This window comes from Vitis vinifera, chromosome 17, assembly GCF_030704535.1.
Source record: "Vitis vinifera cultivar Pinot Noir 40024 chromosome 17, ASM3070453v1".
NCBI classification, from domain to species: Eukaryota; Viridiplantae; Streptophyta; class Magnoliopsida; order Vitales; family Vitaceae; genus Vitis; species Vitis vinifera.
In genome coordinates, this window is record NC_081821.1 from 11,546,623 (window position 1) to 11,618,711 (window position 72,089).

Sequence of the window (72,089 nt, forward strand, 5' to 3'; positions counted from 1 at the left end):
ATGATTTTAGGCGCTTAAGTAAAAATAAAATGCATGATCCTAATGCATCAACAACCTTACAAAGAGACCTAGAGAATATGTCTTGTTTGATTTTCCCTTTGAAATGTTTTCCTACTTAATTTCTCTTTGGTTTGACATATATGTCATGGCTCTTTTAGGAATCTTTTGATCAAAACACGTTTAGGATAAATAATTAGTTTCAAACCTTATTTTGTTATCATCAAAATCAATATCAACCAAACCTTAATTTCATATTTTTTAAAAAAATAAAATTGAAAACATTGTATATTATTTTCCATTTTCCAAACTCATTTTTCTGAAAATGAAAAAATATATATATTGTTCGAACGTATTTTCATATGCAATTTTGTTTTTTTTTTTTTTTTATAATGAAAACAAAAAACTAAAAATTATAAATAAATAAAACGCTTATATGCAATATTACTTGTAAAATAATATTTGATTTCACATTTCTATGATCATGTTTTATTTATATTAATACTTATTTTATTTTTGTTTTTCTTTATTGGAAGAACACAAACATAGGTGTCAATGCGTTCTCAAGTTGGCTTTGTGTCATACATTGGACAACAATGTTTAAATTTACTAAAAAAAATATTTTATCCAAACAACAACCCTAGAGATAGTAACTTATGCCCGATAGAACACAATACCGACTTCTATAATTCCTTTAATAAATTTATTAGACTCATTTAATAAATTAATTGGATTAGATGATATGGAATTGACATAAATAACCTGATAACACTACTTTACACTATTATTAATAATAATTGGTTTAAATTTTTAAAGATTTTAAATTTATAAAATATTATTTCAAAATATTTTTTTATTATTGTAAGTTTTATTTTATAACCTAATAACAATTAACAAGTAGGGTGGCAATAGGCAAGTCATTACTCAATCCAAGTAATTAGAATGATTTGACATTAACACAACCTATTTATTATAGATTCACCCTTTATCTTATATTATGGCTCATCTCACGCTTAGTTATCACCCTTGTATAATATATATATATATATATATATATATATATATATTAGATACTCACTCTTTGGTTAGATAGGGTTGAGACTTCTATAAGGATCTTTTCACTCATTCATCATACTCGAAGTCAAAAGAACGAGAATCGGTGTTGTGGTGGTGCTATGAGATAGCGGTTTATCGTATAGAAGAATAGATCTTTGGGCCTATTGATTGACCATAGATGCGAACCGATCGACCACTATCTATGAGAAGATAAGTAGTTCTTCTATTGTTCAAGGGCAAGGGGAGAACATGTAGCAGCTTGCCTAGATCTCATATTTCCCACGTGGTCTGTCGATCAAGCCAACGATTCCCTTCTCAAAGTAATAGAGAGTCTTTTTCTTTTTCCAATATGTAGCTCCACGAGCTAAGAGCGCATCATCACGACAAGGCAAAAATGAATATAGGATCATCATCATAACCTTTTCTTGTTTCTTATGTTACATTATATATGAATTGTTACAGGTAATCTTTTAGCATAATTTCAACCAATTAAACTCATTAAACCTATTAATATCATTACAACCCATTTAACATTTTAAAATTTAAAATTATTTTTTTAGATGCTTTAAATTTCAAGTTTTAATTTTTTTTAAATCTTAATTATTTTAATTATTTAATTTCAATTCTGATCTATTTAGTAATATGGAAAATAAATTAAAATTTTAATTTCATTTAATATTTTTATAATAAAAATTTTTAATCTATATAATTAAATATTACTTTAGTTAGTCATTTAATTTTTTAACTGTATAATATTTATAATTAAAAAAATACGCTTAATTTTTGTAATTTTTAAATATACAAAATTAATGGATTCATATGGGTTCAACGGATCTTAAATAGATTGATTTATAAATTATGTCATTTTAATACAAGAAAAGTAACCAGATTAAAGGAATTAAGTATTTAAACTTGAACATGATGGGTTATATTGGACCAATTATGACACAACAGTGAAACCTAATCCCAACCCAATAAATTTTGTATCATTTTTTAATTGTATTATCATGTGGTGTAAAAAAAAAAAAGAAAAAAAAGAAGAAGAAGAAGAAAGAAACCCAAAAATGAAGTGCATGCAAGGGAACTTAACCTTCTCATGGAGACAAATTTGAACCATTAACCCAAACCTCAACTCGAGTCCAATCCAATCTTATGATATTGGGGCATAGGTTGATCGTTTAAACTCAAACCTACCTTTAACAATTAAAGCATGAAAACTCCAAAAATACCATACATGAGATGAGATCAAAAGATGTAAAAATAATATGCATAGGTTGACCAAGGAATGGGAACATTTACGAAAAAAGTGGATTAATTTTAGTATGAATACATTAAGTCATCATTAATTTCACATTTTGTCGATTAGCATTCTTATATATGTATTTCATATGTAAAATTCATTTTTTAGAAAACTATTCAACGCACAATTGAAACCAATTGTGACCAAGTATATTTACAACAAATCTTGTGCTTGGACTGAAATTAACCCTACAAAAGAAAGAAATAAAGGAGATATGACTTACATTACTATTTAGTTAAGCTTTGTATCATTTTTAACTAATAAACCTAATTATATTTATTCAGAATTAGGGTTGGGCTTAGTCTAAGAGTTAAGTTACTAGTCTCATCTAAACACAAACCAAAGCATCCAGCCTTAGCCATTTACATGTATTAATCCCTCACTTTATTCTCATTTCTTTTCCCGCCTTCTTTCATGTTGAAGGCGGTGTTTGGTAAAACCTATTTATTACTTAATAACTTAAGTTAAATTATACTTAAGTTGTTAACTTAAAACTTATGACTTAATTTTTATTTTAAATATTAAGATTGTTTTATAAAATTCACTTAAAACATATTTTAAATCATTAAATTAACATATTTATCCTTATAAATTATAATTAAAATAAAGGAAATTGAATAACATTAGAGATAGAGTAACAAAAGAGATCATAAAAGTAATTAGACCAAATGAAGGTAAAAAGATAAAATAAAGATGTAAACTTAATAATAAATTAATTGTTTTTATTTGTTACTTAAAATTATTTAACTTTTAAGTTATATCATTAAGTTATTTTGTCAAACATATATAATTTACTTAATAATGTAAATTAAGTTATCAAGTTACTTTAAGTTGATCTACCAATCACACTAAGAGAAAAACAAAAATAACATGATTTGTTTATGACAATTTTTATCCAATAATACCATCTATTAGAATTTATAAAACCTTTACATCAAAATTTTTTTTATCTTTACACAGGTAGATATGATAATTACTTAGTTATATGCTAAGTACAGTCCTCATAAGAAGAAAAATTAATTTTAATTTTAATTTTCGAAAACTTATCTGATTGGGTAACTTTAAGAATGGTTTCAGAAAATGGAAAAAGTAATCCAATTTTTGTAATGGACTAAGTTCAAATTAAAATCAAATATGAAGAGGAGCCGAGATGAGTCTTACAGCAAGAAGTTTTAGAGACATGAGCTTTTACTTTTCAACCGCAGAGCTGGTGGAGAGGCAAAGGGATCAAGCATATTTAACATGAAAATTGCAATTTCTTTCATTTTATTTATATATAAATTTAAGACTGAACTATCTGTTGAACAAAAAAGGGAAACAAATGTGAGAAAGAAAAGACTTGTATCACAAAAATTGTGGTGAAAGGAAAGTACTGGCACCAGAAACAGGACAACTTTTGCTTCAAGGGAAGCCTTCCACCACATTGCAACCCGACTCAAATAGCAGCAGCCGTTTCATGGCCTATAGTGCTTGACTAATTGAATTTGATGTTTCTCGTCCTACCCTGTTCAACTTATTGAAGTTGATCTTCCATTGCTGTGCGAATGGAGGATCTGGGAGACGAGCTTCTCTGGCAATTCTTTTGTAGCCTGCAAAACCAATTCAGAAGAAGTGAAGATTAACAACTGAAATGTTTCCGTTTTGATGATCGAGGGAGATTGAAGATTCCAAATGGAACCAACCTGGAAGTGTCTCATGTTCAAAATGGGCTCACATCCAACATCTGCGATAGAATTCCCATTAGGAGTTTGCAAATGGAATCGCCCAGCTTCATAGTCTGAGAGTACTTCTTTCTCATGAGGCAGATGGTGGCAAACTTTAAGCAGTGAGCTAAGAGAATTCATCTGGTACATCACACAGAGTACAACACCATTAGTCCAGCTTCAAGCATGATACCGTTAGTGGTATATGGAAGGTCAGAATAAGAGGAACCATCATCTCTGAAAGGCAACTCAAAAGATCTCCTAGAAGGTGAATTTATTATAGTGCTAAATAGGCCTAATCAGAAGAGGATGTTAAGCCAAATACTCTTATTAGCTTCAAGAAAGAATATAACTTTGATGCATACAGAAGAAGAACCCAGGAATCAAACCCTTTACCACCTGGGTCACAAGGCCTGGGGGAAAGATGTTTACCCTCGTATCTCACACCTTTCTTAGGTGTTTCAACATATTCTTCCACTACCATTTGTATATTCATTTTCAAAAAGTTTCAGCACATTTCCCAAGCCACTCCCCATAAATTCCTGTATTTCAGGAGAAAAAAAGGTAGTCCATATTCTAATGTGGTTCTCAATAAACACAATGGTATTTGGTAACTATGGCGTGTTCATGCTCAAGCAGGCATGTCACTTAAGATATAATGGATTCTGCAGATGCAATTGCAGCTTTATGCATCCATACATGAGCCTAAGGGCTGTGAAAAATTCTCTAGATTTGTTTCACTGTGCAGGTAAGTATGCTAATATAATTAAGCACATACCTTCATGTAAGGACAGGATGCACAGCCACCATGAATAGAGCATCCCTCCCCACTAGCAACTCCAGGTATCACGGGGAGTATGAAACCGCCCATTTCAGCAGAATTTCGCCCCAGGTATGAATTTGATGATGTTTTGGTCAATGATTCTGATGAAACAGGAAAGACAATCTCAACAGTGACATCTGCACTCCCAGAAGAGGATTTAGCAGAACCTAACAAAGTCCGAACTGCTGCAACAATTGAAGTCACCATTCCTGATTCTGTTCCTAATACAAATTGGAGGTGGTCATTCCGATTCTTATCCAAAGATTCTTGAACTCTCTGTTTTATGAAATCTAATATATTTTGGGTGGAACCCACCACCCCCGTTCCTCTTCTCTTTGCTTCCATAGCCAGAGAGAACATTTCTCCAGGGACCTCCAAATGAGCAGTTAGGAATGCATCGCAGTACATTTCATTTATCTTCTCCACAACTTCATGTCCAAAAAGATGATGGACAATGCATGTTCCATCCTGGTACATGAAAGTCATAAGGTCAGCAAAAAGGAAGTTCTAGTAGTAACTGAACCATAGTCTTGAAATGCAAGAATATGCATTGATTGTACATGAAGAAAGATATTACTTAATGAAAATATCATAAAAGGTAACCATGTACTAAAGCTATACTGAATAACATGTCAGATAAATCAGATCACAGATGTCGCACTAGATATTTGCATTTAATTGAGGCAAAATAAAGGAGGCAGGCCCCCAGAGGCAGAAGTTGAGGATCAGACCATAATGAAAAGGAAATGTTCCAAATAGCCATATACAAACAGCCCAGGGAAGGTATATTAGTCCCATTGATCATTTAAGAGGAAAAAAAATGAAAAGAAAATAAAAAAGGCAAAGCACATCAGTTCTAAATAATCCACTTGTATTATTTGTCATAAAACAATTCCATTTGAATCACTTCAATCTGTTCAGTGTTTAGTTGATGGACAAGCAAGCTTGTAAGTATAACTTGAAGCTCTACAAGCTTGCAGAACTTCTAAATATTTAGACAGCTAAGCAGTGAAAAGTAGTTCCTGATTCCCAGAAAAAATAGTTATAAACACCACTGGAATACTAGCAGTAGTGACTAGAGCACTCAATAACCTAATGGGAATTAACTATGGAGCTTAAGGATCACCAAATTAATATTAAATGAGAAATCACCTGATAATAATGCAGGTGAGATAGCAATGATTTTATTGAATCTCTATTGTGTTGTGGATGTATCACAGCAATTTCTTCATCAGTCATTGTAGTCATTTGCTGAAGCAACTCCCTAATGTTTGCACCCATGTAGGTATCAGGTCCATACCATATGTTTAAATTTGGAACTTGAGCAAATGCCTGCAAGAAGGAAAAAGAAAGCATGGGGCTTGCATTTAAGATGGGGGAAGAAAAACCACTCCCTTGAGAGGTGGCTCAAGAAACCACATAATACAAAACTCATAGACAAGCCCTAAATGATGCAGAAGATTATAATTAAAGAAACTGGTGATAATACCAACCTGCAGAATGGTTTGCACAACATTAGAAGAAGTACAGGTAATTGTTGGCACAAGTTCATGAGCATATGCTTTTGTCTCTAACGAAGTGTTTATATAAACAACATGCAAAGCAGGAGGTGAGGCAGAAGCAGCTTCAAGATAATTCATATATGCAGGTGTAGCAGCAGCATCTGCCAAAGAGCAACCAATGCGTTCATTTGACATCCTGTAAACACCAACCTGCATATGACATCACATCATCAAGATACAGCAAAAGAACCAAACAATGAATTGCCATAGTAGTAAATAACACCAAAAATAAATTCAAGTCTATCATTTATGTAACACGCTTCATCTAATCCAAGCAAGAAAGTTAAGAAAGCAGAACCTTCTAGGGAAGCCCCCCACCACCCTCATTCCTAATGGCTAATCTGTCTACCCATCAGATCTTCATATATTAGAGCCTTGCTTTGTAAAGGATCGGGTCCAAAACAAGTTAATCGACATATCATCCAAATAGCTCATGTATCAGGTTTTCATGAATCAACAATCTTCTTAAGTGAAGGATCTAAATCAGATGAAAGTAGGCATATAAGTAATAAGAAAAGTAAATTGAATGCATAGCTAGTAACTCAAAACAAAGGATTCATGTTAGTCATAATTGACTGTGAGTGGACCAAACCACCAAGTATCCAGGTAGATCTCATTTAGTTTTAGACTGTGTTTGCATTTACCAATTTCATCAATGTTAAGAACGTAATCGAAGAGCATGGCATCTGAGGTTAATGATATGTAAAAATAAACAAGCAGCAACGAGCTTCTGAATATTTGCAATGCTTCTTACATTGACTGCAATGAAATGAAATGAAATGAAATGCTTCTAATACAATCTCTTATTTACCTATCAAAAAAAAAATGAAATGAAAGGGCACCTAGATCCGTCCACCAGTTAGAATTACCACTTTGTGAAGGGAAAAAGCAAAAAGGATTTTGGTCTCTAACATTTCAAGTTAAATATCTGAAAATCACGGGTTTCAGATAGTAATAATGTGCAGACTAAGCGGCACACAATTTGCAAGCTCGTTAAAAATTACCGATTATGCATGTGCATATACACACCATAAAATTTAACCAGCAGTCCAGCGTTGATTCCTAAATGAGTTTAATAGTTCATTTTTTTATAGGAAATTTTATTTATTTATTTTTAAAATTTTTTATGCTTTATTTTTGCCCCCATTGGGACTTGAATTTGAAACCTCTCATAAGCCCACCCCAACCTTTTACCACTTGTGCCAAGCCTCAAGGGCAAGTTTAAAAGTTCACTTCATCTACTCTGTTATCTAGAATGAATGAGAGCAGCTCAGAATTCCATATACAAATTGCCAAATGATTACAGAAAAGGCATGAGTAATAAAAGGGTACCTCTCCAAAGCCAGCTTGATCAAGGATGGCACGCACATTTTCTGCCATAAAATCTACGCCCAAAACTGCAATGAATTGACATCCAGCTTTTGCCATCTTGACAGCCATATCTGCCATAATTAATGAGTCAGAGATGTAAATGTGAGGCCACTCCTTCTGTGCAGCAGTCAAGACACCTTGGACCTCAGGATCCATGTAAAAGTGTGCCACAACACCAATTTTCTTCTCCTTTAGCACATTGACTAGTTCTTTAACCTTTAATTCCTCTGGAAACAGAAATCTTGCCTGCAATTAATTACACTAGAAAGGAACTTAGGATTTTAATACAACTAGGAATTATTAATCATGATAAATAATGAAAATTAGGTATGCGAATTATTAACCGATGGCGAATTATTAACCGATGGATCAGTAAGGGTGAAAAGCATTGCCAAACATAAGTAAAGGTCTTCTATCATAACAAATATGATAGTAGCAAATTTCAATGAGAGCACATATGTAGTTGTCAAACAACATCTAGGAAGACACAGCCGCTGGTTGCTGGTGCATCTAGGTGGCAGCCCATTGACATATAACATATTACACAGTACACGACACTGTATAACTTCCAAGTTGACCACAAATTATTCAATTGAATGCAAACTATTGTGTATAGGGAATATACTAAAGAAACCTTTACCCGGATAACTTTACATTCATTTGAGGTTTTCTTTTCAATGAATTCAAACCTAAACACTTGGAAAATTACAGGGCAAAAATTCCAAAGATAACTAATTGAGTGATTGATGCAGTTCTCCACGTGGACCTCCCTCAATTTTGAGATCACTCACTTCATATCTTTTATAATTCCAACAAGTTCGAAGATTTTGGTAGTCTTGGGTATTAAATTTGGTCTTATGTTCACCTTCCACCCATCTGAAACTCGTTCCACATGATACCCATCAAATATAATAGCTTTTCATGACGCTATTAACATTCAACCAATTGTAACTATAACCACCATCTCCATGAAAGGCAAAGAAAGATCAAAAAGAAATAAATAAAAAGAAACAGAGACATGTACTGCAAACCTGGGCTTCAGCATAGCTTCCCTTTGCATGGATACCATCAGCGTTGATTACTAGCGACGGAAAAGGATCGGCACGAGGCTTTCCCGCTCTCTCGGCGACCAAAGCCTTAGTCCTTTTATGCATAACAATCAAAACATTGTGCCAAGTATTCACTCTGGAATGACCAGCACCGGGCAACCCAACATTCAAGGCAGCCAAATCATCCGTTTTCAACGCCAATACCTCCTCCGGCGCCGCCCCGTCCAGCACCCAAATTAAACACGAACAAAACCCCTTCGTGATCTCCGAGTCCGAGTCCGCCGCGAATCTCATCCTCCCCTCTCCATCCATCTTTACCTCCAACCACACCTGCGCCGTACACCCCATGACTCGATTTCCCGCCACCCGCGCGGACTCCTCCAACGGCGGAAGCACACTCGCGTAGTGCAGCAGTCGCTTCACGCGATCAACCGGCTCCTCCAGAGTCCGAAACTCAGAGATCAAACGGCCCAGCTTGCACGACGCGAGCTCCGACGTTCGCGACGGAGAAAACGACACCGCCGAACAAGAGAAGGAAAACCCAGGACTCCGAGAATTGGGCTTGAGCGGAGACTGGGAGGAGGGAGCTGAATCAGGAGGCGGCGACTGAATGCACCTGATAGACTTAAACACGGGCAAATCACCACCCGGAAACCTCAACGAAAACAAGCCCGGGTTAGGGCTAGGGTTAGGGTTAGGCAAAAGAGAAAAAAAGGAGGAAGAAGAAGAAGAGAGAGAAGACGAAGAAGCTCTGATAGTTGCAGAGTCCATTGCTAAAGGGAACGAAGAAGAAGAAGAAGAACAGAGTGCAGAGAGAGAAAAGAGAGAAGGCGGCCTTAAAGTGCGGACCTTGACAAAATAGAGAGAGAGAGAAAGAGAGTTAATGGATGTATGGCCATGGAGAGCAGAGGCAACAGAGCCTTTAATTAAATGCTAGGCCTATAACGTTCTTCCACCCTACCAATTTCTCTCCTCTATGTTTGTTTCGCGAGAAAATAATTTCTTCCACGTCAGCATATTAAGTTTTTGTAAAGGAAGTTATGAAAATCATTTATGTTATTTTTCCCTGTTTGGAAGTACCCAGTCACCTTCTATGATGCTTAGCACAGAAATCAAAACATTTGGTCATAATAAAACATATTTTATTTAATTAAAATTATAAAAATATTAAATCAATTTTTAAGAATTATACTTTCAAAATATAATTTATAAATATAAAAAATTAAAAGTTAATTCAAACATATTTGTTAATGTAATTTAGGGTGAACCATAACAAATATAACCATCAAATATTTGGAAAAAATAAATAAATAAATGTGATTCCTAGTTTACTCTTCTTGTTTTCTCTTTTTAAAATAAAAATTAATAATAAATTTTACAAAAAGATAAATTGTTTTTTTAGAGATTTAAAGTTCATTTCCTCATGTTTTCTTAAATTTGTTTTTAAAAACTATTTTTAAATTAAAAATCACCAAACCGTTTTTAAAAACAAATTTTAAAATATATGATGAAATAAGTTTATATTTTCCTTTTGTTTTTAAAAGTTGGTAAAAATAACTTATACTTGCTTTCTAAAAATTGTTCTTTCGTTTTTTTTTTTAATTATTTTCAAGAGAATAACAACAAAACAATGTTAAAAAAAATTTAAAACAATTTTTTATTTAAAAAAAAAAAATTTAAATCACACGACCAAATAAGCCCTTATACTAAATTTTTTTAGAGATTTAAAAAATTGAAAATTCTTTTATATTTAATAATATTCATGATTAAAATATTAAAATTTTATAAATAATATTTTTTTTATATTATGTTATTCAATATATGAAAATAATTCATATATTATATATTAATATTAGTTTATAATTTTTTTAGTTTTTCCTTTTTAACCATAAATTTAATTTATAATTGTTGGATTTAAGGGTATGGAAACAAATTACTAGCCCAAAGACACAAACAAAGAACATAATTAATAAGGAAAAAAAAAACTTATCGGCTGAGGTGTAACAAACACTATCCTTGAAATAAATCCACCCTCCTCGAAGACGAACTCCGTGCATTAGGGTACCAGTGGTTTACCTCCAAGATTCAAAAGCTAGATTTCATCGTGGGTGCACTTTGTAAGTGAGATGTGTACAACTCGAGTTTTGAAAAAATTCATCAAAATAGATGTATGAAAAGACTCTCTGAAAAATTCTCTGAAAATTTGATATTCATATTTAGAGAGTGAGAGGTGACCTGTTTTTATAAGTCACTAACACAATCCTAATGGGACTCTACTTGTAATTAGAATATGACTCAAAGTGGAAGGGGATTCTACTTATAAATGGAATGGGACTCCACTAGCACAATTCCAATAGGATTCTTTCCAAAAATATAAGACTAATAAAATAAAATAAAAATAAAAATAAAAATTATTTACACTCTTCCTACAATCCCCCATAGAGTGTAAACATGATTTTTTTTTTTTGGAAAAAAGAATCCAATGCATTGAATCACAAAACACGATGCAAATACATTACGAGTTGTACAAAATGAGTTGGCACAAATAGGTCATATGCCCTGCTTGGATATTCATGAGAACTCCAGAGAATCTGCCTTTGTTCTCATAGGAAGCAGTCCCACCTCCACTCTCATATAGGTGAATCCATCAAGTATGTTCTACATTTAAACATACCATCCATAAGGAATATGGTATTCATTAAGAGTAAACACTCAACCTTAGTCAATGCAGAATACGCTCTATCTACACCATAGGGATAAACTCTCATATAATTAGAGTTGATAGAGCACCTCAAGTCAACAAGTGACTTGTTATTACCCATATGAACCTACTTTATGGAATTTCCATTCTAATAGGTTGGGTTACCACCACTCTTGACTTCTATAATAGGCATAAGCCTCATCCCCCTCGATGTTTCTTCTACTAGTTTCTTATTTAGTGGTTTAGTCAAAAGATCGGTCAAATTCAACTTTGACATCACAAATTCTAGGGATATAACCCTTGTTTCAAGCAACTGCCGCACAATATTGTGTCTTAGGCGTATATGCATGTTCTTCCCATTAAATATTTTACTCTGAGCCTTCGGAAATGCAACTTGGCTATCACAACGCATAGACACAAACGGGGTTGGTCTCATCCATAAGGGATATCTGCTAAGAGGTTTCTAAGCCACTTAGCCTCAAAACTTGCATTTTCTAAGGTAATAAACTTAGCCTCCATAATAGACTGAGTAATGCAAGTTTGCTTGCTAGACTTATAAGAAACTGCACTTCCACCAAGGATGAAAACATATCCACTAGTGGATTTCATCTCATCTGAATCCGAGATCCAATTTTCATCACTAAATCCTTCAAGGATACCTGGAAATCCACTAAAACACAAACCATAGTTAATGGTGCCTCTCAAATACTTAAGGACTCTATGAATAGCAATCCAATGGTCCTAATTAGGACTTTGGGTGTACCGACTCAATCTACCTACTGCATAAGCAATGTCAGGTCTAATACAGTTCATCAAGTACATTAGGCTCCCTATGATTTGAACATACTCTATTTGGGCAACACTATGTTCTCTATTTTTTTTTTCAGCTGTGAGTTGGGATCATAAGGAGTTGACACTGATTTACAATCAAAGTGTTCAAACTTTCTTAGGATCTTTTTCAACATAGTGCTCTTGAGAAAATTTAAGCTCATTAGGTGTTCGAGTTATTTTAATTCCTAGAATCACCTTTGCCTCTCCTAGGTCTTTCATGTCAAACTTAGAACCTAGGAATTTCTTGGTCTCACACACAACCTCTAGGCTAGTTCCAAAGATCAACATGTCATCAATATAAAGACAGATGACTACACATGTGTTATTCTCATACTTGCAGTAGATACACTTATCAACATCATTAATGGAATATCCATTAGTTATTAACACATGATTAAACTTGTTGTGCCATTGTTTAGGAGCTTGTTTTAACCCATATAGTGATTTAACCAACTTACACACATTTTTCTCCTTCTTTGGAACTACACAACCCTCAAGTTGCTCCATATAAATTTCCTTTTCTAAATCCCCATTTAAGAATGCAGTCTTAACATCAATTTGGTGTATCACTAAATTATGAATGGAAGCTAGAGTGATCAATACTCTAATTGATGTTATTCTAGTCACAAGGGCAAAGGTGTCAAAGTAATCTACATCCTTATTTTGTTTAAAGCCTTTGGCAACTAAACGAGCTTTATACTTCTCTATGGACCCATCTTGTTTTAACTTTATTTTAAAGATCCACTTATAACCAATAGTCTTTGCACTAGGAGGTAAATCCACTAACTCCCATGTATGGTTATACATGATTGATTCAATTTCACTATTAATGGCCTCTTTCCAGAATGGTGTATCAAGAGAAGTTATAGCTTTTTTTTGTAGGATCTAGGGTCCTCATCTATTAGGAAGGTGTAGAAACCATCTCCAAGGTTTGTTTGTTTCCTATCTCTTTTACTCCTTCTAGGTTCAAATTCAGAAGGTTCAATAGACTTGTGTCTACTTGTTTTCTGAACTTGTTATTTACCATTTAGTTTCATAGGAAATATGTTTTCAAAGAAACTTGCATTCTTTGTTTTTATTATAGTATTGACATCTACAAGATTGTTTTTTGACTTAGTAACAAGAAACCTATATGTCCCATTATTCTCAGCATAGCCAATGAACATTACATCAAAGGTTTTAGAACCTAGTTTTCATTTTTTAGGTTCAGGGAGAAGAACTTTGGCTAAACACCTCCACACTTTCAGGTATGCTATATTAGGTGCATAACCCTTCCGCAACTCATAAGGAGTTTTAGTAGTTTTCTTATAAGGTATTCTATTTTGAATATGACATGCGGATAGGATAGCTTTCCCCCACAAGTTCAAGGGTGCTCCTGAACTTGCCAACATTGCATTCATCATTTCTTTTAAGGTCATATTTTTCCTTTATGCTACTCCATTAGACTCAGGGGAATAAGTAGGAGTAGTTTCCTGAATGATCCCATGATCTTCACAAAAAGAATTAAAGGGGTTTGACTCATACTCTCCTCCCCTATCAGTTCTAAGCATTTTAATTTTCTTACTTAGTTAATTTTTCACTTCATTTTTGTACTTAATGAAAACATCTTTTGTTTCATCTTTGTTTCTCAAAAGATATACCCTTGTATACCTTGAGTAGTCATCTATGAAAGTTATGTAGAATCGTTTACCACCTCTAGTCATTGTATTTTTTAGGTCTTTTAAGTCATTGTGTATTAAACTTAGTATATCTGATTCTTTTTCAACTGATTTGCAAGATTTCTTTGTGGTTTTAGATTCTACACAAGATTCACATTTTCCATGGTTTTCTAAGGACAATTTAGGGATTAAACTCAATTCAACCATTTTTTTCATATATGAAAAGTTCACATGTCATAGTCTACCATGCCAAATAACACAAGAATTAACTATGTAATCAGAAGAAAAAGATGCATTATTATTGATAATATAAAAAACATTCAACATAAATAAACCCTAATTACAATAGCCCTTTCCCACAAATGCATTATTCATTGCATCCCAAATTTCTTTTGTAACTTTAAATTGACGATAAATATCAAAAAGTTCATTAGAAAGGGTACTCAAAATAGCATGCCTAACTTGTTTATTTCCAGTTTCCCATGTTGGTAACAAATGAGAACCATCTTCTAATTTAGGATCAATTAAAATATGTCCCAAGTTCACTACATCAATTGCAAAGAAAACCCTTTCCTGCCATCTCTTAAAGAATGTCTCATTGAAGAGATCAATTTTATAGGTGTTAGGACGGGTGTGAACTAGGGAAGCTTCCATTTAGATATATTTCAAGATTGTTGGATTTAAGGGTATGGAAACAAATGACTAACCTAAAAAACATAAACAAAGAACAGAATTAATAAGAAAAAAATATATATCGGCTGAGGCGTGACAAACACTGTCCTTGAAATAAATCCACCATCATTGAAGACGAACTCGGTGCACTAGGGTACTAGTGGTATTCCTCTAGGATTCAACATCCAAATCTTGTCTTGGGTGCACATTGTAAGCGAGTGAGATGTGTTCAGCTCAAGTTTTGAAAAAATTCTTCCAGATAGATGTATGAAAAGACTCTCTGAAAAACTCTCTGAAAATTTGGTATTTATATTTAGAGAGTGAGATGTGACATGTTTTTATAGACCACTAACACAGTCCCATTGGGATTCTACTTGTAATTAGAATATGACTCAAAGTGGAAAGAGATTTTACTTATAAATAGAATGGGATTCCACTAGCACAATCTTAATAGGACTCTTCCAAAAAATATAAGAATAATAGAATAAAATAAAATAAAAATAATTCTCAATAGAACTCTTCCCAAAAATATAAGACTAATGTAATAAAATAAAAATAAAAATTATTTACACTCTTCCTACAATAATAAAAAATTATTTTGCAAAATAAAAATATGAAAAATTTTAAAATTTTTATAAAAATAAATAAATTTATGATATATGGATATGCAACTCGTATCCTAATATGAAATTAACATATCCAATATATATATACATCCAAAAACATTAAAAAAGAAAAAAAAAAAAAGGCTAGCCAGATTTGAGGGATCTTTGTCCACCAAAAACAACATCGAACACACTTGTTGAATGAATGGAAAAGAATCGAACACACTTGTTGAATGAATGGAAAAGAAGGAAAGAGGCGGAGAAGATGGATATGGAACATATGAGCAAAAAGCTCCAAGTAATCATTTTCCCAAGAGAAAGTGAGAAGTTGGTGGAAGAAAGAAAGACAAGTTGGAAAGTGAGAGTTTGCCACCATTGGTGGCGTGCTTGGGGTCAAAAGTCATGGAAAAGTGCAAAAGAAGATTGCACGTACACGTCTCTCCCTAGAGGGTTTAGCCACTTGTGAGAAAATGCCAAAATTGGTATCAGCTTGTGGGGGAGAGAAACCATGGCCCAATCCCTGCCTAAAAGGCCATACAACTACCCACCACAAGGGTCGAGAGGACACTACTAGTGTATCTATGAAAAACCTAATAATGAACTAAAATTTAAATTTTGGTTTTTAAAATTAAAAATAACTTTTGTATAATATATAACAACTTTTACACACTTACATAAATAATAATAATAATAATAATAAGATTTTAATAATGTTTTGTTCTTGATAACAGAAAACAAAAAAACAAAAAAATCATGTTTGGTAATTAGAATAAAAAAAAAAACAATTCTCTCTTCTTAAAAATATAAAATACGGAATACTTTGAAAACATATTTTAATTATTTTCCATTATTTTCACTAATTTGTGTAATAATTGTTTTAAAATTAATTATACTAATATGGAGAATGATTAAACATAAAATATTATATATATATATAAAAGCTATTTTTAAAAATATAGAAAATAGGTTAAGAATATTTCAAGTTCTTAAATAAATTTTTTTTCTATAAAATATCATAGAACTATTTTTGAAACTATTCTAGAAAATATTTTTTTAACCTAATACTAACTTAAATTTACTTTTAAACTTTAAATGATTTATTTTTAATTTTTTTTTCTTTTATTACTTATTTTCTAAAGAATTATTAAATAGAAAAAATAAAAATATTTGACTTTTTTTAATACTAAAAATAATTTTTTAAAACAATAAAAAATACAGTCTTAATATGACTTTCACCCATTAATACTTAATAATTAACCAAATTAAGTAATAAAAAATAAAGGACTTAATACTTAATATTATTAAGTTATTGTTAGCCCAAGGGTTCTCCTAATCATGTTTTGATGATAACAAATTATGGTTAAGTTACTAATTGGTTTAAATTATAAAGAATTTCAAATATTAATTTGGAAATTCATCAAAGGACCTAATGGATGTAAGATTAAGACTTTTGAAAGACCTTTTAATCATATGAAACATTATAAGATGAATGCATGAATGCACTTAGGATTTACATATTATTTCATGCATCTTTGAAAAACCCGGTTTATGCATTAAAGTTGCATTTCCATCAAAATCCAAGTTCTATCAAATGAACCATAGGCAAAACATTTCAAAATTAATATGTTATTTTACCTAAATACTTTGTATAAGTGTTAGAAGCAAAAAAACCATAAAAAAAAATAGGTTTTCAGGCCAAAAATAGTGAATTGATCGAGGCATTGGCCAACCGGCTCAACCAGCTAAGGTACCGGTCGATCGGTTACTCCTTCCCAGTCAAGGTCCGATCGAGAGATGCAAAAAACACTATCTCTCTTCCAATAACTTTTCTTTCTCGATCAAGAGATTTGCCTTCCTAATCAAGGCCCGATTAAGGTTCGATCACCTATCAAGCATTAAATACTCCAACGGTTAGTGAACCGGTCGATCACAGTCGAGACTGTTTTTTGGCTTTTTAAGTTTTATTTAAATTTAAATAAAAAGGCAAATACCACCTAACTCTTTAATACTTAAAAAAAATAATATCTTTTAAAAAATATGTGAAATTTATCTTTTAAGAAATAAGGTAATAAAAAAATTTATTACCTTAAATCTCAAATCAATATTTTTTATATAAGAGTTAGTATATATAATATATATCTATATCCAAATGGGCATTAAATAGGTGTCTTTTGCTGTATAAAAAATATGATAAAGCTGCATTTGGCTCGTCGCACCCTATATTTTTGTATAAAATTCTGGTAAAAAAGTTGAGAATAATCTTTCACACTTGTGTCAAAAAAAATAAAAAAAATACTATTATTAATAGCCTTTTTAAAATTTTAAAAAATTAGTTGCAAAAAACACTCAACTCTATTTGTATTTTCTTATAAAAAGTCCGAAAATATTATTCTCATTCTTGTTTTAATATTATTTCATTAGTGTTTTTAAGGATCTTAGAGATAAGGATGAAAACACTGACTTTGATAATAGGGTTCTAACTTGGATAAATTGATGGGATTGATGATGTTCAAGTTAAACTCAGATTGATCAAGTTAGATTTGAATTATTCAAGTTGCATAATTTAAAATCTATTTATAACATTTTATTTTATTTTAAATGTATTTATATGAAAATTTAAATAACAAATAAGGCAAAATTTTAAGATAGTAACAAAAGAATAAATATAAATTTATATATTTTCTTAAAAAAATGAAAAAATATATGATATAATATAATATGATATTTTTTCTTAAAAATAGAAAAAAAAAAAAGAATATTATTATATAGGATGATAAGATGTATTATAAATATTATAAAAACATTATATCTAGTTCTGGTTATATTCAAATTGCCCGAACCTTAACCAGAGCCCAACTCAAATTGAATTCAAATTTTTTAAAAAAAAAATCTAACCCAAACTCGATTTGAGTATTAAAAATAATTGTTCAAGCCCGTTTAAATGTCGAATTAGGTTTGAGTTTGACTGGATCAGTGCATTCAAGTTACATCCCTAGTTAATAGTATGTTTAAATTTGTTTAGAAAATGCTTAAAACATTATTGTTATTATTGGCTTTTTTGTAGCATAGCTTAAAAAAATGCATAGAGCAATGTGACAATGAATATTAATTGTCACCAGTTAGTTATGTGACAATGAATATCAATTTGGATTTTTGGAAATTATTTTTCTTATCCATATAATAGTATGGTCCCAATCATTGACAATTTCTTTATCCACTGCACTTGGATCATGGCTCTGCACAAAAGTCAGTGAGCTGGTACTTGGTAGCTACAAAAACTAGTAAACGATTGATGGATGATTGAAATTATTGGTGAGAAATTCAATGTTGATTTGGGTTCTTCCCCCTTAGTCCAAGAAAATTGTGGGGCCTTAGGTGGAATGGAATGTAGCATGAAAAAGGAATTTGGGCCTCTACACTATTAGAATATGATACCAATGTATGATGTTCTCTCATTTCTTAAGGGAAAACGCCCAATTGTGAAAATTGAAAGAGGCCTTGCAACATATGTTGAGGAATTGAATTTGGGTTCTTCTTGTCAAATAAGGAACATTTTTAAATGACTCTCTAAACAATAACATGTCCTAAAACTATTTCAAATTTGTGGTGCTTTGTGACACATAGATGACACCCAAATTTTAAGTTGGTTTGAGAATTTGGGATCAAATTGGTTTGCTTTACAAACATAATATTATTTTGTAAATTTTTTTATTTATTTTTAAGTAATTTGTGGGTTGAAAACCAAAGCACAAGTACTTCAGAGTGGAAGAATATTTGGGGTAGGATCCTAAGCCTTTGGTGCTCCCATCTGGATTAACAAGGGCACAGGACTAAATTTTCCAAATTGACAATGACAAGGAGACAAACCCTTGTCCTTCTTTCTACATGTAAATGCAAGTATATGGAATTGTTTTTTCTGTTCTGGTTGTATGCTAGAAGAAGGTCAACCCATGATAACAATGAAATATGACCCTGAAGTATAACCCAAATTCAGAATTATGTTCATTCCAAATGCTGCTTGTTTAATGCCCCTGCAGACAATCTTCCAGTAGAGTGATTATTTTGTTGTAATTTATGGGTTACTTTCCAATGCTTGAATGCTTATGACTTAATAAAGTGGGGTCAAATGATCATAAAGCTTTTGTCAGTAGCTGATCAGAGAGCAGTCCCCCTGGGGCAGGTTCATATAGAATCCAAATATTCCAAGACCAATTCTCCAATGAACTGCATGTGCCTCTTGGTTGTTTCTATTTGTTCCTATAGAGGCAAAGGAAATGGCTGTTACTGTCGGTAGGATACTAGCAGTAGCAAACTACCTTATATAATATCAAGTGTAAGTCCATGAGACCAAGGGAAAATGAGAAGATTGAACTATGAACCATGTGAAATTTCAAGACCTGCATATTGTACTGAAGGGGAAGAAGCCGTCCAGGCTCTACTCTTCTCCAATAAAAAATGTGTTGCAAGTAGGGGGCAAACGGCCAGCTGATGATGCAATCATAATTGAATAGAAAATGGAATGCCGGCTAGGCGGCCATTGAATTGGTTTGTTCATGACTTCCCCTCTATTGATTTCTTTGAAATCTCTTCATTCTGATCTTTTTGAGATATCTTTATGCACTAACTTTAGCGCTATGGCTTCTCTCTCAAAATTCGTCTGTATTTTCACTCTAATTCTTATGATCAAACCTATGTTTTCTCAGCAATCTTATGACAAGTCTAACTGCACTTCAGAACCCCAACTTCCTGGTTCCAACTACATATGCAACCCCAAGAAACTTCCATGCCAAACCTACATAGTCTACAGAGCCCAACACAATTTTCGGACGCTGTCTTCCATATCCTCTCTCTTCAATGCAAATATATCCGAACTCTTCACTACCAACAACATGGTTGAAGCTAATTCCAGCAATCTCAGGCCTGGTCAGGAGATCATCATCCCAGTTACCTGCTCTTGTCCTGATCGGTTCTCTGAGGCAATGTTCATTTACAACTGTTCACATTCAGATTCATTGCTTATAATTGCTTGTACAGTTTTTGAAGGATTGGTGAAAGCCCAGAGTCTCATTGAGGAGAACCCGGATTTTGGAGGCGATAATCCTGGTGATTTAACAATAAAGGTACCTGTTCGTTGTGCATGTCTTGCTAAATTTGAAAGAGACAATGGTGTAAGGTACCTTGTGACATATCCAGTGATTCAGGGTGATAGTACAGACTTGATGGCACGTAAATTTGGGGTGCCTGAAGAAATGATTCGGGCTGCTAATAAATTAGACCGTTATGCAGCTATTTACCCTCAAACCACATTGCTCATTCCCACAAAGGATGTCCCAGTGGTGAATTGGGAGATTGATTCTCTCTATGAAAATCCGCCTCCTAGTCCTCAGGAAGCTGTTCCTTTTAGGAAAGTCAAACACGGCGCAGAACCAAATAACAAGAATTCACACCTACTTCTTGGATTCGGCATCTTCATTGTGATAGTTCTAATGGTTGTGGCTTCTGGGGGTTCCATTTTCTTTTGGAAAAGATATCATCAGAGGTTCCAACCTTCGGTGGCTAGAAGTTCTCAACTGTCAAATTTGTCGCCTGATTTTCTAGATGGGATGTCCAAGCTGAAGCACTCATTGATGAGTTTCAGCTTAGAGGAGCTGAGGAATGCAACCGAGGACTTTGGCAAGGCATCTATCATTGGTAGAGCAGTGTATCAGGGAAAGATTAGGGGTAGCATCATGGCCATCAAGCAGATGGATTCAGAGGAAGGAGCCCGCCATGTCATTGAGATATTGACGAGGCTTAATCATGTCAACATGGTGAAGCTAGAGGGATGCTGCTATGGAACCAGGCCCTATCTTGTGTTTGAGTTTGCAGAGAATGGTAGCTTAAGGGACTGCTTGTCCAATCCAAAGATAGCTAGGCAGCTCACATGGAAAAAGAGAATGCAGATTGCTTTTGATCTCGCTGTGGGTCTTCACTACATTCATTACTACACCAAGCCCGGTTATGTTCATAGAAACATAAACAGCAGAAGTGTGCTCATAACCATGGATTGGAGGGCCAAGATTTCCGGGTTTAGAATGGCAAGGGCACTGCTGTACAGTGAAGAAGAGAGGGAGACGGAGATTATTAATGAATCTGTGATAGTGGGGAAAAAGGGGTATTTAGCTCCAGAGTACCTGAGCCGTGGGCTAGTTACAACTAAGATGGATATATATGCATTTGGGGTTGTTTTGCTTGAGCTGATATCTGCCAAAGAAGCTATTACAAAGGAGAATTTCTTGAAGGATTCTGCAAAGTTTCTGATAGATGGAGGGCTAGAAGGGTCTTCAGAGTACTTGGAGAAGTTGAAGAAATTCACTGATCCTGTTCTGCAGGGGGATTACCCTTTGAGTGATGCCTTGTGTCTGGCACTCTTGGCCAAGTGTTGCACGGAGGAGGAACCCCATCAAAGACCCACGATAAATGATCTTTTGAAAGCTCTTTCCAGAATCCTATGATGCTTGTATTTGTTTTGGATTTTCGGGTTGGATGAAAAAAGGTAAAAAACACCTCCCTTGTGGCAACCTTGTATTAATGTCGTTCAGCTTCCAATATTTCGTCATTTTAATCGTAATCACATCCGCTCGGTGCATATTACTGTGAGACTAGGGTTTGCTAAGCAGTATTGGTTGAATCCTCGCAGTGACCACGTTTATTCATATACTAAATTTGAGCTCAGCCCTCAAAGGTAGATTTAAAAATAGAATCATTTCGGTTAGGTTAGAAGGGTTTTGTTGCTTGCTTCCAAATTTTCCAGTCCATGCATATAGACTACGACTCGAAAGCATTTGGCAGTCTAACCCTATCCAACCTCCATAAATACCAGCTTTTGGGTAAATTGCCTATCAACCACATAATTGATGATTAAAACAAAAATAACAATTATAGAATTCTGCCTCCGGGACAAAAGTGAAAATCAAGGAATTACTTGTCATCTAACATTAATTAGGGATTGGTTAGTGAAATTCATGGTTGTACAACATTTGAGAATTGTCTTGGCTAGAATAGCCCCAACATTTTTAAGGAAATTGAGATGATGGGGACTAATCTTTCATCTTGTATAACAATGGACATATTTACACGAGCAGAGAGCCTCTTGTAAACTTGGGCTCTACATCACCAAAAGGAACTTTGTGGTTAATGTGCTCTCCGTCAAAAGTCTGTCCAGCAATGCATCCTGATCAATGTGCTCTCAAAGTCAAGACCTCCTGAGGTGATCCCTTGTAAAGAAGGGATGCCTTAGGGCTCCAAGGGCTGTCAATCGGTCTGAAGGGTCATATCTAAGAAGACCTTGCAACAGATGTATTAGATCTCCAGCCGAATGGTCCACATGCTGCATTATTAGGTTCTGCCAAAAAAGGTGCATATATAGATTTGTCAAACACATGACCAAAATACAAATAAAGAACCTTTAGACAAGCTCACAAAACTTGGTATGAATGAACCAAATCAATCAATGTACACAAACCTGAAGGCGAGGTAGCTTGAGAACAGCTTTGATACTTTCCCTTGAAGTCGCACCTTCTGGCCAGTCCAATCTACCCCTTCGTACATACTTCTCTGCATGTCGGCTGAAAAACACATGACAATTAATAAAAAGTCAAACTACTAATCACTAGCAAAGACAAAGGCATAAAATATTATGATTTTGAAAACTGCAGAAATGTCTTCAATGATATCACTCACTCTACTCTCTTCAGCATGTGCTGCGGCAGTGGACCCAACACCCTTTCCATCATGGCAAGGTGCTCCAGATTCTCATGAGTCTGAAACAATGCTTCTCCCTGTGTAATGAATAAATGTTGCATCATAACCTCATCATTCCAATGCCGACAAAAAGAGACAACATGCATTGCAATTTAATTAATAAACGTACCGTGCATAACTCCACCAAGATACATCCAACACTCCATATATCACATGGATAACTCCATCCAAGCCCTACATAAACATGAAAAAAAGCGTATTCATCAGCAAGGAACTATATCCACTTGTCTTCCTTGGGCATTAAAAGAAACCTGTGATCTGGCCAACTAATTTGAAAGAATGGTAGAACACCATACTGACTCATGACAACAGAAAAACAATGGCAGATATTTGATGGCATACCAAGAATAACCTCTGGCGCACGATAATGCCGTGTTGATACAATGTAGTTCTGATCTTGTCGCTCATATGTTGTGCTTCCAAAATCAATCACTTTAATAGCACTTGATTTTGGTACTCTCTTAAAGTAAGAACCATCCTTGGGTGAACGGGATGAAACCTGAAAATGCAACAAATATATGTTACAATAACAAGGGCATTGTAGATGCAGAAAGAATAATAAAGCAAAACCATATGCCACTTAATACACATCAAGTTAACATCTGGAGTACCTTGTAGTCTGGAACTTTAACATATTCTGGAGACACTAGAAGTATATTCTCAGGCTTCAAATCCGTATGTATGAGGCGTAAATCATGCATAACTGCAAAGTATTATCAAAACCACCCAACTTCAGCAACAGAGTCACAATGAAACCCTAATTAAATCCAAAATCCAATGCAAGCAGTAAACAAAGTTTAAAGGCAGATAGATCACTGCTGGGGTTGAAAGTTTTTAGAGAATGACCGCATAAAAACAGGTATTAATGATAATTATCCTAAAGAGCTATAGAAAATATTAGTATAATCTTTTACAAATAGTAGACATTCAACAGTATAAGAGATGGAATACACAAAAGGCAAACGCATTATGGATTGAAAAAAAAACTAGCAAAAGTATTTACTACACACATGCTACACATTCCAACAGTTGTCTGCCAATCTCACGGACAAGATCAATGGGAAATGAGCGATAATTGTTTTTCCGTAGAAAATCGTATAAGCTTGGTCCAAGCTTCTCAAACACCTGTTGAAACCATTTGAATTCATCCACAAAGTCTTAACCCCCAAAATATTCGTGAAATTGGGGAAATCAAGCCATCATAATTCAATTTTATACTTACAATACAGATATGGTTACGATAGTCAAACCAGTTCCGTATTTGCACACAACTGCAAAGAATAAACTCATTTAACCATTGACAAAATGCTTAGAAAAGCTTATAAGAGTGCCAACAGTGGCAGGTTAAGGAGTTAACAACACTAGTAAACACTCACCGATTGCCACCCTTGTCATGTTTAGCAAGCTGTTGTAAGACTTCAATTTCAATCATGGCAGCCTCACGATACTTCTTAATACCACGGACAATTTTGACGGCAACCATTTCCTTCCTCTCTCTGTCCCAGCATTCCAAAACCTGACCAAAGGTTCCTACAAAAAGGAAATAAATTGGATCGGGGATGCATGATGAATTATGATGTAGAAAATTGAGAATGATCAAGAAATAATAGATCCAAAGGGGTACCTTCGCCCATCTTGCTGTTGATCTTATCTGCAGCCATGGGAACAAAAAAAATCATTAGAATAACATATATAGAACAATGGTAGCAATACTAATATCACATAATACCAAAAAACTGAAACATGTGTTTAGACTAAAAACCAGCTGTTTACCATTAAATTTCAGTTATCCAGAATATATTTATCATTAAAGCCACAATTACAAGTTCACTGGATCCATGTTAGGAGCACTTCAAACACCCTCAAATGTGGCATGGCAAATTATAATTTCATCACAATCACATAGTTTAGAACATAAAAATTGATAGAAGGCTGGGATGTTTTCAAAACTACAGATAATTTGAACATGTCCAAAAACATAAAACTTTATGCAGAGTAGTGAGGTCTGTTATCTTTAAGTTACCAACCAGAAATTGAACAGGGTAAAGGCTTTGAAAAAGAGTCTTAACAAAACATTTTTAATAGTGAGATTATCACCAAGACAAGTAATAAAGTAAATTTCTTTAATGATGGTAAAGTGTAATTACAGCGAGAAGTTAAATTTTCTCCAAGCGCAAATATGTAATGGCCATCTTTGTCATCTTCTCGCCATGGGGGAGAACCATTTCGAGCTACTCCCTTTACAAACATAGAACTAGTAGTTTGGTCGGAGTGTGCCTTTGAAGGTGCAAAGCTTGCCACATTCCCAACCTCTTGTCCACAAAACATCCCTAGCTGAGCCTACACATAGCCATCCATTCATGTTCCACTCAAGATATAAAATTAAAATTTTGTACCTCGCTGATACCTTGTCCCTTAGAAGTAAGCTCCCAGTGATTTTATAGGGTAAGAAAGAAATAAATGAAAGAAGGGAAAAACACCACTAAAGCTTATGACATGAGGTAAAGCAATTGGCATATATTAATAATAAAATACAAAAACATCTTTGACTTCTATGACAAGATAATAATAACATCTAAACATTACATAGAAGGAATCAGCGCTAATCGCACCCTAGTTTTAACAACCTGTTCTGTGCAAATAGTAATGCTCAATAAGTAAATTCAGACACAATCGTAAAACAGCTAGTATCTTCCTTGCTTAAAGATAGGAAAGCACCAACAGGAAGCAAGCCAGTAATGTTAAGGTTTGCGTATCTGAAGGGAAAGCTTGAATCCAATTCGTTGCAAAGTGGATTGGATATAGTTTGCTAAAGTATCCAGATTTATAAATCCTACTCCCGAAGCGATAAATCTATGGGCACATATAAATAGATCCAAACTTGGTGCATCAAGTTCGATGTCCAGACAATAAAACAGAGACTATTAATTCACTAAAAATTCATCACACAATTTCTAATCACACAAGGTTTTATGAAGGATATTCAAGAAAGAATCAATACCAAAACATAATCATATATTCTTCAAAAGTTATAAAAATTTTCGGGTGGGTGAACTTTTTGACGAAAATTGACGATAACTTGTAGACAAAAATATGGATCTTTCAAGTTTCTTTTTTTTCATATATTTTCATTAGACTCAACGCAGATGACAAGTAGATCAAAAAGATAAAATCCTTCCAGATCCTATAAAAGAAAAGAAGATCTTGCGATCGTTTTACATAACAGAACCAAACCCAGAAGATCGAACCATACCTGCTCTAATACACACAATCTAAAGAAGCTTCACCAGATCTAGCAAAACAAAAAGCCAAAAGAACAACAAAATCGGACAAATCTTAAATAACAAGAGCAGATCTGATACCTTCGGAGCCTGAGGAAGAACATCCCATCCCAAACGCGGCCTCTTCCTCGGCCGGCGATCCATGTGCGTGTGAGGAAACTCGGTCACGCGCTCCACCATCTCCATATCTCCACAGAACGCAAGACAAAATCCCTGAGACAATCAAATTTCTCGAGTACCAAACACAAGAAAAAGAAGAGGCTAGATCTTCTAGTATGTGGAAGAAACCCTAATCCTAATCTAGACATAACAAGGGGTGAGGCGGCTAAGGTGAAATCCTACCGTCCACGTGGCTCGTTTCCAACCGTGGGTTGACCGATTCCTACTCCACAGCCTAACTAAAGTTAGAATCTTACCATGGTTGAGCTAATCGGAAAAGCTACCTTATGCGCCCCCTTTATTTCCCTTCACAGATGAGAGGCGGGTCAAAATTTAATTGGCCAAGACCAAAAAACAAAAATCGGTGGTACGTGGCAGTAATTCAGCCCTCGATCAAAATTGAGAAAAACAATGGAATCTAAATCCATGAGTAATCTTGGTGGGCCCACTTTGTCTAGACTCCTTTCTCGTGTACGCAACCTTACCCACTCTCTTGAGATGGGATTCGGCTCTTATGCAACGCTAAATGGAACTCGGGCTGCACCCAGAGGCCCCAGAATTGGGCCTGGCCCTAAAGTATTGGGCTTGCATCAAGAAGGGGTTGGAATAAAAATAATATTGTAGTTTGATTACAATATTTTTTTAAAATAGTGACATGGATTTTTCAAGTGTGTTTCCACTTGACAATTAGATTCTTTTTAATGATTAAAAAATGATTTTTAAAATTTTAAAGTAAATAAAACCTTAATACGACTACTGAAAACTTGCTTACAAAAATTAAGTTCAAATCCAGGGTCAAATTGCCTATAGAAAAGGTCTCATAAGGTACCCTTTAAACCCTAAAAAGATTTTTACTAAGCAAGTGAAAGTGATAATTAATTAATTAATTATGGATACTAAAAGGAGAATGACACAAATTAATTTGCAATAAGATATAACAAAAATTAGATTACAAGAATGCAAATTAATTAAAAAAGTTGCATAAATTAATTTATTAAATTGATTAAAAAATGATTTGATTATTTTAAAGATTATAATATTTTTAAGAAATTTCAAAAAAAATATTTATATTAAAAATAATTTCAAATTAATCATTTTAATTTATCTATTTATAAACAAAAATGTTTCAATTTATTTTTAACAAATAATTTGTATAACGATCTACACCTAACCATATAGATATTATCTGCTCTAGACTTAAAAGAAATATTAATATAGTTTCATAAATCAAACATTTTCATTTATAATTACAAATAGAAGATATAAATAATAATTTTTTGTTCATAAACTTTTAAAAATAAAAACTGAAAAAAGATTTCCATCAAACTTCTATTTAGTTGCTCAATTAGGAATTGAATATTTATTTTCATTTTTAGAAAATATAAAATTAGAAGAAAGACACACCATCTCATGATCCTCATCCATATTCCATTATGCATGAATTTTGATATAATTTTTTAAATAAGAAACATCCTATAAATTGGATTGAATGGAGACGGAAATCACATACTGATTGAGTATAGGGAAGATTCTTGGTTGCCAACTTGAATGCAAGAAAATCCAATAAAACCTTTAAATAATAAAATGTTGCTTACAATGACTCTTAGGCAGTATAGTTAATTTTTACAAAACTTGAAACATTTTTCTTTTATTGCGGGAGGTCTCATCTAGGAATGGCAATAGGTCGGGTTTGGGACGGAGCACCCCTATCCCATTCCCATCTCAGAATATATAGTTATTTTTCATCTCCACCTCAAACCGTAGGTAGGACAAGGTATGCACTCCCATCCCCGTTTTGAATGAGATTTCTATTTTATTCTTTGTTGTTTCATCAAGAGACATGCTTATTTGTGTCCCTATGGTGGGAAGGATTTTCCTAGCTAAAGCCATGGTGGGTGATCAATTAGGTGTGAACTTCTTCATTGTTACTTTTCAGTTAATGGAAATATATGTTAATGTTGGTGCTTATGATGTAAAGCACTTCACGAAGTAGAAAATGTAAATGTTCCCTTCAAGCCTATATTTTTCAAAACTCTGATGAGCATTTTGAATTGGAAAGTACATATATTTGTGAATGTTATTTTTCAAAACTTCAACTTTGAATGTGTCAAAAATAAATGGTTAGTGAAATCTTTAGTTACTAGAAAAACAACTAATAAATTTTTTGTTTGACTACATTTTATTTGACTATAGTATAGTGAAATCTATACTATGTTTCCGGGAACCAAATATAACCTAAAGAAAGTTCATTTTTTAGGAATCTACCTATAAGCAAGTCCCTGATGCACAATATGTAAGAAATCAACTAGCGTATTTTTGCTAACAAATACTGGTAAATTAAAAGACTTACTCATGTGAATAACCTAGTGAGTGACTTTAAGAATCTAATCTTAAAATTAAACGACTCAATCACTTGAATGCACCTAATGTGATATTTTTTAATCATATATATACGATCTCAAATATTAATTTGGTAACGCATAAGATATGTGGCTTATCACAAACATCCTTTTCCTAAAGAATGACCAACTTTAAAAGATTAATGTTGTCTATACAACTTGGCAATTGATAATTTAACAAAAGAAAATTAGGCCCTTGAATCGACATTTTGTTAGGTGTCTAGCATACTGAGACGTGTGTGTATATTTCCAACCAACACTTATAATCATCATGTCCTTGATTTGGTTAAATGTCATATTCTTTCGTGTGAACAAATCAATTTGGAAATTTGCAAATAGAAACTGAATATTGATTAGGTTTTGAAATATCAATCAACAATTCATGGCTATATTATTCAATGATTGAACAATAACTGAATTTCCTTCAGGTGACATAGTTTACACAAGAATCATTGGAAACTAAAAACATTTCTAAGCACATAAACAACACATGGAATGCTACATACTAGCATGCATCTTGAGACTATCTAAAAACATGGAGTTGAAACAGCAAGCAGAGGAAACTTTCTATGGATAGTAAGACCAGTGCATTCAGTCATGTCCAAATCCTCTGCTCTTGCTCCATCAGGCAATGCCCAGTCAAACTTGTTCACAAGATTTGCTAATACAAGCTCATTTGTGGCCATAGCAAATGAGATTCCTGGGCAACCCCTCCTTCCAGCTCCAAAGGGAATCAACTCAAAGTCATGTCCTTTGAAATCTATATTAGTGTTCAAGAACCTCTCTGGCCTAAATTCCTCCGGCTCATCCCAGGACATGGGGTCTCTTCCAATGGCCCAAGCATTGATAATAACCATCGTTCCAGCTGGAATATGGTAGCCCATTATGTTGACATCCTGGCTTGATTCTCGTGGAACCAGTAATGGAATGGGAGGATGCAGCCGAAGAGTCTCTTTGATTACCGCTTTCAAGTAGTGCATTTTCTCCAAGTCATCCTCAGTTATGTGCTCTTTGCCTCTTGTAATTCCCCTCACTTCATTCTGCAGTTCCTTCATGGCTTTGGGGTGCCTTAAGAGTTCTGTCATTGCCCATTCTAGCACTGTGTAAGTAGTATCAGTTCCACCAGCGAATATATCCTACAAGAAAAACAAGTTTATTATCCTTCCAACTTATTCAAGAATTCTTGGATACTATACTCAGGTTGAAATAATGCGAACCTATTAAGAATGCTACACATTGGTAGTCACAGCTTTATATTCTGGTAACCTATCTATAATGATTCATGAAATAGCACCAAATTTCAAGAAATTGCACTGACTACATGCATGCATGCCTAGCAGCAGATCATCTTTCCTTTCATGAGTATAGTTGAGTTATGCCTTTATTTTGTGAAGAATTATATGACATGTACCATGCCATTTTTGTCTGCAAAAGACGCTAGCAGAATCTGTTACAGCTCTAGAGCTGTGGAAGAAGCAAGCATGGATTGAGAGCATTATTATTTTCTTTTGGTTTGTACTAAATATAGAGAATAAAATTCTTACCAAAATGAGAGCTTTGATGCTATCTCTGTCCATGGAAAAGCCAAGAGTTCCATCCCTCTGAATTTCAAGCAAAACGTCCACAAAATCCTTCTCGTTATCACCTTTAGCAATTGAACCCGTACCACCATCCAAATGCTCTTCAACTACTCCATCCAAAAATTCATCAAATTCTTTGGCAACTCTCTCCACCTTGGCACTCCAACCATTTACATATTCCACCCAAGCAAGCCATGGAATGTAGTCCCCTACATTGAAACCTCCCAATAACTCCACAAACTCCCCCAACAATCTTCTGAACTTCTTCCCTCTTTCATCTCCACTGTACTTCCTCCCAAAAGCCACCCTGCATATCACATCATTTGTAAGCCTCATAAACATTCCACTCAAGTCCATAGACGTTGATAATGAAGAAAACTCTTCAATCTTCTGGATCAAGAGGGAGATTTCTTCTCTTCTAACAGTGTTAAAAGACTGAACCCTCTTGTTACTAAGAAGGTGGAGCACACAAATGCTTCTCATCTGCCTCCAGTACTCCCCATAAGGAGCCACCGACACATCCTTGTAATCATACAGAAGTCTCTTTCCCAAACTCATCTTGGGCCTGTTAGCAAAGATGAGATCATGCGTTTTCATGATCTCCTGGGCAGCATCTGGGGATGACACAACAAGTGTCCGGACCCTGCCAAGCTGAAGAAGCATGAGCGGGCCATAGCACCGAGCTAAGCATAGAAGAGAACGGTAAGGATAGATGCCTAGTTGGTGCATGTTTCCTAGTACAGGAAGCCTTGGTGGTGAAGGTGGTAAGGTTTTGTGGGTTGTTGGAGGGGTACTGAAGAGCCATCTCACAAGGAGAACGATGAAGAAGAAAAAGGGAAAGAGGGAGAAGGACAAGGGATCCAATAGGAGCATGTTGAATTTTTGCACTATGGGACCTGACATTTTCCCAGTGTGTGTTTTACTTCTTCCTTGCTAGTTTCTTGCAAGTGTTTGTGCAAATGAATGGATGAGCGAACACGTATTTATAGAAGAAAGAAATGGAAGAAGACAGAGAAGTATGCAGATAAGTTATAAATCTCCTTAAAATGCGATGATGCGCAAATTGACCGGGGTGCCGGCCTGAGTTTCATATACCCTTAAATTTGAAGGACTGCCATGGTCTCCTTCGGGTGTGGCTCCACTGCTCTGTAGACAACGAAGAACCCACATTCATCCGGTCAACATTTTCTTCTTTACTACCGACTGGAAAAACAAAACAACGAAGCATATTATTTCTTCCTCTATACGACATTCTTTTCTCATTTTGTATGATTCAAATTTCTTTTTAAATGATTGAAGAGCTTAAATAAATGAGATATTGTTCTTTTAGTATGTTTCTGAAAAAATTCATAATAATAATAATAATAATTTGCTTCATGAATAATCTTTTTCAGCTTAATAAATAGAAAACAAGAACTTTATGTGAGAGTCAAAGCCCCAAAGGGAGAGTTAGGAATTTTTCTGATAGGAGATCAAAATGTTTTTCCTTTGAGATGGAAAATTCGATTGCCGAGTTTTATCAATTTGCAAATTCTTCCTTAGTTAGTTAAAAGAATGAAATTCGCTGACATTATAATAATACTAAGTAGAATAGATATAATTATGGGGGAAGTTGATTGTTGAAATGATAATTGATACACAAAAAGTACAAGACATCAATTCTTTATCCCGATTGGAATACTCAAAGAGGTTTATGGGATCATATGGATGCTTGTACTTATTTTTACTCCTATATTGGGAATTACAATAATTGTGCTAGCAATTGTGTGGTTAGAAAAAGAAATATCTATAGGGATGGACTTGAATATGCTAATCCTTTGGGAATTCTTCAAACTCTAGCATATATATATATATATATATATATATATATATATATATCCTGAGATATCATATCCCATTAAATAGGATATGTCGATCCTTTAGGAATTCTTCAAACTCTAGCATATATATATATATATATATATATATATCTCGTGGGATATCATATCTCATTAAATAGGAAATATATATCTTAGGATATAATTTCTAGTAGGATATAATATTCTTAAATATACATATAACATGATATTTTAAAATAATATATGAAATATATTATATTATATTATATTATATTTAATTAATAAAATGAATAAAAAATATAGAATATATATTATTTTTAATGTTTAAAATAAAATTATCATATTTTAATATTTTCTATTTAAAAATAAATAAATTTTTGAATGGGAGAAAGTAAATACGTGTTATCGGAAGAAGCTCATTGTCTAAATTTCTAAAATTTTATTTGTATAAATATAAATGATCTCCTTTTAATAATTGGCATGTGTCATCTAGAAACCCAAAGCTTTTATGTGACCATTTTTCATATAGAAAGTATCTCCCATTTCTCCATTTCTTACCAGGTTTCTTAGTCTAATGATATTAGACACCTGTGATTACGCGTTTTCTCTCTCGTATTGTTTGAAGTCAGTACCATATGTCGGCATCAAAATGGCTGTCTCTTGTCAGTTACTTAAATTACTTTGAATCTTTGTAAGCTTAAGTGTATGGGACAAACCACTCCATAGAATCTGTCCCCAGGACGACTCATTAAGTAATTCACTTCTGCAAATACACGGTTTCTTTTCCTCATCTCTGGCCTTTTCTACACCAAATACTAAAAATATATGCCTTCATGTTCTCTTTTGATCAAGCCAAAGATCTGAAAATGCAATATGCAAGCTTGCAAGGGATGCATGCCATTAAGCTTGTACCATCTCCATACCAAACTTAAAGAAATCTACCTATGGTTGCCCATGCACCCCATGAAAAGCAACATCTTGACTCCTCATCCCTCTAACAAAAAAAAAAAAAAAAGGTAAATAACTCCAGACAAGAAAAAGCAAACATATATTGTAAGACTCCTAAGGTTGATTGTCTCCTCTTCCCTCAGCACATGATTGACTCCTAAGCAAACATATTTGTATCCTTCTCACGTAGGGAACAAACTATTAGTATGATTTACAAGTGCAGACTAAAATATGGTTTTCTAAAAAACTTACTTTGAAATGAATACATAACATAGACTTTGTTTTCAAATAGGGATTTAAATATCTGTGATTGAAAGGGACAATATTGTATGCTTATGGGTTGGAAGCATACCCCGTGCATTCATTAAGTTAAGAACCAAACCCCAAGTAATTCCAAAGGAAGTAACTCTGACAAAGTCAAGTCACGGGGGAGACTAATACTAATGAGGGATTAATTTTATTTAGACAAGATTAGGTTAGACAAGACATCTAGGATGAGGAAGATGGTCCATTTGAATCGGTCATCATAGATCCATAATGTATTAGAACATATTATATATGGGTTTTACTTGACCAACAATACGTGTAGCATTTTGGATCCATCTTAAATCTTGTGACGATCCCTTTATTTGTTTTGTAGTTTATAAAAGATAAAGAATAATGGTACTATATGCATTTTTAATTATGAATATATTTTTTTTAAATGCACCAAGACATAAAGAAAAGACAAATTAATATTAATTTTTTTTAAATAAAATACAAAAATATATATTTTACGATACACGTCTAGTCACGTAAACATATCCAAATGAATGTAGAGTCACGTAAATTAGATTTTGATTATATTAAAGGAAAGTAAATATGCTATGTATTAAAACTTGTACATGAATTCAGCATATTTAATTTGAATAAGACACTACTGCAACACAAATATAAATAAATAAATAAATAAAAATAAATCTAAACAATGAAAGGCCCGAGATGGTAAAGGTGCATGCTTTCCAAAAAATAAAAAATCAAAAGTATGACAAATTCAAGCAAAAATAAAATATGCATAAATATAAAGAAAGAGATGATAAAAATGCAAAGAATGATTTATAATTGTTCAACAAATACATATATTCCACATTTTCAAGCTCAATAAGGGTGTGCTTAATAAAACTTAATACTTATTACTTAATGACTTAAATTGACTTTAGGTTAAATTATTCTTAAATTATTGAATTAAAACTTATTATTTAATTTTTATTTTAAAAATTAAGGTTGTTTGATAAAATTTATTTAAAATTTATTTTAAATCATTAAATTAACATATTTATCCTTATAAATTATAATTAGGACTAAGAAAGTCGAGTAATAGTGAAAGTTGTAGAATAGCAAAAGGAAATCATGAAGGTAATTTGGTCATATCGAGTAAAAAAGTAAAATAAAGATTTGAACTTAAAAATAATTTAATTGTTTTTACTTATTACTTCAAGTTGTTTTTAACTTTAAGTCATATCATTAAATTATTTTACTAAACATACTTAATTTACTTAATGACTTAAATTAAATTATTAAGTCACTATAAGTTATTAAGTTGATTTACCAAACACCCACCAAGTCTTAAAACTGCTCAATTAATTTCAAAGTGTCTTCAACCAACACTCTTCCACATTTTGCACTTGGTTTGTCCATTCATCAATCAACCCTTATAATTCTTGAAAGGTTTCATATACATATATAAACTTTCCCTCAAAAAATAGCTTCAACAAATGAATGACTAACTTTAGCTCTATGGAATTGAATAAAAAGTATATGCAAGTGTAGGCGTAAGATGCACTGAAGTGTTAAAGGTCCTTGGAAAATCAAATTATTATTATATGCAGGAGTTGGGTTTTAATAAATGAGTTCTAAATTATGTATAGTTAGTCTGTTGACAAAAATAGTTGCAACAAACATTTTTTTTTTAGGGATATATCAATATATTCATTGGTTGTTATGTGATAAATGTTAGTTATGAGCTAATTGGAGTTAGATCTGTCTAATTTTAACAGAGGTTAGACAATCTTCCTCCCTACGTTGTACCTCTCAAAGTTTCTACCCAACAGTAGTGAGACTGGGTGAATTCCTTTCCAGCACAAAATGATGTCTAGACGGGTGGTTCAGGCATGTCCCTCCAAAGCTTAAGTTAGACAAAGATAGCTTAATGTCACAGGATGCTTCAAATGAGCCTTCCCATGGGCTTATATAGAGCCCAGGAAGCTTCTGGAGACTCCTACACTTAGTCATTAGTGGGAGGAGTGTGGAAAGTTCTAGAGATGCCTAGAGAAGTCCACACATCTCTACACTATGGTGGAAAGCATGAGAAAGTCCAGGGCTTTCTAGAGAATTCTAGAGATCTCTTGTACATAGGCTTGTACATAGAGTTGTGTAGGCTTTTCTAGAATCTCTTGATTTGTAAGGAACCTTCCAAGGTTCCAAAGAGTTCCATTGGTGCCTATAAATAGGTGAGGGCCTCATTTGGCTAAGGCACCAAGCAAGTGAGTTCCCAAAGCACTTGTAAAGGCTTCCTTGAGTAATAAAAGCTTCCATTCTTTAAGAGTTGCCTACTATGCCCTCTAAAGCTTTCGAGTCGTGAGCATCTTAGCCTAGCGAGCTAAGCATTGGGGAGCCAGGTTGACTTAGCAAGATCAAGTGTTTTCACTTGTCTAAGTGTCACACGAGCTTAGGAAAAGACTAAGTCTGTGACAAGTGGTATCAGAATGCGGATACGAAGCGGGCATAGTAAAGAAAGCATGTCGGGCTCTAACGTGGAGGAGACTAGCGAGCAAACCCGTGGGAGGGAGATCGAGCCTACTGCATAGGGTAGGGGCATGAAGGATAAGTCTCGTGATACCATAACCAACATGGAGGCAAGGTTAGCCAAGGTGGATCTAGCCATGGTAGACACCTAAGAAGGGGTGGACTTGATCGAGCAAGGCATGAAGAAGGGCTTAGAAGATCTAAGGAAGCAGATCCAAGACCTTCGTGAAGGGGTGCTAGGCTCACAAGTTCAAGCGGTGTCACATGAGGAGTTCATGTCCTTCCAAGACAAGGTCATGAGCATGTTCACTAGTGTAGAGTCAAGGGTGGAGGCCTTGGCTGTGCGTATGGAGGCCTAAGACCATGAGATTTGACAAGAGTTGACCATTTATAAGACTGCGGTATCAATACGAGTCATGGCCACTCATGAGGCACCAAGGGTGGAGGTGCCCAAGCCACATACATTTAGTGGCAAGAGGGATGCTAAGGAGTTGGATAATTTCTTATGGCACATGGAACGTTATTTTGAGGCTATAACATTGACGGATGAAGCCACTAAGGTACGCACCGCAACCCTCTACCTCATTGATAATGCTACTCTATGGTGACGTCAAAGGTTTGTCGATATAGAAAAAGGGAGGTGCACCATAAACACATGGGATGCTTTTAAGCGAGATATCAAAAGACAATTCTACCTTGAGGATGTAGCTTACCTAACAAGGAAGAGTATGAAGTGTCTCAAGAGCACGAGCTCGATCCGTGAGTATGTCAAAAATTTCTCTACGCTTATGCTTGAGATACCCAACATGTCCAATGAGGAGCTACTGTTCAATTTCATGGACAACTAGCAAAGCTAGACCGAGCAAGAGTTGAGGAGACGTGGTGTTCAAGACCTAGCCATGACTAATTCGTCCTCATTGCAGTCATACCATTTGATTCTGGTTCAGACGGGTGTTATCAACAAAATCTATAAAACCTAAATCACTTCACACTAGGGTAGCATAGCTAACATAGTATAGTGGCTCTAGGATCGTCCATAAGGATGGGTTTTCATCGTACAAGTGACTTAACTGAAGGAAATAACATGGTGCTTTTTCTTATGAAAGTTAGCTTTAAAAGAAAATGGAATTGTGGTTGCAAAGATTGATTTTAAGCTAAGCAAAAATAATAAGTGAAATTAACTATAAAGAAAGGGTCTCTTAGAGCTTTAGGTCACTAGGATCAGGTTCCTTAGGCAAAGAGGAAGATTCCGGATCTTCTCATCGCGTTGGGGATAATAACATAAAGGATGGTTATCTCCCCGAATTGGTTTTATATTTAGCAATTAAGATTTGATCCAAAGGGTTCATGGAAACTGATAGTTGCTTCCCATTAATGACTTCAAACACTAAAGACCCTCACCTTGAACCACCTTCCAATGGTTCGTAAATGATAATTAATAGACATCCATTGATCTAGCAATAAGCATCCATAAAATCCGAAAAGCTTACCAAGTAATGGCCATTCAAGGTGATTCTCAGGGATTTAAGGCTAAACCTTAAAATAAAAACCATTTATGGTGAATAACTACTTTCATTTAAAGAAAGGACAAGTCCCACCTTTGCATTCGGTTCCTTTACCTAGCTTCCTTCACTCCAAGAAACATAAAATCTAGCCACTCATCCCCTAAGAAACCATCCTTAGAGGTTGTTTGGCTAGAAAGAAAGTGAAAACAAAATGAGAAGGAAAGGCAGAACAAAAGCTCTATATATTTCTTACTACGAGAATTTTACAAGTGTTTAATGAAAAACATACATATCCCTCTCACACATATCTCTCTCCTTATTTAATCTAACGGGGTCGATGCACAGGAAGATTTCGCATACCATGTGAAATTTGGCATGGTGTGCGAAATCCTTTGGCTGCCTCAAGAGGTTTCGCATGGTGTGCGAAATTTCGCACAACCATGCGAAACTGCTTGTTGTTGGATTTCTTCCTCTGGCTTTCCTCCTTGCATCTCTGATTGGTTTGGCAAAAGACTATGAAGTGCTTTAAAGCTTGGATTCTTCATGCATTTGAGCTTTAACTTGCATTGCCATGGATTTCACCAACTTCTCCCTCATTCTTGGCTTGTTTCAATGATCAAATAGCTACCAAAAACACCAAAACTTGCCAAAAACTGATTAGTAACCTTTGCTAGGTTCCTTAATGTGCCAATTGAGTTAAAAGGTATTAACTACTACTCAAAAGTCTTTAAAACAATCAGTTTCAAGCTATAGAAGAGTACTTTTTGAGTAGTAATCAACGACCATGGTGGTAGTAGAGTCCTTGGTGGAATATAAAATGAGAGACTCCTCCAAGCCTAAGCCACAATCCAAGGGTAGTCATGCTAAAGGTGGGGGAGACAAGGGATCGAGGGGTTACACTCCTAAGGAAGGATCAAGTAAGACCTATAGTGGCAAGGATGGTAAGGGCAAAGACAAACGAAAGGAGTTCACGCCCAGGACTAATTGCTTCCTATGTGATGGGCCGCACTAGGCGCGGGACTGCCCCAAGAGGAAAGCCCTAAATGCTATGATTGAGGAAAATTAGAAGGAGGGCGACGCTCATGTGGGATCGTTGCAACTCCTAAACTCTCTCAAGGCTAAGCCAGTGCCGAGGACGCCTCAAAGCAAAGGGCTAATGTATGTAAAGGCTCTTATAAATGGGAAGGCCACCAAGGCTCTAGTGGATATTGGTGCCACTCATAACTTTGTCTCGGACGATGAGACAAAGAGGCTAGAGCTCTAAGCATCCAAGCATCCAAGAAAGGAGGTTGGCTACAGGCAGTTAATTCAGTTGCCAAGCTATCACACGGAGTAGCTTGCGGGATGGCCATGCACATTGGTTCTTAAGAAAGAAGGGTTGACTTTATAGTAGCACCCATGGATGACTTCAAGATAGTACTAGGGATGAACTTCTTATAGAAGGTCAAGGCTGTGCCACTACCCTTCCTACGCTCAATAGCTATCCTAGAGGAGAATCCATGCATGGTTTCTACAGTCACCAAATGATCACCCATGACCTCTATGTTATCGGCTATGCAAATAAAGAAGGGGTTAAACAGGAAAAAGTTGACCTACCTCACCACCTTTAAGAAAGAAATAGATGATGGGTTGGGAGAACCCATGCCTAAAGAAATCAAGGGAGTCCTTGATGAGTTTAAGGACGTGATGCCACCCGAGTTGCCCAAGAGACATCCTTCTAGGAGAGAGGAAGACCATAAGATCGAGTTAGAGCCGAGAGCTAAGCCTCCTACTATGGGACCATATAGGATGACATCGCCCGAGCTGGAGGAGCTAAGGAGACAACTTAAAGAGTTGTTGGACGCAGGGTTCATCCAACCATCCAAGGCTTCCTATGGCACGCCGGTCTTATTTCAGAAGAAGCATGATGGGTTCCTACGGATGTGTATCGATTATCAGGCCTTCAATAAGGTGACGGTAAAGAACAAGGACCTATTCTGCTCATCACTGACTTGTTCGATCAACTTGGTCGGGCGAGATACTTCATGAAGTTAGACTTGAGGTCGGGCTACTACCAAGTAAGGATTACAGAAGGGGATGAGCCGAAGACCACATGTGTGACCAGGTATGACTCATATGAGTTCTTAGTTATGCCCTTCGGCCTCACCAATGCCCCGAATACTTTTTGCACTCTCATAAATAAGATCTTCCACCCCTACTTAGACAAGTTCGTGGTGGTGTACCTGTATGACATAGTCATCTACAGTAACACCTTGAAGGAGCACGTAGAGCATTTGAGGAAGGTCTTCAAGATCCTAAGGTAGAACGAGCTATATGTAAAGAATGAGAAATGCTCATTCGCTAAGAAAGATGTGAGCTTCCTAGGGCATTGCATCAAAGATGACAAGCTGATGATGGATGATAATAAGGTAAAAGCCTTCCAGGAATGGGATCCACCAACCAAGGTACCTCAACTAAGATCTTTCCTTGGTTTAGTTAATTACTACCGACGGTTCATCAAGGGTTATTCAACAAGGGAAGCTCCACTCACTGATCTTCTTAAGAAGAATAAGGCATGAGAATGGGACGAAAGGTGCCAACAAGCCATTGAGGATCTGAAGAAGGTTGTAACTGAGGAGTCGGTGTTGGCACTACCCGACCATACCAAGGTTTTTGAGGTACACACAAATACCTTAGACTTCGCTATAAGAGGAGTCCTTATGCAAGATAGACATCCGATCGCCTTCGACAGTCATAAGCTAAATGACACGGAGAGGCGCTACACGATGTAAGAGAAGGAGATGACCGCCATCGTCCATTGCTTGTGCACCTAGATGCACTATCTTCTAGGGTTTCACTTCATAGTGAAAACCAACAACATTGCCACTAGCTACTTCCAAACATAGAAGAAGTTAAGCCCTAAGCAAGCTAGGTGGCAGGACTTCTTAGCCGAGTTCGACTATACGTTGGAGTATAAGCTAGGAAGCGTTAATCATCTAGCAGACGCCCTAAGTTGTAAGACGAAACTAGCATCCATGAAAAGCCAGCCCTAAGGGGATATAATGGACCTTCTAAGAGAGGGACTACAACATGATCCAGTGGCTAAGAGCCTTATCGCCCTGGCTCATTAAGGGAAAACTAAGCGATTTTGGGTGGAAAACGACCTACTCTACACTAAGGGGAGATGACTCAACGTGCCTAAGTGGAGGAACATAAGACGGAATCTGATTAAGGAGTGCCATGACACCAAGTGGGCTGAGCACCCTAGGCAATGACACACAAGGGCACTACTTGAGTCAGCTTACTACTGGCCTCAAATATGGGATGAAGTTGAGGCCTATGTGAGGACTTGTCTTATGTGCCAACAAGACAAGGTGAAGCAACGACAACCTAGAGGCTTGTTGGAACCACTACCAATAGTAGAGCGTCCGTGGGATAGTGTCACCGTGGACTTCATCATTAGGCTACCTAAGTTGGAGGACAATGGCTCTATCATAGTGGTAGTGGACAGGTTCTCTAAGTATGCAACCTTCATAGCAGCCCCTACTGGTTGCATTGTGGAAGAGATGGCAAAGCTATTCTTAAAGCATGTGGTCAAGTATTGGGGATTGCCTAAGTACATTATCAGTGATCACAATCTGTGTTTCATTGGAAAGTTTTGGACGGAGCTCTTCAAGCTTATGGGTTTAGAGTTTCACTTCTCCACAAGCTTTCACCCACAGATAGATGGGCAGACTGAGAGGGTGAATGCTTTGCTAGAGCTATACTTGAGGCACTTCGTGAATGCCAACCAGAAGGATTGGGCTAAGTTGTTAGATATAGCCCAGTTCTCATACAACTTGCAAAGGAGTGAGGCAACCAACAAGAGCCCGTTCGAGCTAGCCACAGGGCAGCAACCCTTAACTCCTCACACACACTAACGATAGGCTATATGGGGAGAAGTCCAACGACTTTCAAGTTCACGAAGGGATAGCATGAGCAAGTTGACATAGCACGTTCATACTTGGATAAGGCCTCTAAGAAGATGAAAAAGTGGGCTGACAAGAAGCGACGTCACACCGAGTATAAGGTTGGAGACATGGTGCTTGTCAAGCTCCTTCCTTAACAATTCAAGTCATTAAGGTCGGTGCATAAGGGCATTGTGAGGAGGTATGAAGGACCATTTCCCATACTTGGGAAGGTCGGCAAAGTGTCCTACAAAGTTGAGTTACCGCTAAGGTCAAAGATTCATCATGTCTTCCATGTAAGTTACTTAAAACCATATCACAAAATCAAGGATGATCCAAGTTGAGGGTTTTTTAAGAGGGCACCTACAATGGTCGTGACCTCCTATGACAAGAAGGTAGAACACATCATTGTAGACTGAGTCATCAGGAGACGAGGTGTGCCTCCTACTACGGAGTACTTAGTGAAATGGAAGGGACTACCAGAGAGTAAGGCTAGCTGGGAGCTAGCAGATGTACTATGGCAGTTCTAGGAGCAGATTGAGCAGTTTTGGGCAAAAGGTACGACAAGGACGTTTGCGGCTTAGGTGGGGAAGAGTGTCATAGGATGCTTCAAATGAGCCTTCCCATGGGCTTATATAGAGCCTAGGAAGCTTCTGGAGACTCCACACTTAGCCATTAGTGGGAAGAGTGTGGAAGGTTCTAGAGATGCCTAGAGAAGTCCACACATCTCTACACTATGGTGGAAGACATGAGAGGAGTCCAGGGCTTTCTAGAGAATTCTAGAGATCTCTTGTACATAGGCTTGTACATAGAGTTGTGTAGAGTATTCTAGAATCTTTTTGATTTGTAAGCAACCTTCCAAGGTTTCAGAGAGTTCCATTGGTGCCTATAAATAGGTGAAGGCCTCATTTGGCCAAGGACCAATCAAGTAAGTTCCCAAAGCACTTGTAAAGGCTTCCTTGAGTAATGAAAGCTTATATTCTTTAAGAGTTGCCTACTACGCCCTCTAAAGCTTCCGAGTCGTGAGCATCTTAGCCTAGTGAACTAAACATTGTGGAGTCAGACTGACTTAGCAAGATCAAATGTCTTGACTTGTCTAAGTGCCACACGAACTTAGGAAAATACTAAGTCCGTGACATTAAGCCCCTCAATGGAGAGAATGAGTAGGCTAGTTTATGTGTGCGTACTTGCGTTCATGCTTTCGAAGGGTTTTTATAGTGCTAAAGAGAATGCTACTGTAGTGTTGACTAAGCACTTTGACTTTCTCTACAATGATGATTGTCTTGTAGGCGGCAGGACAATCATCACAGTTTTGGGGGGCTGGCAGGTGCCATCGGCTGACGTGCCATGATCCTTGACCATGCAGCCGCCTGTCTCTTCAACCTATTAATGGTCTGGGGTTATGTGAGACAATTAATTGATATGGACTTGAGGGCTAGAAGAGGTCTCATCAACCATTCCCATGTCAGGCGTGAATGATCACGCATGTCAGTGGGCTTGAAGGCTTGATTGAATAGTTCTATCTATTCGAGAAGTTCGGTCTCACTTTGCCGTCTGGCCTTGTAGGGAAAAAGAGCCTCTTTCTGCCCGGTGCTAGATGGAGTTGGTCATGGTTCGGATGGGATGCCCTAGATAGATTGCATGCCTGTGTTGGCCGGTTAAGGTGTCCGGATTGGAAAAGGGACACGTGGAGGGGAGCCCCCCACAATAAATGCTATTTGAAATCAATATTAAGGCCATATATAGTTTGTGGGAATAGGGAATGAGAAATAATATTTTATTTTCATTCATATTTATGAAAAAATATGAAGGAATTTGGTAATTTCAAATTTTATGCATGCTTAAATGTTCCTATGAATATAAAGTTGAATCATTATTTGTTTTCATTTTAATGTTTGATAACAATAAAAGAAATAAATTAACAATGATACCATGAGACAAAATTTAAAATAATTTTTTATGTTCATTTAAATAAACATCTTTCAAGAGTTTTTTTTCTATAAATAATAAGACTAAGAAAAATAATATTTACTCCATAAATAGAAAGTAATCATGAATAGTCATGTAAACAAAATGAAAATAATAATTTTAACATATTTTATATCATTCTCTACCCTAAGGGATTAAAATATCTCGTGTTGAAGATCAATTGAACTCCTATTGATGAAAAAGATTTCATTTTTATTAGAATATTTTTTTTTCTATTCTCATTATCATTTAAATTCTTCAAATATAAGAATTGATGAGAAAAAGAATAAGATGTTCATTCTCATGTACCAAATATGACAAATCCAAATACACAACAATTGACCATGTGGTCTATTAGTTCTAAAGGCCATTAGGTTGTCCAATATTTAGAGGGCATAGAGATCCTAGTTGACTTGTTTTATTGGAACCCCAAAATTCTCCTTTAAATGTTCATGCTATGTTTGACTTTAAGAAAATTTGGGAGAAAATATAAGGAAAAAAAAATAGGGATCCAGAAAGCAAAAGTAAATAAAAAAAGATTTAAAGTCAATAAATTATTTTATATGTTACTTTAAACACATTTAACTAATTTTAACTATTTGATATAAAGATTAAATAATTTGAAAACGTATAAATTTTTAATTAATTTTAATTATATTCATTTTCTTTTATATTTTATTGAAACAACTAAACATGAAAAATCATTTTTCTTAATTTTTTTTCTTTTATTAATGCTTTTCAAGAACCAAACATAATCTTAGATTTTGTTTCCAGTACCTCAAGTTCTTCACGTATAATTAGGGACTAAGCTTAATTTGGCTAACAAAAGGAGCTTTAGAATCATATTTCTTTTAAAATGTCTTTATTTTTCATTGGAAATTATATGGTTAAAAATAGATATTCTTGATCTTTGTAAAAATTGTCTTAGAGAAAGTATATAATCATGCATTAATATTTGTCACAAGGGTCTGATTTTTTACGAGGGAGCTGGGTACAATAATGATCCTTGACCTAATAACTTGTGAGGCCCGAAATTCTTCTCGCTTGTCCTTGGCTCCACCCTCCATGCAGCATAGTCCTTTAAAAGCTCTTTTTTTTTTCTACTCATTTGCTTCGTTTTTGAATTATTTTGTACTTGATCATACCCAAACAACTCATTAAATACCAATGTTTAATATTGAGTTTTATTGCCATAGAAGTGAGGCCTTAAGAAATCTCAGCTACTTGACCAATTAATTTTTATTGCATAATATATCCAAAAAAATTTCAAGTAAATTCAGATTTAATCAATCTCAAACAATTTTTTTTTGACAAAAACCAATTATGGACATGCAAGTTTTTGCATGCCTCTCAAGCTCCATTGTGTGACTCAATTTTATTAATTGGTGGAAAAATATTTTTTTAAAATTGATTGTTATTTGTTTTTGGAATCAACACTTTATTTTATTTTTTAAAAGAAAAAGTACAATAAAAAAGAAAACCTTATATATGTGACTCTATAAAGGCTATAAAGGGAAATAAATGATTCTTTAAACTAGGGATAAACCAGAGAATTAGGTTATCCAGTAAAAAGGTGTTAGACATTTCACTAAAATCAAAATGCATCCATTCTTTATTATGAGAATTGAAAAAACTTTGACGTCTTATTAATTGATTAATGAATAGGTAAGACAATATCAATGAAACATAGTATGTGAAAAATCTAATGTCCAGTAGAGTAACACCTAAGGGGTTGAATGAGTGTTTTGAAAGATTGCAATATATAAGAGTTGAATAAATTAACCCAAATTAATCTTGGGATATCTTAAGGATATTCAAGGTAATCACAATCATGCAAGGGACACAAATTTTTTACATGGAAAACCCTCAAATTAACTGTAGAGATAAAAAACCATGAGGTCTAAGACCTCTAATTTATGATCCATTATATGAGATTAAAATATATAAATTTACTTGACCGCTTTACCATAAGAACTCACTCTCCAACACTTAAACCTTGATCCACATTCATGACATAACACCTCCAATGCTCCAATAGATTCCTCTCAACTTTTGAGGGAATGCAGGTCTCAACAACCCATAATTCGACCTATGAATTTTATGTTGAGAGATTAGGAATGATAGGGTAAGTGTGGTTGATTCTCTTAAAGTGTTCAATCCAAAAATAAGTTAAGAGAGGGTTTATATAAGTCCACAGACCTAAGGGATCGATATCTAGAATTTACTAAAAAGAATACTCGTGAATTTTCAAAAATGAAATTTGCCATATCTAGCAATTCGGGAAGATTGCTTGAGAGTACTTAACCACCACTTAAGTGCATTTAACCATCGCTTGAGCGCACTTAACCACCACTTGAGCGCCTCGGGCGCTTGAGCGTTAAATAAACACTTGAACACTAGTTTAATTACTTGAATATCCCTTGTTTTTCTAAAATATGAATTATGCATTTCAACTCAAGAAAGAATAACCGATCCACTTTAACCCTTCAAATCATAAAATTATGTCTAGTTTAATACCAGATTTAAGCGCAAACACATTGATAAGAAATATGGCATATTTCAATAACAAATCAAAAATGAATTTAGTTGAGAAACATGACAAAATTAACAAAAAAATTTACAACCCCCAAATATTCTAATTTATAGGAAAAATAACAACTTGATTTAATCACACAAGGATAATTTTTAAAACAAGTCAAATAGCCCTTGGCTACAAAATGGGGTTAGTATAGTAGGTGTAAAAAAAAAAGATTTTTTTCTTCCTCTTAGTAATTAGTTTTCAACGAATCAGGATCCTAAAATTAAATTTAAGAAGTTTTGATTAAGGAAAAAAAAAATTAAAGAGGTCAACAAATAGTTTAATTTTACAAAATGAATTTAGGTGTCCAAAATAGAGTAAAAAATGAAACTAATAAAAGATTGACTTCATTAGAAAATTGTTTTGGACTCAAATAAAAATCTATCAACATATTTAGGAAGCCAATAACATCAAACAATTATACGAAAAATTTTAGAAAGACTAAAATAACTCGAATCAAATTTTTTATTACAAGGTTCAATACTTTTAACAAAATGACATCAAAGTGAATAATCTTAATCAAATAAATAAGACCAAAGGAAATAAAAATCAAATAAATGATCTCTTTGCTACCTATCATATATTATCAAATGCCTCAATCAAGTGAGAATAATTCCAATGAAAATAACCTCAATCTCAATTCTAATATACGTCAATCAACATGAGATCCATCAATCATTCATCAACTTTTCTTGTTTAATAATAATCCTTTATTGTAATGATTAATTATATTTACCTCGGGGAGATGAATGAAAATAATAGATAAGAATGGTGAGGAAGGTGTTTAATGAAATTTTAAAATAATGGTGACTAAATGTATTTAATACCAACTTTAGAGAGGTGAATGAGAGTTATCCTTTTATAATTTCACATTTACCCAAAGTGAATGAAAGTGATATTGTGCTTAATATTGTTTTTTCTAATAAAAAATAATTAGTCACCAACTTATGCCAAAATTCTTTTACAATGAACCATAATTTTTTAGTCATCACTTCACTTTGGGCGAATCTCATATTTGTTGAAGTTTATGGATACAAAACTTTCTATTTGTTTATTTTCATACTTATATAACAGACCTAGATAATGAAAATAGCAAACAAATGGAGGACATGCACGTGCGTACACTAAACGAGGCAGGACCCGAACTTCAGGACTTTTCTCAATAGTACAGTAATTTAAAAAAGTTATTCTTCAATTACTGTAGTGGAAGAAGTTATTACAAATATAGGGTAGTTTTTGCCACATAGGAGAGAGGAGAGAGGGTGAGAGAGAGGAGAGAGGAGAGAGGGTGGACGGGTAAAATTTTTAAAAAAAGGGAACTCGTCTCTTGAAGAGACGAGTTCCATGAAAAAAAATATATATATAATTTTTAAAAAATTCTCAAATAAAAAAAAATAAAATTTGGAACTAAAGGCTTGAGACGAGTTCCCATGGGAAAAAAAATATATTATTTATTTAAAATATAATTTTTATTTAAAAAAATCCAAAAAAAAAAAAAAATTTCTAAAGGGAACTCGTCTCTTAATTTTTTTTTTTAAATATATATATTTAAAAAAATAAAAATTCAGAATTCCCTTTAGGAAAAAGAATAATTTTTTTAAAAAATATATTTTTTATTTTAAAAAATCTCAAATTAAAAAAAAAAAAAAACACAATTCCAAAGGGAACTCGTCTCTTAAAAATATTTTTTATTTTAAAATATATATATTAAAAAAAAAAAAAAAAAAAAACAATTCCTCAAAATTCCTGAAAGAACTCGTCTTTTCAAGAGACGAGTTCCCAAGTTCAATGTAAAAAAAATATTTAAAAAAAACAAATTTACTAAAGGAAACTCAAATTTACTAAAGGGAACTCGTCTCTTCAAGAGACGAGTTCCCTTTAGGAAAAAAATATTTTTTATTTTAAAAAATCCCAAAAAAAAAAAAAAAAAAAACAATTCCTCAAAATTCCTAAAGGAAGAGACGAGTTCCCATGTAAAAAAAATATTTTTTTTTTAAATATATATATTTAAAAAAAAAAATTTCCTAAAGGGAACTCGTCTCTTGATTCCCATGTAAAAATATATATATATATATATATATATATATATATATATATATATATATATATATATATTTTAAATATATATATTAAAAAAAAAACAAAAAAAAAAAAAAACAATTCCTCAAAATTCCTAAAGGGAACTCGTCTAATAAACGAGTTCCATGTAAAAAAAAATATATATATATTTTTTAAAAAAAATTTACTAAAAGGAACTCGTCTCCTAAAATATATTTTTTATTTAAAAAAATCCCAAATTAAAAAAAAAAAAAAAAAACAATTCCAAAGGGAACTCGTCTCTTCAAGAGACGAGTTCCCATGTAAAAAAAAATATATATATATATTTTAAATATATATATTAAAAAAAAAAAAAACAATTCCTCAAGGAACTCGTCTCTTTAAGATGAGTTACCATGTAAAAACAAATTTTTTTAAAAAAAATATATTTTTTTTTTTAAAAAAAAAACAATTCATCAAGGGAACTCGTCTATTGAAGAGACGAGTTCCTATGGAGTTCCCATGTAAAAAAAATATTTTTTTTTTAAAAATAATTTTTTTTTTAAAAAAAATTCCCAAATAAAAGAAAAAAAAAACAACAATTCCTCAAGTCAACTTTTCTCTTCATATATATTTTTTTTAAAAAATTTTTTTACATGGGAACTCGTCTCTTCAAGAGACGAGTTCATTTAGGAATTTTGAGGAATTGTTTTTTTTTTTTTTAATATATATATTTAAAAAAATATTATTATTTTTTACATGGGAACTCGTCTCTTCAAGAGACGAGTTCCCTTTGGAATTGTGTGTGTGTGTGTGTGTTTTTTTTTTTTTTTTTTTTTTTTTTTTTAATTTGGTATTTTTTAAAATAAAAAAATATATTTTTTAAAAAAATTATTTTTTTTCCTAAAGGGAACTCTGATTTTTTTTTAAATATATATATTTTTTAAAAAAATATTTTTTTTACATGGGAACTCGTCAAGAGACGAGTTCCTTTAGGAATTTTGAGGAATTGTTTTTTTTTTAATATATATATTTAATTTTTTTTTTTTTTTTACATGGGAACTCGTCTCTTGAAGAGACGAGTTCCCTTCGGAATTTTGTTTTTTGTTTTTTGTTTTTTTTTTAAATTTGGTATTTTTTAAAATAAAAAATATATTTTTTAAAAAAATTATTTTTTTTCCTAAAGGGAACTCTGAATTTTTTTTTTAAATATATATATATTTTTTACATGGGAACTCGTCTCTTGAAGAGACGAGTTTTAGGAATTTTGAGGAATTGTTTTTTTTTTTTTTTAATATATATATATATATATATATATATATATATATATTTAATTTTTTTTTTCTTTTTACATGGGAACTCATCTCTTGAAGAGACGAGTTCCCTTTGGAATTGTGTGTGTGTGTTTTTTTTTTTTTTTTTTTTTTTTTAGTATTTTTTAAAATAAAAAATATATTTTTTAAAATAAAAAATATATTTTTTAAAATAAAAAATTATTTTTTTTCCTAAAGGGAACTCTGAATTTTTTTTTTAAATATATATATTTTTTAAAAAAAATATTTTTTTTTACATGGGAACTCGTCTCTTGAAGAGACGAGTTCCTTTAGGAATTTTGAGGAATTGTTTTTTTTTAATATATATATTTAAATTTTTTTTTTTTACATGGGAACTCGTCTCTTGAAGAGACGAGTTCCCTTTGGAATTGTGTTTTTTTTTTTTTTTTTCCTAAAGGGAGCTCTGAATTTTTTTTTAAATATATATATTTTAAAAAAAAAATATATTTTTTTTTACATGGGGACTCGTCTCTTTAGGAATTTTGAGGAATTGCTTTTTTTTTTTTTTTAATTTTATTTTTTTAATATATATATTTAAAAAAAAAAAAAATTTTTACATGGGAACTCGTCTCTTGAAGAGACGAGTTCCCTTTGGAATTGTATTTTTTTTTTTTTTTAATTTGGGATTTTTTAAAATAAAAAATATATTTTTTTAAAAAAATATTTTTTTTCCTAAAGGAACTCTGAAATTTTTTTTTAAAATATATATATTTTTAAAAAAAAATATATATTTTTTTACATGGAACTCGTCTCTTGAAGAGACGAGTTCCTTTAGGAATTTTGAGGAATTGTTTTTTTTTTTATAATATATATATTTAAAAAAATATTTCTTTTTTTTACATGGGAACTCGTCTCTTGAAGAGACGAGTTCCCTTTGGAATTGTGTTTTTTTTTTTTTTTAATTATTATTATTTGGGAATTTTTAAAATAAAAAATATATTTTTTTAAAAAAAATATTTTTTTTTCCCAAGGAACTCGTCTCTTGAAGAGACGAGTTCCCTTTAGAATTTTTTTTTTTTGGGATTTTTTTTTAAATAAAAAATATATTTTAAATAAATAATATATTTTTTTTCCCATGGGAACTCGTCTGAAGCCTTTAGTTCCAATTTTTTTTTTTTAATTTGACAATTTTTTAAAAATTATATATATATATTTTTTTCGTGGAACTCGTCTCTTCAAGAGACGAGTTCCCTTTTTTAAAAAATTTTACCCGTTCATCCTCTCTCCTCTCTCCTCTCTCCTATCTCCTCTTTCCTCTCTCCTATATGGCAAAAACTACCCTATATTTGTAATAACTTTTTCCACTACAGTAATTGAAGAATAACTTTTTTAAATTACTATACTATTGAGAAAAGTCCCCGAACTTCATGGCGTGAAGATGGATCGATTGTCTTCAAGGCTGACAAATTTGGAAGTCTTCGAGGAAAATATGGTATAATCTAATATGCCAGTTCATCTTATACCCCTTTGACACAGAGTTCAGAGACGTAAGACAGAAACACACCATTGAAATCAAATGCAGTCAAACACAGGATTTTTGATAATTGTACGGTGGATTTAAAATTAATTTTAAAAAATACGGTACAATGAAAACCATTTTCAAATTTACGGTATTTTTTTTGTCAATTTTAAAGATGTCTCTTGAAAAAACACTTTATATCATTTTTATATAAATGATATACGTTTAAAAAAATTGAATTAACACTAAAAGTGTTTGTTAAAGAGACACATTTCACAATTTTTATATTAATAACACATGTTAAAAAAATTTGAATTTACATTAAAAGTGTCTTTTCAAGAGACACTTTTTATAATTTTATAAAATCGAATTTATATTAAAAGTATATTTTAAATAGACATTTTTCATAGTTTTCATATTAGTTACATAATAAAAAAATTGAATTTATACTAAAGATGCCTTCTTAAGACACTTTCTACAATTTCACAAAATTAAATTTATATTAAAGGTGTCTCTTCAAGAGACACCTTCAATAATTCTTATATCAGTCATCTATTGAAATAATTGAATTTATACTAAAAATGTATTTTTAAAAGACACATTTCATAATTCCATAAAATTAAATTTATATTGAAAGATTTTCCTTCAAGAAAGACTTTTAGTATAAATTTAATTTTTTCGATAGGTGACTAATATAAAAATTGGAGAAAGTGTTTATTCAAAAGACACATTTAGTATAAATTCAATTTTGTGGAATTGTATAGACTCTTTCAATGTAAATTTAATTTTTTTTCACTATGTGACTGATATGAAAATTATCAAAGATGTCTCTTCAAGTGACACATTTAGTATTAATTTGATTTTATAGTATTGTGAAAATAATATTTCTTTAATATAAATTCAACTTTTTTTTTTAACGTGTATGACTAATAAAAAAATTATGAAAAAATGTCTTTTGAAAAGACATCTTTAACATAAATTCAATTTTATGAAATTATGAAAGGTATTTTTTCAAAAGACACCTTTAGTGTAAATTTTTTTTTTTTTTAATATTTATGGTTGATATGAAAAATATAGAAGATGTCTATTCAAGAAACACTTTTCAAAGTGGTAGAAAGTGTCATAGATTTGGAAATATTTTTATACCTATCATATTTTAAGAATTATTTTTAAAAGTACCATTTTTTAAGAATTATTTTTTAAAACAGCCGTACAAGTTAAAAAAGCCCGTCAAACACACCATTGAAATCAAATGCAGTCTTGGCCACATACTGCTTATCAAATAAGAGGGAACAGCACGACTTTTTCTGGCTGCAATTTGCCTATCAATTATTGGAATATGAGGACACTGTCAAATTATGCACCACAGGGAACTAAAATTTGAACTTCAAGCCTTGTCCATTTTTGTATTCAGTTTAGTTCACACCAGAGATGGGTGGGTAGATAATTTACGCTAAAGCATTTTCATTGATGTTTATCGTTTTGAGTGAATTTGTGACTTTGGTAAAAGGTTTTGCAGAACCTGATCAACTTTAGTGGGATTTGCCTCGTGTGGGCATGGATACGTGTTTCAGTAGCTTTCTGCTGCATATAAACCAAGGAATCCCAGAGCTTGCGATAGAAAGCACGCATTTAGGTACACACAAAAAGAAAATGGGAAGCTTTCTAGGTCTTCTGTACAAGGAAAACGACTCGTTCTTTCTGCTTCTTCTTCCCTTTTTCATCTTCACACACTTCCTCATTAAATGGCTATATCCTACTACTCCTGCAGTCACCACAAAAAAGTTACTTCCTTCCCCACCAAAGCTCCCAATCATTGGAAACCTCCACCAACTAGGCTCGCTCCCTCACCGTTCTCTCTGGGCCTTGGCTCAGCGCCATGGCCCCCTTATGCTGCTCCACTTTGGCAGGGTTCCAGTGGTCATCGTCTCAGCTGTAGACGCTGCAAGAGAGATCATGAAGACCAATGATGCCATCTTCTCAAATAGGCCTAAATCAAACATCTCGGCAAAGCTTCTCTATGATTACAAGGACGTTTCCACGGCCCCCTATGGAGAGTACTGGAGACAGATGAGGAGTATCTGTGTACTCCACCTTCTCAGCACCAGAAGGGTTCAGTCCTTCCGAGGTGTCCGAGAAGAAGAGACAGCCCTTCTGATGGAGAAGATCTCTTCCTCTTCTTCCTCCTCCATCCCAATTGATTTGAGCCAAATGTTTCTGTCCCTAACAAATGATCTCATATGCAGAGTTGCCCTAGGACGAAAATACAGTGGAGATGAAAATGGAAGAAAATATAGAGAACTGCTGAAGGAGTTTGGGGCGTTGCTGGGTTGCTTCAATGTTGGCGACTACATCCCATGGCTTCGTGGGTGAACTTCATCAATGGTTTGGATGCAAAAGTGGAGAAAGTGGCCAAAGAGTTTGATAGATTTCTTGATGAAGTGGTGAAAGAGCACGTGGAGAGAAGGAAAAGAGGTGTAGATGAGGAAGTGAAGGATTTTGTGGACGTTTTGCTTGGCATTCAGGAGGATAATGTCACAGGCGTTGCCATAACTGGAGTTTGCATCAAAGCTCTGACTCTGGTGAGTACGACTAATTAACCATCGTGGACAAGCAATATTTGTGCATATGTGTTGCTTTTATTATTATTATTATTATTATTATTTCTGTATATGTGTTGGTATTTGTAGGAAAAATTTTAAAATATTTTCCTATTTTTCTTCGGTTGCAAAAACATTCATCTACTTTTGATAACACCCATTTGCCAAGATGATGCATCATTATAATAGTACAATGTGACAAGGAATTTGTACAGGTGGTAAATACACCAAAATTTAAGATCAACAAAATTTTTCCAGAATTATCAAATTGACTTGATATTCATTATTCACCCATTTCAGAATTCAAAATACCTATCAGGGTACTTTCGTGTCGAAAAACTGCAGCTACATAATGCATTCTCCTTTCTTGTAGGACATGTTTGCTGCTGGAAGTGATACTACATACACGGTCCTAGAGTGGGCAATGACAGAGCTCTTGAGGCACCCACAAGTCATGAGGCAACTTCAGAATGAGGTCCGAGGAATTGCTCAAGGCAAACTCCTCATAACTGAAGATGACTTGGACAAAATGCAATATTTGAAGGCAGTGATCAAAGAGACTCTCAGACTATACCCTCCAATCCCACTACTAGTTCCCAGAGAATCCACCCGCGACGCCAAAATAATGGGCTACGACATTGCAGCACGGACACAAGTCATTACCAATGTATGGGCAATTGGGAGAGATCCACTGCTGTGGGATGAGGCCGAGGAGTTTCGGCCAGAAAGGTTCTTGAACTCTTCTATAGATTTCAGGGGGCAAGACTTTGAGTTGATCCCATTTGGATCTGGCCGGAGAGGTTGCCCGGGAACTCTGTTCGCGGCAATGGCAATTGAGGTTGTGTTAGCAAATCTTGTTCATCGGTTTGATTGGGAAGTGGGTGGTGGAGGTAGAAGGGAGGATTTGGATATGACTGAATGCACTGGTCTGACCATTCATAGAAAAGTTCCACTTCTTGCAGTTGCAACTCCATGGCCTCGCTGAGTGTGTGGATACCTTTCATTTTGTTGTATTATCGTCCTATTTGAGATAAATAATAATAATAAATATATAAAAATAAATAGAATTTTTTTCTTCTGTTTTTATACCTAGAATAATAATAAATATTCTTTTAATTTGTGCTTTAATTTTATATTCTAAAATTATATTCAAAATGCTCTAATCCCTGCATTCATGATTGCAAAAATAAAATAAAAAAAATTTCATGCTAGAAAATTCATGGAATTGCTTTTTCTAGTTCAAGAAACAATTCTGGATAAGACATATATAGTATGTCATTACGTGAGGAGGAGAAAAAAAAAATGGAAAAAATCGTTTATAAAGATTCTTTTTCCATTGGGCCAATCGCAGTTGGGATTGCGTGGTTACTGTTGGAACGTCATTTGTTTATTTGGCCTTGGTGCCTAGGCTGAAGAGCCGACCTTTTGTGCTCTGGTGGTGCCTAGGCTTGAGCCTACGCGGCGTCAGCGCAGAGTCCAGGAGGGCAACCACAAAGACTAAGGTCTTGAGTTCGAATCTTGGGGACGTCACCCTCAAGGGCCAAATAAACAAATGGCCCCATAAGACTCTGTGCTGGCGCCGCGTAGGCTCAGGCCTAGGCACCACCAGAGCACAAAAGGCCGACGTTTTTGTTGGGACGTCATTTGTTTATTTAGCCCTGGTGCCTAGGCTGAAGAGCCTGCGCGGCGCCCAGAGTGGTCTTCCCAGGATTCGAACTCGGGTCCAAGCCTTAAGGACTTTTGGTTTGCCCTCCTGGTGTCCAAGCCTAGATGGTACCAGGAGGGCAAACCAAAAGTCCTTAAGGCTTGGACCCGAGTTCGAATCCTGGGAAGACCACTCTGGGCGCCGCGCAGGCTCTTCAGCCTAGGCACCAGGGCTAAATAAACAAATGACGTCCCAACAGTTACCATCCATCACAAGAGACTTTTTGAATTGATTCTGATTTCTAAAATCAATTCTATTTTATGGTGACTTCAAGCTTATCTTCGAAAAGGGTCATAGAATCCATGATTAAAACTACTCTAAACAAAAGATTAAGTAGCTAGTGAAGTAGAGAATGAAGGTCCATCACTCACCCATGAATTAATTCATCACAGTTTTCTCTTTATATTATCCTAGGTGGTTAATGGTATAGTCATGGAAATGGTTATTGAGTTTGTTTTAAGGCTTTATCCATCCTAGGAGTAATAATTTGTCAAAAGGATATCTAGAGGAACTTGTTTTAGTAGAAGGTGCTGGCGTTGAAGGTAAGATGTCTGGTGATTATTCAATTAGGTTTGTAAATCCATGAATAGGCTCAATATTAATGCTTGAAATGAGTTGAATATTTATATTTATACATCTCTAGGAGATCCACAAATCCCTAAAAAAAATATAGTAAACAAAAAAAGAAGTAAATTTTCCTAAGATTCAAAATGACTTAGAAAATTGGAAACTAGTCAAGTTTTCTTGTCAAGAAATTTATAAAAAAAAAAAATATGATCTTTTAAGTTTTTCTTTGATTACAATTAATATGATTGAATAGACCATAAGTTTGGAATAAGATGACTAAATTATAAGACTTCTAGATTATAGAAAATCTATAGAAAGACATAAGAAAGATTATAACTTTATATTTTTAAGAATAATCCAAATAGTTGTTAAGCCTTTGGTCAGAATTGGTCTAAACACTTCCATTGTTATGTGCTTAAGATATAATAGATATCTTGATTATAAAGATTTTACTATATGAGTGGTCAAGACAAGATTAAATGATATACCAATTTATTTTAAGTGTTTTCTACGCCTTGGTCAAACTGGTTTAAACACTTCCATTGTTATGTGCCTGAGGTATAATATTTGATTATAAAGATTTTATTATGTGAGTAGTTAAGTCAAAATTAAATGATTGACCAATTTATTTAAGTGTTTTTCTAACTTCATAGTAATATTAAAAGATACTGATATCTTAGATCTAGTAGACCTTCATGTGATACATGAATTTAAGTTTAAGGAAGAAAATAGTCCAGTTTCCATAATTATTAAATTTTCTTACAAAAGTATGACTACCATTGTAGGATCAATAGCTTTATGCACAGGTCCTAAGTGTGAGAGAATGAAGTTAAATTTTTGGAGTCATGATATTTTCCCAATGTTATTCCACCTATAAAACAATGAATAGATAATATTGAACAAATAATTAAATAGAGAAAATTGAACACATAATTTAATATCCTTGTAGAGAAGGAGATATAATCTTTTCCAATTCATAATATGAACCCTTTAGAGTATCATGCTCATCTATTTCTATTAAGTCCACTAAGTTAGAGGAAAAATCCATATCCTCAAAACTTAAGAATATTAAGTTATCAAGGGTTAGAAGTCACACAAATTAATATAGCACAACTCTACTATTAAAAAGATAGGGAGCCAATGTAAGAATTACCTGATATGTCACTCACATATTCCCAAATGATTAATGTAATAGATAAAAAATTTATGATTAATAAGAAATTAAGATAAGATTTATTCTCTAAGGAAAACAAAGAAAAAATTTATGATATTTTAGCAATGTTCACAGGTGTTTAGAACTATATCTTAGGAAAAATTTTATAGTTACCTAAGAAAACACCAAACTCATGTCAAGTTTTTGGAAGTGGTTTGAAGCCTTTAGGTTATGTTTGGTTCTTGAAAAATGTAAGGGAATCTATAAGGGAAAGAAAATAAAGAGGAAAAGTAGATGGGAAGAAAAAGTGAAGAAAAATAAAAAATAAATTTAAAGTTAATAAATTACTTTTATATACTACTTCAAACTCATTTAACTTATTTTAACTCATCTATATAAAAATAAAATAATTTAAAACTGCATAAATTTCTAATTAATTTGAATTATATTTGATTTTCTTTGGTATTTTTTGTAGTACAACCAAACATAAGAAAATCATTTTTCTTAATATTTTTTATTTATTTTCCATAATGCTTTCTAGAAACCAAATATAACCTTTAACAAAATGAATTTCTTAGTTATCCAATCAAGGATATCAACAATAACATAAGAAATAGTAAACAATGGAAGAGTAGGGATGATATCATTATATGTAATCCACCCTATAGTAGCTAAGATTGATAAGAATGTTAATGAAACAATAGCCAAAACATAACCTTTTAAGACTAAGATGGATGATAAAGAAACTGCTAGCTCAACAAATATTAAGAAAATTATGGAACAAAATAATTATATTAATATGTATTAAGACAACTTTTATTGAAAAAGATGATCACTTTTATTTAATATGTTTTTTAAGACTTTAGAATATCAACTCAATAAAGTGGAAGAAGTTATCCAAAATAAAAGACATATTAAGACAACCTTTAATGAAAAAGATGATAAGCTTTTATTTAAGCCATTTGAGTTATCTAAGAAATTTCAAGGAAACCCTATACTTGACTAAAATCTAATAAAAAGAATAATTTTAATGCATTAAATGAAAATTTAATTATTGCGGATACTCCACAATCTTCCTATATAAGGATAATTAATGTATTGATGAAGATCGATATTAGCTTAGATGCTGAAATTGATGAACTAATTAAAATTTAAAAAAACTTAAAACTAGGAAATTTATAGGATTAAGAATTTTTAGAATCGGGAAATTACTAGGACCAAGAATTTTAACCTTAAACCAACCTTCCTCGATATGCAATATGAGAAAAGGAATCTATACCTAGAATCTTCATATACCAGTAGAACTATTTACGAATAAAGCATAGTTGGTATGACAAAGTATGACATATTAACCAAACTTCGGGAAGTGACTATTGTTAGCATAACCTATAAACTAAACAATAGATTGTTATATCATATGTTTGCCTAGAGACTAATTGTTATGTTTACAAGCCAACTAAAAGGTTGGTGAGATCATTTCTCATTTAAGAAGATAAGAGTTTTATCTTAAGTGCATATAGAACTAATTCAAAAAATGAAATAGTTGAGGATGAGGAAGATATAGAGGATGCCATTGCTACTCTAATTTTCTCTATCTCTAAACATTTAATAGGAGATCCATCAAAGATAATTGACAAAACAATAGATTTATTAATCAAACTTAAATGTCTTAAACTTCAAGATTTTAGGCGGTATAAAGACATTTTTAACCAAGGTTATGTAAAGATCAAATTGTAATAAATCATTTTGGAAAGAAAAATTTATTTCAGGATTACCTATGCTTTTCTCATAAAAGATTAAGATTAAGATTAGAGAATCCTTATTGTAAGTTGACATATGGAAATATTATAAGCATTACTATTACCAAAGGCAATAACTTATGTAATGATTTTAAACTTAAGTAATGATTTGCGTGTACATTGTGTAGGTTTAAAAGGTTTAATGGATGATATTCTAAGTATATCCGATTACTTTGACCTATTTCTATACTAAAGACATATTTTGGAATCAATGTTGGGATTTTATAAGAATTTGTGCAAAATTGCAGCACTTTTTAATGTCCACATTAATTAAGAAGAAGCAAGATTGGATTTTGATAGTAGGCAATTGGAGATGAAGTATCTAGAGTAAATGAACATTTCAATATTACTGAGGTATCGATTTTGGTATTTTGATACCATGATAGAGCTCACATTTCTGGTAGCTATAATGGGTTTATCGAATTCACATCTCAGGAAGTCACATTGTAAATTGAGGGATTAAGAATCAATATACAAATTCTAATTTTGATATGCAAAATATGTATCAGTTGCTATCACTTTATATCGATTCTTAACCAAGAAGCTACAAAAAGATTGGAGATTACAATTGATATGCAAAATATATTTGGATACCATGATTGTCCATTCTTATGTATAAAATTGTATTAAATTGTCACTGTTGTATCGAAACAACTTGTGAACAGCGTACAAGGTCAAAGTTGAAGATTCATTCTTTGGTTTTACTCAATACGTGGTAGGTTGTGATTGGATTGTAAGTTGATCAAATGCCTATTAATAACTTGCCTCGGTGATATAGGGATGAGGGAGATCGAGTGATAGAGAGAATTTAGTCTTAGTTGTAAAGAGTTTTTTTTTCCATTGTGGTTTCTTGTTATTTTCTTGGTTGCCAAACAAGAGTGAGGATCATGAATCTTGCCCTAGATTGTGAGTCTTTATCAATTTTTGGAAGAAGATTGTATGAATCAATATTAAAGAAAGAAATGATGTAGTTCTCTGTTAGGATTTTAACTTGTTTTTTTTAGATTTTTGGTTTTTCTTAACTGAGCTTGAATTCTTTTGATGTCTGATCATGAAACTAGTTCATTTCAAGCTAAAGAATTTGGATTTATTAGAGAGGTTTTAGGAATTGGAATAGAATGGATCTGATCATAATGTGAGGTTCTCAAATTTCTAAAAGGATAATATACAAACTAAGCTTTAAAGTAGGAAGTCTTATCCTAAGTGCTGATATCAAATGCATATTTGGTTCATTACAAGACATTTTCTAAAGATCAACATATGAGATACAACTGTAGATTACTATTAGATAATTTCCTTTCAAAAATCATATGATAAATCATACTAATTCCTTATTCTTTTGTATGATAAACCTTTTTTTTAAAGGTCATGTGATTATTATTGATAATTTGATTTAGATCCTTGCAGAGATGACCTAATCAACTATGACAATTTTTATTCTTTTGAATTTCAAGAGAAATTATTTTGGTTTGAGAATACAAGATTTCAATGACAGATCTGGTATTTTTGTATAATATATGACTAATTATAAACCGTTTTCTAATTTAATCATGTATCAAAATTAGTCAATCAAAAAATGACACCATTGTTGAGATCTACCAATAGATTATTAATATGAACATATAACTTTAAAATTATCAGTTTTCTAAAATTTATTGAATCTGGTTTAGATAGAAAAATTCTTTGTTTTCGTTTAACAATGATGTGGCAAAGCTATGAGGTTTTATATTGCTCTTGAGGAAATGGATTAGAGAAGAGATAAAAACATCTATAGTATCAATAATTAATGAAAGATCAAATCAATCAGAATCTACCTAATCAAGATCAGATCTAAAGATTTCCTTCTATGCGAGATCACTTGAAGATGCTAAGAGTAGCTTCTCCATCATGCTTTATTCCTCAAACTGAGCATGTCACTGTTTGATTAGAGTTAGTACCACTATTACCGATATTTAGAGAATGTGAAGAAGAGAATCCATATATGCACATTAAAGAAAATGAAGAGATGTACTCTATGCTTCAGGATTAGAATATATCCATGGATATAATAAAAATGAGGCTATTTTCGTTAACTATGAAAGACAAGGCTAAGGTCTAGTTCAATGCCTTACGACCTAGAAGCATATCAATTGGAATGAGTTGCAATCTAGTTTTCTTCAAAAGTTCTTTTCTCCACATCACATTAGTATGTTGAACTAGGAAATGTCTAATTTCATTGTAAAAAAAAAAAAAAAAAGTGAAAATTTCTGTGTGCTAGGAGTGATTTAAGGAGACAATAACAACTTTTTCATATAATGGTTTCAACATTTGGTTGATAGTATCATACTTCTATGAAGGAATGCTTCTATAGATGAAGCAATTGGTTGATAAGATTTTTGGAGGAGATTTTAAGAGTAAAAGTTCATATGAGGCCATTCAGTTTCTATAATGTCGCTGATGTCTTGAGAGGATTGGAATATTCGGTGTAGAAAAACACTGAAAATAAGAGAAACTCCAATTCTAATTAATCTTTTGGTAGATGAGGGATGTATATAGTAGATTATGACATGGAACTGCAATCGAAATATCCATCTCCGGTAAGAAAGACTAAAGATAACAAGATCTATAAGTAAGTGAATCGATGGGACTTTGTGCCATTTAGGAATCACAAGGGCATGTTATAGAAGAATGTCCTACTGTATGTACTGTCAAGGAAATATTCAATGAGTAGGTAGTTGTTGTTGGCATGATTATAAGATTTAATCAAGGAATGTTCCGTCCTCAGCAAAGATATTACTTCCCATTTTCAAATATGTATAACCCTAGTTGGTGGGATCATCCTAACTTGTCATGGAACTACCCTAGCAATGTTTATAACAACATGTTAGAATATTAGCTGAAGGAGAATTACCATAGACAAAATATGCAACCCCAACACTCATAAAATATTCTTTAATCACCACTAGAAGTAATGATGCAGTCATTTATCGGAGAATAAATGAAAACAAAAATGGTGGGTTCAAAAGATCTATCAATAATCAAAGGAAGTGAAATGATGGGCAGAGAAAATTTAAAGTTTCTACATCTTATTGCATCACTAATATCTAGAAAATGTTGAACAAGGTTAACAAACAATCTAATTGTGACAAAGAGAAGTTTTCAGCACAACCATACTAAAATCCTAAATCCCTATGTGAAGCTACCAATTCTACAACCTCCACCAGTGAGCATCAAGAATTGAAATTCTAATTGCTTTGAGAAGTAGTAAACTACTAGATTTAGACATCAAATAAATCCAAAAGCAGAGGAGATAAAATCTAAAAAACAGAAAAAACCAAAAATACAAATAAGGAAGAAAAGATATAGGTATAATAAAAAAATGACTGAACTTTTGGAAGAGCCTAAACTAGCCAAAACAATAGCTCTATTTCCTCAAGCACTAAGAAGAAAGGAATATGGTCAATATGTAGAAGTATTTGACATACTCCGTTAAGTTAAAGTTAACATTCCTCTTCTAGATTTGGTTCACCAAGTACTCATCTACGCAAAATTCTTGAAGAATTTGTGTACAACAAGAAGAAAAATGATTGTTGACAGGAAAACATTTGTAGCAGAGCAAATCAATGTACTTATTCAATGCAAAACCCTAATTAAGTACAAGGATTTTGGTTGTCCCACTATAATGACTTCAGGTGGACAAGTTCTACTACCTTGTTGATTTTATAATGTTAGACATCAAACAACTAAAGAGGAATGCAAATCTAGTTCCAATCATCCTAGGCAAACAATTTTTAGAAATTGCTAATGCTCTAACAAATTTAAAAAATGGAATAATGAAGCTAGCTTTTAGAGACATTACTCTAGAGACTAATGTATTCTAGCTACTAAAAATTCATGTGCTACAAGCATAGGAAGATGAACCAAATGAGATATGTTTGATGGAAACATTGATTTAAAAGCATAAGGAGAGTTTGATAGAACATTAGTCAATCAAGAATTATAAAGGGTTGGGAGACATGTATTCTACCTACCAAACAAAAAATAAAGTGCTAAAATTGTGGAAGGAAAAGGGAGACATTTGCATAGACAAAAAAGTTGAGAAAGAAAAAGCAAAGAAAAGGAAAAAGTTGCTTCCTTAAGGACAATATGTTTATCTAAGGGAAGGAGAGGATTATACAATCGTTATAGCTACATCTTTTGATCCAATTCAAGATTAGGAACTTATTCAAGTACTAAAACACTATAGAAAAACAATCGATTGGTCCATTGAAGATTTGACAAGAATTCATATATCCCAATTAATTGGGTTACTATTGATGAAGGTTGGTGGTAACAAGTATTCTCAATAAAGATATCATGATATCTCATGAAATTGAAATAGTATATCATATTAGGTGTTCCAAGGGACATGTGATCATGAAATTTATAGCCTCAATAATTCCTTTAGTGGAATTTGACTTATGTTCCTTGGAGTTAAAGTATGCCAATTAATCATATAATAAGTGGATTTGTAACTCAAGGATTGAAAAGGTAATCATTATGGGTTGATAGCATTATCTTGTTATATTATGGACACTAATTCATGAGGAGTTTACATGCAATAAATAATAGATTATGAACCCAAGCTTTGCTCGTTGTAATTTCATAAGATATTGTAATGTAGTTGACTTTCTTTAGTAGAGTGTTGAGCCAACTTTAAAATTGGATTCTAAGAGAGCTAGTATTTTCCTATGGTTCCTAGTAGACCTCACTTGAACTCTTAGTTCATTGTGGCACATGTTTTAAGGGTATTTTGGATTTATAATTCATAAATGTGCATAAAGGCATTTTGGTAAAAGTGCAAGGGTGCACTAGATCTTATGAATTGACTTTCTATAATGAGTTAATTAATTAATTAGATCCCATTAGGACTAATTAATTAATTAGAGCCCATTAGGACTAATTAATTAACTAGAGCCTGTTGAGCTATAAATAGAATAGGAGAATTTTTTTTCCTATTATGTTAGTTTCCTATTTCTGTAAATAGATAGGTTTATTAGTTTCCTGTTACTGTAAATAGATAGTTTTATGATTTATAAATAGGTTAGTTTAGGAATAAGTTAGTTTCCTATTATGTCTTTTGTTTCCTATTTCTTTTCTTGTAATCTCCTATATAAACCGTGTGTATAGTCAATTTAATAGAGAGAGAACTTATTATTTTTCATCCCATATTTCGTGTCATGGTATTAGAGCTGTAGGTTTTTAAGACCTGGGCATCATTCTGGCCTTCATCGCCATTTTTCTGGCCTTCATAGTTGGATTTTTTATTATTCACGTGTTCTTTTACCAACCTTTATTGCTGTTGATTTTTTTGTTTCACGATCTGCCTTAATTCCAAGAGATCAGGTTTTTTCATGGAAGATGTTGGAAAATTCAGGTACACCTTCATTCTCTTTTTGCATAAATGCCTCACATAGAGTTTATGATGAATCTTGGATAATAGACTCCGGTGCCACAGACCATATGACCTCCAAATCTCAACTTTTCAATACCTATACCCCAAGCCCAAGTAACAAGAAAATTGTAGTGGCCAATGGCTCTTTAGTTACTGTTGTAGGTTTCGGAGACATATACATCACACCTACCCTTATTCTTAAAAATGTCCTCCATGTACCAAAATTGTCGGCCAACCTGTTTCCATTCAAAAGCTTACCCATGATCTTAAATGTTATGCTATTTTTTTCCCTTCTTATTGTGTTCTTCAAGAATAAGGCTTGGGGAGGAGGATTGGACTTGCTAAGGAAATGAGCGGTCTTTACCACCTTGAATCATCTCAGAAAACTAGTAATAATTTGTCGTTGTCTCTTCTTAGTTCCTCAAATAAAGATACCATTTGGTTGTATCACCTACGTCTAGGTCATCCATCTTTTAGGGTTTTAAAGGTCATGTTTCCTCATTTGTTCCAAGGATTAGATATTTCTGAGTTTCATTGCGAAACTTGTGAATTGGCAAAACATACTCGTGTATCTTTTCCTATTAGCAATAAAAGAAGTTCTTATCCTTTTCATTTGATTCATAGTGACATATGGGGTCCTTCGACTATACCTAATGTTTCTAGGGCTCGTTGGTTTGTATCCTTAATTGATGACTGGACTCGGGTTACATGGATCTTTCTTCTTAAACAAAAATCTGATGCTAGCATTGTTATACCTAATTTCCACTCAATGGTTCAAAACCAATTTGGGGTTAAAATAAAAACCTTTAGGACAGACAATGCTAGAGATTACTTCAACCAGATTTTGTCACCCTATTTTCAATCACAGGGCATTCTCCATGACTCATCATGTGTTAACACACCCCAACAAAATGGGGTAGCCGAGAGGAAAAATAGGCATTTACTCAACACAACCCGAGCTTTACTTTTTCAAGGGAATGTTCGTAAGTCCTATTGGGGGGAAGTTGTTCTTACTGCCACATACATGATAAATAGAATTCCCTCACAAGTATTAGACAACAAAAGCCCCGTCGAGATACTTAAGAGTTTCTATCCACACTTTATAACCTCAAATGGGCTCACTCCTAGGGTATTTGGGTGCACTGCATTTGTTCATGTCCACAGCCAACATAGAGACAAGCTAGACCCCCGAGCCATAAAATGTGTCTTCCTTGGTTACTCATCCACTAAAAAAGGATACAAGTGTTATAATCCCTCAGCTAGAAAATTTTACATCTCTACAGATGTCACATTCACAGAAAATAAACCTTTTTTCCATAAGTCCTCTCTTCAGGGGGAAATGGAAGATAGTCCTTATGAGTCCTTTGAACCTTTTGATCTTCCTCATGTCTCAACCCATGGTGATGAAGAACCTGTGTCATCCTCTGTTCCAGCCAGTGTCACTCAACCTCTTGATTTTCCTCATGTTTCAACCCATGGTGATGAAAAACCTGTGTCATCATTTGTTCCAGCCAGTGTCACTCACAATTTTCTATAGTTTCATAAGGTGTATTCAAGGGAAAATGCCATTCCATAACAAAAACAGGTCCAAGAATCCAACTCAGACCTTGGGAATGAACTCACGGTAAGATCAGACCCACCTTTACATACACAACCTGGTGAAACTTCCACTGACTCAACAGACAACCTATACCTAGACCTTCCCATTGCTGTCAGAAAAGGCACTAGAGAATGCACTAACCGACGACTTTATCCACTATCACACTATGTGTCTCTTAAACACCTATCACCAACCCACAAGAATTTTATTGTGAGTCTAAATACCACTATCATTCTTAACACTGTTTCTGAGGCATTGACAAAAAGGGAATGGAAGGATGCTATGAGAGAGGAGATGAGTGCATTAGAAAAGAATAAAACATGGGAGATTATTGAACGACCAAAAGGGAAAAACATTGTTGATTGCAAGTGGATTTTCACACTAAAATATAAGGTTGATGGATCTCTAGAGAGACATAAAGCAAGATTGGTAGCCAAAGGGTACACTCAAACTTATGGAGTTGATTATCAGGAGACTTTTGCTCCAGTTGCAAAAATGAATACTGTAAGAATCCTGTTGTCACTGGTTGGCCACTACAATTGGCAACTCTTATAGTATGATGTTAAGAATGCATTTCTTCATGGTGATTTAGATGAAGAGATTTACATGAACATCCCACTAGGATTTGAGGAAAACACAGGTAACAAGCTGAAGAAGACTCTGTATGGGCTAAAACAATTTCCTAGGGCTTGGTATGGGAGATTTGAAAAATTCATGAAAGAGTCTAGGTACAAACAAAGCCAAGGTGACCACACTCTCTTCATCAAGCACTCGGCTACAGGGGGAGTAACTGCTCTTCTAGTCTATGTTGACGACATCATAGTGACTGGAAATGATGAGAGAGAAAAGCATGAAGTGAAGCAGAGATTAGCAACAGAGTTTGAGATAAAGGAACTAGGAAAACTGAAGTACTTCCTCGGTATTGAGGTGGCATATTCCACACAAGGGATCTTCATCTCTCAACAAAAGTATGTGATTGATTTATTGACAGAAACAAGGAAGATTGGGTGTAAACCAGTCTCTACCCCAATGGATCCAAACCACAAGTTGGGAGAAGCTAAAGAGGAGCCAATGGTGGATAAAAGAATGTACCAAAGGCTGGTTGTTAGACTCATATACCTTGCCCACACTCGGCCAGACATCGCCTACACGGTGAGCGTGATTAGTCAATTCATGCATGATCTAAGAGAACCTCATTTTCAAGCTGCTTACAAGGTGCTACATTACTTGAAAGGCAACCCTAGGAAAGGAATTTTGTTCAAGAAGAACAATACTCTTGCTCTAGAAGCATACACCGATGCTGACTATGCAGGTTCCCTAGTGGATTGAAGATCAGCTACAGGGTATTGTACTTTTCTTGGAGGAAATCTGGTAACATGGAGAAGTCAAAAGTAGAATGTGGTAGCAAGATCGTCTACAGAATCAGAGTTTAGGGCCATGGCTCAAGGGTTGTGTGAACTACTTTGGCTGAAGATTATTCTAGATGATTTGAGAATCAAGTGGGATGGTCCTATGAAGCTCTATTGTGACAACAAGTCAGCTATCAATATTGCTCATAACCCTATACAACATGATAGGACAAAACATATTGAGATTGATAGACACATCAAAGAAAAATTGGAGGAAGGAGTAGTGTGTATGTCCTATGTTCCATCAGAACATCAATTAGCTGATATTCTAACAAAAAGGTTAAACAGTTCAATGCTTCACTATCTTGTATTCAAGCTGGGAATGGAAGACATCTATTCCTCAGCTTGAGGGGGAGTGTTGAGCTATAAATAGAATAGGAGAATTTTTTTTCCTATTATGTTAGTTTCCTATTTCTGTAAATAGATAGGTTTATTAGTTTCCTATTTCTATAAATAGATAGTTTTATGACTTAGAAATAGGTTAGTTTAGGAATAAGTTAGTTTCCTATTATGTCTCTTGTTTCTTATTTCTTCTCTTGTAATCTCCTATATAAACCGTGTGTATAGTCAATCTAATAGAGAGAAAACTTATTATTTTTCATTCCTGATTTCGTGTCAGAGCCCATTAAGACTAATTAATTAATTAGAGCCCATTAGGACTAATTAATTAATTAGGACCTAAGTGGGTTGGATTAGGTGTCCTAAGCCCAATTTGGGTACAAGTCACTTAAGCCTACAATAAAGCCTATATAAAACTCCTTAGAAGTCAGGGCTTCAATCTTGCAATTTAGTTTTCTGAAATTCTAAAAAGAATAACCCCTTTAGAGAGAGAAAAAGAAGTTCACCATTCTTTTGTGCCAAGATCCATGGAGGAAGAGATTGGGTGGAAGATCATTAGGTAGACGAGATCCATGACAACTATCGTAGTTTCAAAGTCTTCATTGGATGGAAATCGATCTAAGAACATTTAGATCATAATTATGAACTTTAATCTTTAGATCTAATATGTTTTATGGTTTTTAAACCTTTATTTTTTGTTAAGTTAGATTTAGAGAAACCTAAGATAGTTTGCATGCACCCTACATAATTTTAGGGCTAGAATCGAAGTAATCTGGAGTTTGTAGTAGGCATAATAGCAATCAAGAATGAAAGAGGAGAAGCACCCACCAAACTTACCATAGAATAAAGGATACGTATTGATTATCGTAAACTAAATGCAATAACCAAAACAAATCATTTGTCATTGCCATTTCTTAACCAATTGCAAGATGTCCTTATTTTTATTTCTTGAATGGTTATTTAGAATATTTTTAGATACCACTTGCACTAGAAGACAAGAAAAAGACAACTTTTACCTATCCATTTGGTACATTTGCATATAAAATGTTATTTAGATTATGTAATATGCCTGCCATATTCCAGTGATGCATGATGAACATATTCTAAGAGTTTTTGGAAAAAGAAATTGCAGTGTTTATGGATGACATAATTGTGTTTAGATCTTCATTTGAAGCATGTTTGGAGAATTTAAAGAAAATATTGAATAAATATATTAAGAAAGGACTAGTGTTAAATTAGGAAAAAGTCTATTTCATGGTAAAAAATGGGATTTTCTTAGGCCATGTGATATAAAAAAAAAATGGTATTGAAGTTTATAAAGCTAAAATTGAGCTAATATTTAAATTGCCAAGACCAACTACAATTAAAGAATTACAATAATTTATGGCCTATGTTGGGTTTTATAAAAGATTTATCAAAGACTTCTCAAGAACTTCTTAGTCCCTGTGCAATCTATTATTGAAGGATGTCGAGTTCATATCGATAGAAAAATGCAAACTAGTGTTTGAAAAGCTAGAAAAGCAAACTTACCTCTACATTAATAGTAAGATCCCCAAATTGGAATCTACCATTTGAACTACCATGCGATACTAATGATTATGCAATTTGAGTTGTCCTTGGTTAAAGATAAGAGAGTAAATCGTATGAGATCCACTTTGCTAGCAAGATGCTTAATGATACACAAAGGAACTATTAACCACTAAAAAGGAGTTGGTAACAATAGTGTGTGCACTCAATAAGTTCTGATATTACCTTATTGGAAGCAAAATAGTGGTATTCAAATACCATTCTATGTTGAAGTATCTTTTGGGAAAGAAGGAAGCCAAAACTAAGCTTAGTCGTTGGATATTGCTCTTATAAGATTTCCAATTGAAATCAAAGAAAAGAAAGGAGTAGAAAATGCAGTAGCTAGCCACATATTTGGGATTGTGATTGAAAATAAAGAAAAGATAGATGATGATTTTCTTGATAAAGCTCTGGCCATGACAAGGAAACTACCATGGTATGTAGACATAGTGAATTACCTTAGCTAGTTTTTAGTGGATTGGATTGTACAAGACAAGAGATTCTTCCTATGTAAAGTAAAGAACTACATGTGGAAGGAACCTTTCTTATTCAAATATTACCCTAATCAAATTATCAGAAGATGTATCCAAAAAGAAAAGACAAAAAATATGTTGAACATGAGCTATGGTGATGCATGTGGAGGACACTTTACTTGTAAGAAAACTACTAAAAAGGTTCTACATTAAGGTCTCTAATGGAACACTCTTATGAAAGAAGCTTAGGAGTACACTAAGAGATGTGAAAAATGCCAACATTCAAGAACAATTAACAAGAGATGGTCAATGCCATTGCATAACATCTTGGTTATGAAGATATTTGACTGTTGGAGTGTAGATTTTATGGGTCCATTTCCATGTTCATTTAACTTTCATTACATTCTAGTGGGGGTTGATTATGTATCAAAATGATAGAGCCTATTCCAGCAAAACAAATGACCATAAAGAAGTGTTCAAATTACTAAGGCATAGTATATTATCTCATTTTAGTGTTCCTAGGTTTTTGATAAGTGGGGGTAAATACTTTTCTAATGGGGCCATTGTATCAAAATATGCACTTAGACAAGTAATGAAACCTTTATCATATTTTTACCTAGATGATGTGAGGAATTTCTATGCTATGTTAACTAGAGATAAGGAGATCAGTAATCATTTAAACTTCACAGTTTTAGGCAAATCACATAATCATTAATGAGGCTTCCTTATCTATTACATTTGGACTTTTTGTTAGCATGCCTACCAATAGAGGATTTTTTTTTTTTTTTTAAGTCAACTAATTTTATAACTATGGCAACTACACCATGTACTGAGGGTATTAGTTCACATATGGTAGTTTGTAAGTTAGAGATTCATCTAGATTGTTGGTTCATTGATTAGGTTTTCAAGATCATTTATCTTCTTACTGGCATGTTACATAATGCTAAGATTTACCATTACAGGCTATCTATTATGTGTTCACTAGGCGATTATGGTCACTAGTTCACTTGATTATGGACACCCTGCTATGCTTTATTTATGAAGTAAAGGAAAAGAAAACTAAATCCAACTAGTGATACCCATTGGTACTTCGTAATTTTTTTACAACTTATTTGATAAAAACGGGATTCAAATTTTTAGCTAGAGAGGAAAAGTTAGGGGATGATTTTCTTATGAACTGGTTGAGTATTGACAAATATCAATATACAAGGAGTCCAGTATGGGGTAGAGTAAAAAGAATCACACTTGATCTATGTTACAATTAGATAGTAAGGGTCGATTTGTGATGACTCCACCACTAGCTAGTGGTCTAATTTCATCTATACCAGATGCTTCAACTTCTCCTATTCATGTTGACACACAACCAACATCCCTTACATCTCTTCTAGTATAGTTGTTACCTTTAATCACAACACTAAATTTCACCATAGTCTCATCAACAACCACTTTCTCCTTTGTCACTTTGATGCAAACTTCATTATATATGATTCCTTACAAATATGTTATTATGTGGAAGTTAGACTTACCTATTCTGGCCATGGATCACATTTTTTCTTTAGTACCTCCTACGGATGCTAGACCTTTTAGGGAACCACATTCTAATATTCCTATGACTTTGGTGGCAAGCTTTACTCTAACTGTTTTAGCTTTGACAGATTCCATTTTGATAGACTTAGATCCCACCAAGTGTACTCATGTTGCTCTTTTTGTTGAGTCAAACGATACTATACTGGCAATCATAGTAGTTAGGTGATTGACATAGCTCCTATGGATGTTTCTCTGATAGTAGGTGATGTTGATACTATTGGAATATATATATATATAGGTGAATAGAAATTAGAACACATTTATTTTTCTTTTGGAAGAAATTTTGTTTATTAATAAACATAATTTGTTTCAAATGATGTGTCTAGTTTTTTAAAGATACAACATTTTCCAAAGGATATGTCTAGTGTTTTAAGACACATATCTTCTAATAGTCACCAACAAAATCAATAAATAAGGGCCCCCCTTATATTTTCAAATTCATTCTCTTATTCATCTATTCTTTCAACTTTTTCTCCTTTCTAGTCTCTTAAACTTTCAAGTCCTTCTTAGCTTCAAGTTTAGTTTTTTTTTTCTTCTAAGTATTTTTTTGGTATTCAAGAGAGTATAAATCACCTAGTGATTCGTTTTTTCTTATAATTTAGAGTGCTACTATCATAAGAAAGTGATCATTATATCCTGGGAGACAATCACCTATGCTATAAGCACTTAAGTAGGGGGGAATTTGTCTTAAAGGATATAGAGTCAAAATCTAGCCTTGATCAACCCCAAAAGACATCTAGTTAATAATTGGGACAACAAACTTAAGAAAAATTTTCTTTAGTAGCTAACTGTATTACAATTGATTTTTAGTGAAGATGACTTCTACATCTTTTATACTTCCTACTATTGCACATAGTGAGAAACTTGAGAAGTTCACTAGGATGAACTTCAAGAGGTGACAAAAAAAAAATGTTGTTCTACCTTGCAGTTTTGAATTTTGCTCGAGTCCTA

General features: G+C 33.6%; 4 protein-coding genes and 1 pseudogene across 7 annotated transcripts; 2 read left to right on the forward strand and 3 right to left on the reverse strand.

Annotated features, from left to right (window-relative positions):
• Positions 1-3,589: 3,589 nt before the first annotated feature.
• On the reverse strand, positions 3,590-9,963 carry LOC100243361 (quinolinate synthase, chloroplastic). Of its 2 annotated transcripts, XM_002276813.5 has the most exons (7): positions 8,844-9,963; positions 7,774-8,058; positions 6,373-6,591; positions 6,032-6,211; positions 4,835-5,347; positions 4,036-4,197; positions 3,590-3,942 (listed from the first exon to the last, which is right to left on the reverse strand). In XM_002276813.5, the coding sequence occupies exons 1-7, from the start codon at positions 9,630-9,632 to the stop codon at positions 3,862-3,864; spliced, it is 2,229 nt and encodes a 742-aa protein (XP_002276849.2). In that variant the 5' UTR covers positions 9,633-9,963; the 3' UTR covers positions 3,590-3,861. The 2 variants fall into 2 exon arrangements, with proteins under 2 accessions (XP_002276849.2, XP_059589991.1); XM_059734008.1 differs by having other exon boundaries at positions 3,590-4,197; positions 8,844-9,865.
• Positions 9,964-19,962: 9,999 nt separating this feature from the next.
• LOC100248488 (lysM domain receptor-like kinase 4) lies at positions 19,963-21,822 on the forward strand. The gene has a single exon (XM_002276794.3). It carries the CDS (start codon positions 19,963-19,965, stop codon positions 21,820-21,822), a length of 1,860 nt encoding a protein of 619 aa, XP_002276830.3.
• A 452-nt stretch (positions 21,823-22,274) lies between these two features.
• On the reverse strand, positions 22,275-26,835 carry LOC100263937 (serine/threonine-protein kinase AFC2). Of its 2 annotated transcripts, XM_002279728.4 has the most exons (12): positions 26,494-26,835; positions 25,279-25,471; positions 24,756-24,782; positions 24,508-24,661; positions 24,354-24,402; positions 24,142-24,256; positions 23,743-23,834; positions 23,474-23,630; positions 23,241-23,305; positions 23,051-23,148; positions 22,833-22,935; positions 22,275-22,712 (listed from the first exon to the last, which is right to left on the reverse strand). In XM_002279728.4, exons 1-12 carry the CDS (start codon positions 26,596-26,598, stop codon positions 22,563-22,565), a joined length of 1,308 nt encoding a protein of 435 aa, XP_002279764.1. In that variant the 5' UTR covers positions 26,599-26,835; the 3' UTR covers positions 22,275-22,562. The 2 variants fall into 2 exon arrangements, with proteins under 2 accessions (XP_002279764.1, XP_010663081.1); XM_010664779.3 differs by lacking the exon at positions 25,279-25,471.
• A 2,560-nt stretch (positions 26,836-29,395) lies between these two features.
• LOC100253593 (cytochrome P450 736A117) lies at positions 29,396-31,614 on the reverse strand. Its single transcript, XM_010664778.3, has 2 exons — positions 30,515-31,614; positions 29,396-30,106 (listed from the first exon to the last, which is right to left on the reverse strand). Exons 1-2 carry the CDS (start codon positions 31,451-31,453, stop codon positions 29,498-29,500), a joined length of 1,548 nt encoding a protein of 515 aa, XP_010663080.1. The 5' UTR covers positions 31,454-31,614; the 3' UTR covers positions 29,396-29,497.
• Positions 31,615-52,350: 20,736 nt separating this feature from the next.
• Positions 52,351-54,643, forward strand: LOC100241660 (cytochrome P450 736A117-like; annotated as a pseudogene). Its single transcript, XR_787985.3, has 2 exons — positions 52,351-53,509; positions 53,901-54,643. The product of XR_787985.3 is annotated as a cytochrome P450 736A117-like (transcript).
• Positions 54,644-72,089: the final 17,446 nt, after the last annotated feature.

What these genes read in the sequence shown, in the direction of transcription:
- LOC100243361 (XM_059734008.1), bottom strand. Translation starts at nt 9,632, where the DNA reads ATGGACTCTGCAACTATCAGAGCTTCTTCGTCTTCTCTCTCTTCTTCT. An exon ending in GAAGCTATGCTGAAGCCCAG is followed by an intron (nt 8,059 to 8,843) that starts GTTTGCAGTACA and finishes AATTAATTGCAG; the next exon opens with GCAAGATTTCTGTTTCCAGA. An exon ending in CATCCTGTCCTTACATGAAG is followed by an intron (nt 4,198 to 4,834) that starts GTATGTGCTTAA and finishes GTGATGTACCAG; the next exon opens with ATGAATTCTCTTAGCTCACT.
- LOC100248488 (XM_002276794.3), top strand. Translation starts at nt 19,963, where the DNA reads ATGGCTTCTCTCTCAAAATTCGTCTGTATTTTCACTCTAATTCTTATG.
- LOC100253593 (XM_010664778.3), bottom strand. Translation starts at nt 31,453, where the DNA reads ATGTCAGGTCCCATAGTGCAAAAATTCAACATGCTCCTATTGGATCCC. An exon ending in GCATCAAAGCTCTCATTTTG is followed by an intron (nt 30,107 to 30,514) that starts GTAAGAATTTTA and finishes TTTTTCTTGTAG; the next exon opens with GATATATTCGCTGGTGGAAC.
- LOC100263937 (XM_002279728.4), bottom strand. Translation starts at nt 26,598, where the DNA reads ATGGAGATGGTGGAGCGCGTGACCGAGTTTCCTCACACGCACATGGAT. An exon ending in ATCGTAACCATATCTGTATT is followed by an intron (nt 24,257 to 24,353) that starts GTAAGTATAAAA and finishes TGGTTTCAACAG; the next exon opens with GTGTTTGAGAAGCTTGGACC. An exon ending in CACATGCTGAAGAGAGTAGA is followed by an intron (nt 22,936 to 23,050) that starts GTGAGTGATATC and finishes TGTGTTTTTCAG; the next exon opens with CCGACATGCAGAGAAGTATG.